The 71,826-nt window shown below is 35.2% G+C and overlaps 6 protein-coding genes across 7 annotated transcripts in view; 3 read left to right on the top strand and 3 right to left on the bottom strand.

Moving 5' to 3' along the window:
• Positions 1-7,356, bottom strand: part of LOC122592892 (isoamylase 1, chloroplastic) — an 8,346-nt gene extending 990 nt beyond the window's left edge. The window contains exons 1-16 of the mRNA XM_043765217.1: positions 6,932-7,356; positions 6,156-6,338; positions 5,891-5,980; positions 5,308-5,460; positions 2,724-2,815; positions 2,393-2,534; positions 2,209-2,316; positions 1,938-2,023; positions 1,791-1,862; positions 1,573-1,699; positions 1,043-1,129; positions 714-806; positions 458-616; positions 270-353; positions 117-197; positions 1-33 (exon numbers count right to left, since the gene is read on the bottom strand). The exon at positions 1-33 is cut by the window's left edge and continues 50 nt beyond it. Of these exons, the coding sequence (XP_043621152.1) occupies positions 1-33; positions 117-197; positions 270-353; positions 458-616; positions 714-806; positions 1,043-1,129; positions 1,573-1,699; positions 1,791-1,862; positions 1,938-2,023; positions 2,209-2,316; positions 2,393-2,534; positions 2,724-2,815; positions 5,308-5,460; positions 5,891-5,980; positions 6,156-6,338; positions 6,932-7,309 (1,968 nt within the window). The 5' untranslated portion in view covers positions 7,310-7,356. The remainder of the gene's footprint in view (positions 34-116; positions 198-269; positions 354-457; positions 617-713; positions 807-1,042; positions 1,130-1,572; positions 1,700-1,790; positions 1,863-1,937; positions 2,024-2,208; positions 2,317-2,392; positions 2,535-2,723; positions 2,816-5,307; positions 5,461-5,890; positions 5,981-6,155; positions 6,339-6,931) is intronic.
• Positions 7,357-14,536: 7,180 nt separating this feature from the next.
• LOC122593334 (protein SUPPRESSOR OF GENE SILENCING 3-like) lies at positions 14,537-19,220 on the bottom strand. The gene is made up of 6 exons (XM_043765729.1): positions 19,100-19,220; positions 16,000-16,933; positions 15,622-15,916; positions 15,300-15,544; positions 15,047-15,192; positions 14,537-14,945 (listed from the first exon to the last, which is right to left on the bottom strand). The coding sequence occupies exons 2-6, from the start codon at positions 16,921-16,923 to the stop codon at positions 14,768-14,770; spliced, it is 1,788 nt and encodes a 595-aa protein (XP_043621664.1). The 5' UTR covers positions 16,924-16,933; positions 19,100-19,220; the 3' UTR covers positions 14,537-14,767.
• A 7,740-nt stretch (positions 19,221-26,960) lies between these two features.
• Positions 26,961-30,007, bottom strand: LOC122593830 (putative F-box/FBD/LRR-repeat protein At1g78760). Its single transcript, XM_043766279.1, has 4 exons — positions 28,891-30,007; positions 28,210-28,398; positions 27,326-27,805; positions 26,961-27,234 (listed from the first exon to the last, which is right to left on the bottom strand). The coding sequence occupies exons 1-3, from the start codon at positions 29,902-29,904 to the stop codon at positions 27,332-27,334; spliced, it is 1,677 nt and encodes a 558-aa protein (XP_043622214.1). The 5' UTR covers positions 29,905-30,007; the 3' UTR covers positions 26,961-27,234; positions 27,326-27,331.
• Positions 30,008-33,765: 3,758 nt separating this feature from the next.
• On the top strand, positions 33,766-35,538 carry LOC122591424. The gene is made up of 3 exons (XM_043763694.1): positions 33,766-34,824; positions 34,922-35,317; positions 35,467-35,538. Exons 1-3 carry the CDS (start codon positions 33,766-33,768, stop codon positions 35,536-35,538), a joined length of 1,527 nt encoding a protein of 508 aa, XP_043619629.1.
• Positions 35,539-36,485: 947 nt separating this feature from the next.
• LOC122593901 (30S ribosomal protein 3, chloroplastic-like) lies at positions 36,486-38,402 on the top strand. Its single transcript, XM_043766356.1, has 2 exons — positions 36,486-36,768; positions 37,986-38,402. Exons 1-2 carry the CDS (start codon positions 36,508-36,510, stop codon positions 38,265-38,267), a joined length of 543 nt encoding a protein of 180 aa, XP_043622291.1. The 5' UTR covers positions 36,486-36,507; the 3' UTR covers positions 38,268-38,402.
• A 99-nt stretch (positions 38,403-38,501) lies between these two features.
• On the top strand, positions 38,502-45,243 carry LOC122593900. Of its 2 annotated transcripts, XM_043766355.1 has the most exons (5): positions 38,502-38,848; positions 41,622-41,787; positions 43,775-43,975; positions 44,330-44,776; positions 44,873-45,243. In XM_043766355.1, exons 1-4 carry the CDS (start codon positions 38,652-38,654, stop codon positions 44,732-44,734), a joined length of 969 nt encoding a protein of 322 aa, XP_043622290.1. In that variant the 5' UTR covers positions 38,502-38,651; the 3' UTR covers positions 44,735-44,776; positions 44,873-45,243. The 2 variants fall into 2 exon arrangements, with proteins under 2 accessions (XP_043622290.1, XP_043622289.1); XM_043766354.1 differs by lacking the exon at positions 38,502-38,848 and having other exon boundaries at positions 40,890-41,787; positions 44,895-45,243.
• Positions 45,244-71,826: the final 26,583 nt, after the last annotated feature.

The following is a 71,826-nucleotide window of genomic DNA, read 5'->3' as shown; positions in this document are numbered from 1 at the left end:
CTCTTCTTTCTTATCCCATTGAAAGTAATTCATCTGCAGAAAAGAAGCTATTCTTAGCTCATAAAAAAATGGTTCTATCGTAGAAACTGATATTTCATTATGAAACAGGATATTACATAGTTATCATGGCAATATGTGTTGTTGTTTCCCCCTTTTGTGTGACCATATTCATCACCCATGTGTATCATGGGCACACCCTGGAGAGCAAAAAATTACAATATATGCATCATAATCATACTAGCAATCATTAGCCAAGTTCAGAAACTTACTTGTGAAACCATTAGACAAAGAAAAAAGTTCTTCATTTGCCGTTTCCTCAACCTCTTTACCGAGATGCTAGCAAACTCTCCCTCCTAAATGGTCATATATTTATGTCAAAAAGAATCTGAACTGGATTGATGTAACAAATAGTTAAATGCTAGTAAGAAATTAAATGACATTAGAGATACAAATTTACTTGTCCGCAATTCCAGCTGTTATTGTGACTATCCCCATCTTTATTGTCTTCTCCATTTGCCACGTTATGTTTGTCATTGTACGTAACTAAGTCAGCTAGTGTAAAGCCATCATGAGCGCATATGAAGTTTATACTGTTCCATGGTTTCCTACCACCTTCCTGGTGCATCACACAAAGAACAGTAAAGTACATCATGAAGTGATGTAGCATAGTTACAAGGTACATCCAGAATTAAGCCACGGGAAGAAGAAGATACCTGGTATAGATTAGGGCTACCACAAAGGCATTCAGCAAAAGCACCTGAAAATCCATCTGTACCCTTGATAAACTGCCTTACTGTATCGCGATACTGAAATAATGAAAAGGAACGAAGTGGTAATTCATGTACTGTAGATATATGTGCAATGAAGCCTGTTATACAAATGTAAAACACATTCAAAATTTCGAAATAGAAGTAGATTTGTATGTTATATTCATAGTAATGTATTTATGATCTATTAAATACGTAGCTGTAACCTTTAGAAAGAAATAACATCTGGATAATGAAAAATGAGCATTAAAGTACAAAACTAGTTGTGGATAGACCTTTCCATTCCATTCCGACCAAATGCCCCAATGAGGAAACGCTCCAACTTGATAAAGGCCACCACAGTCCCATGCTTCAGCTATAAGCTGTTGGAAATTAAATGAAGTTAACTCAGTTAGCTTGGGGCAAGATACAACTAAAGCCTAAAATCTTTAGTAAATCTTATAAAGCAAGGCGAAGCATACATAAATGTGTATTCAGAAAAAAATATATCAACAGCAATTGGATTAGGAACCTCTCAACTTGGTTTTTAACTTGATATGTCATGTTGGTAATATGTGAAAACAGGAAAAACAAATAGGTAAAATAAAGGACCAATGACTTTTTCTTCTCACAAAATACTGAGCATGACAGCCTGTAAACCAACTTGAGAAGATCTTAATCCACAGACATGAAAACTGTTAAGTCTCTATAGTATCGGAAGATTATCAATAATTGTTTGTTCTCCAAAGTGACACTAAAATAGATCAACGTTTAGCTAAAATATAGCACACGATTTATTAACTTATGTCACACCCACACAAATTACCTTCACTCCTCGAAGTATCGGGTCATTGCTAATCATGTCAATTAATGGTGGGCTGCTGAGAGGTGAGCCAGTTGTCAGCAAATCATCTTCCAATTGATTCCCATATACATTTACTGAATCCCATAGGCTGAAATCAGAAGGCAGAGAAGTGTAAATATATGCTAGCTTCCTTAATATCACGCGCCAAGAGTCAGAGATGGTAGACCATATATGATAACCTGCTGCCTCTTGTCATGATAGAAGCAAGATCAAACCGAAATCCATCTACATGCATTTCTGTTACCCAATATCTGTCAGGGGTTTCATAAAGTATAACTTAATTTCATCACAGGTAAGAATGAAAAGGTGTATAGTATATTATCTACCTCAAGGAATCTACTATGAATCGGCGTACAACTGGATGGTTGCAATTGAAGGTGTTTCCACAACCTGAATAGTTATAAAATTCTCCCTGAAAAACCATAGACTAATATCAGTTTTAGAATAGGATATACAAAAAGTACAACTAAATTAAAAGCTGATTTTTGCAAATATAATGCAGCTTTAAGGCAATAATGATGTAATAGTCACCCAATATCCATCTACACTCATATACCTCCAACTTATGAGTGTAATAGTGCAATAATGGTGCCATACCTTAGGTGCAAGCATATAAAAGACACTGTTATCAACACCTCGAAAGGACAAAATGGGACCATTTTCATTCCCTTCAGCAGTATGATTAAAAACCACATCCATGAGCACCTGAAGAAATCTGAATTAGAAAGAGATTACGACAAACTTAGAGAAACAATCTAAATCCATGTTGAAATCTTGTCACCTCAATTCCACGTTTGTGCGCCTCTTTAACAAGCTGTTTGAACTCATTTACTGCATCAAGGCCACAATTACGAGCACCAGCAGATGCATATCTCAGCATTGGTGAAAAATAGTTTATAGTCGAATACCCCCAGTAATTCAGCCTAAACAAAAAACAATTATAACTATCCATATGATGTACTGCACTAAAGCAAAATTTGAGCTCGTACATGCAACTTGCATTCAATGTATGACAAACTAAAATCACTTAGATTATCGTAAGCTTAATGCAACTTCGTTGGGGATATCCGGAAAAAAATGCCATATTTCCTAGGAAGGCGAAACTTATGTACCTATAGTCACCCAATACAGGATTGTAGGTGAAGTACTCCAGCTCATTGAACTCATGACATGGCATTAACTCTATGCAGTTGACACCAAGTTCCTACACCGAAAGTAAGAATATTAACAACACATCGCAGTTCAAAATTCAAGCTTTCATGATTCTCAATATGAAGTAAACTTTGATAATAGTACCCAATGGTGCTAAAGCCATTACTGGAAATAGCATATGAGATCCCAATATATCAGCTTTAAGAGCATTAATAGTTTAGTAACTGTTAAAAGAATAAAAGAATTAAGAGGGGAAAGGAATGAGAACTCTAAACAAGGAAAAAGAATCTCATATACAGATATCAGCTTTCCTAGTTTACTATTTTAGTTGGTGATATACTGAATTAATTTTTCATTTCAAACTCACTGGAGTAGCAAAGATGAACCCAAAAAATTAGAAATATTGAAACTGGACATATGAAACATAAACAGGCACAATGTTAGGGTGACATTGTCCTTCCACGGCCTACAATCGTTTTAAGGATTAGCAAGGCCAAATTACCAAAACTGCAAATTTTACTGTTATTGTTCTTTGGAATCACAAGAAGAATGAAGTGTCCAATTAGACAATTAAACTATGATTATGTCTACAGGCCAAACGCCACATACTGGTGCCAACTTGTGGCAGTTTTTTATTAAGGAAAAAAAAAACATCTCTAATAATTTCCACTATCGACTCAGATTTAGGAGACGAATATGAAATAATAAAGCCATTGGTAGTAATTTGCAAAAATTAACTTAGTCAAACACCTATTACCTTTGACGTTGAAAAGATGAACTCTGGATCCATAATGTTATTTTATGATAATTTGATTTGTTTTCAATCGTAATGCATATAGATTAAACTCTGGTGACACATGAAAATTGCATGAATGATCCAAGGCATAATAATTCCTTCTGAAGTTTACATTATTGTGAAAAAAAAAATGAATTTCCTTATGTACAGAAATGGTTATTTGCTTGGTGCGGGCTTTGGAGAAAAGAAAATGCATTGGCAGAATTTCGCTTTTGACTTTAAAAGAACTGAAAGTATGAAAAGTTATACGAACATGGAGTATCATCTCAAAGTTTCGCGGAAGACCTAATTACATAAGTGCCATCAGAAATTCAGAATCAAGATTTAACCACAATCTGGACTTTCTGATAATATTAATTAAAAATGAGTTAATTAATTTATACAAGTCAGGAAGACCAAACTGGATAAAATAACTAAAATAACTTCAAATTGTTAAAACTAGTATTTTCATCAATATTTGTCAATAACGCTATGTCTTGGAACCATAATCATTAAAAAATGATACCAATGCAATAGTAATGCCCTTTTCAACAATTCAACTATTAATCAATATTTAAGTGAAAGGATGTTATCATGATAATAATACAGGCAACATGAGTAATTTAATTTAATGATCATAGGAACATAAAGTAGTTTATTAATGTCGATGATAGTGAATATCAACAGGTGAATCTTCAGCTTTTTTTCTAAAAGCTATTACCACGGAGTAGTTTGGGAACCCTTGTATAAGCTAGATGAATGATTTGTTGTTTTAGCATGTCTACCAAGTATTGCCACATATTCTAGTTTCAAAACACTTTCTAGGTTTAAAATCCAGTAAACTGCAGAATCACTAAAAGAAAAGAAGTCTGTCATATTCAATGGTTGTTGTTGTTCTAGTATGTCGTCGGAAAATTTTTTTATTATACATTACAAGATTAAGACTGGAATTCCACATTGTATTATAGTATACTTTATGTAGAAATTTGTCCAAAACGTTATGTCAAATAAATTAATAGGACTAGACACTATATGAGATAGTTGATCCAGGGTGGGGAATATATGGGGAAGAAAATAAACTAGCGCTGGAATTATATGGGCAGTGGATAAGGGTGCAACCAGCCAGTCAGTCAGCCGTGCAGGCTATATATGATTATATGAAAGAACAAACGTCCAAGAAAGTACTTTCAAATTCCATCAATCAATATGAAGAATCATTAACCTATATGTACGTCGACAATTAGGGACATTAAACAATAACGATTCACTGAAACTATTTCAAATTTTAAAATATGAAGTATCAAATTTTAAAGTATGGGATGTAGAGAAGCATGTCCTAGTACATCACTGAAAATAGACATTAATTAAAGATGATGGTGTTAACACCCCCTTAATAGATTGTATTTATCAAGAAAAGGTAGGAAAAACACACACAAACAAAGAACCAAGAGTGCTTATAAGTGCTTAGCTGGTGACCATGAAGAAACACAGTTAAGTTTGGTTAGACTCGATACAACCTTTCAGGAGATCAACTGTCTGACCCTTCCAGAAACTTGGCTTTAACTGATACATCACAGAAGGCAACTACCTCTGTTGTGCTATATCTATATTTATGGGAGAAACACAGAATCATACACAAAGGGAACTCATTTAACATATCTAGGTTACGCAGCTTTATCCATATCTTCGGGGAAAACATATAGAATCATACATAAAGATGCTAACTCTAACGCTAGATTGGGACCAGGTAAAGTATATTCATCATGTACCTTCAAATGATCAAGTTTGTCCACTACACCAAGGTAAGTGCCACGGGATTCTGTATTACTGGACTCATGTCTCGTAAATCCACGAACATGCATTTCATAAATTACCATATCTCTTTGTGACAGTGCCAGAGGTAGATCCCCTTCCCAATCAAACTATATCAAAGAAAAAATTGATCATGCAAAGAGCACAAGTCAATTTTTGCACGATGTGGTCTAATCTAGAACAACATAAAGCAAGAAAAATAAAAGTGATCCCCTTTTTACTATATTAAATTAAATGTGACATTTAGGTAAACTCTAGGAAGCAAATTACCCTTAACAATGTAGTGATAACTTCTTGTGCTCAAATTTACAAAAGTGCATGTATGATAAAATGTATTTCCATGTCCACTTGTAATTCTACATTTTATTAAATACATATTGCCTTATCTTTTACGATTTTCATCTATGACCAATACACAAGATTAAGCAATGTCCCAAATCTTTGTGATTTTAGTCTATTAGCAATTAGACTTGAGAAATTGAAATGGTCAAGAATAATATGTAAATAGCTGCGGTGTCCAGTATCGTTTCAAATTAATACCTCATCAATAGAAGGAATTTTCCCGGCCATTTGGCTCCAGCAATCATTGTCAGGTCCCATAACACCAAACTCCCCCCTGCTTACAACAGCCTAAATAAAATAACAAAAAGGTCAAGGCCCATGACTTTTTAGAAAATACTAAATTGAGCAAGTGTACAAGCGTGTCCAGGTCCCATGTTACAAGCACACGTAAAGGAAAGAGAATATTTTATCTAGACATTTTGGATTACAATATAACATGTAATAGATGAAACAAAAAACTAACTTTGGCATAAGGATCTAATAAGATCTGCGAAGAATCATAGTAGTGCCCTTCCTCAGGAGAAAACTCCCCAGAAAATTTATAGCCATAGAGCATATCTGTAAAATCTCCCTTCAGAAAGACGTGCCACACATCTCCAGTCTTATTGGTAAGTTGATCCAGGGGTATATCCTTGGTAACTCTTTTCTGCATGAAATGAAATAAATGAGACAACTGGTCCAATATACTTGCAAAACTACAAAAAAGTTGTTGGTATGTAAACAAGAATTTCTAACAATCTTCTAATCATTAGAATGATGGTACACTTGTCATGTGCTTCTAAGAAAGCATGATTCAAGAAAAGCCTTTATATCTATTCGGCTATGGTTAAATTCTCAAACTAGTGAACAACCCATTAATAAGGAAGCTATATCGATTAGCTCACGGTGTCAGCCCAATTTATATGTGTATCAATGTAAAGGAATCTAAGCACATAACATATAGGCGGAATATCAGTTGCGTCTAATGTGCCATCAAAACAGAAATCTTAACAATATGGCTTCATGATGTCTTATGCTAATCTAGGTGTTTCATGGAATTTAGGATCGCCATTTTCATTCATTTAAAAACTCGATTTAAGGATACACAGAGGGCATACCAACATTTCATATCAAGTTACACCACTAAATAAATTTATATATTTTACCAATTAAACTTGATGTTAGAATGTATACTCTGAATGCATGCTATCTACAAGGACACATGTTTAGTTAGCAAAATCCAAAAGGTAATAATAATACCTGAGGCAAATCAGATGGAGACATCAAACACAAAGTAGCTGACGTGGCATTACGCGAATAAATAGCGAAATTAACTCCATCATCAACGGCAGTTGCACCAAACGGCGTCGGACTACCGCTTAAAACCTCAAACTGCGGCGGCGATACTTTCGGTTTCTCTTTCTCAACCACCACCGCCTCCGCCGTTTCCAAATCCAGCCCTCGGCTACCGGGGCCAATTGCGTTGACCGTCAACGCATTGTTATAGTTACGAGTTTTTTGAAATTTGATAGGGTTTGTGAAATCGAATTTGTGAAATGAAGGAGAAAAAGAAGAAGAAAATGTGAGATTTTTTGGTGTGTGAAATTGGATGATGTTTTCTGTTAGTGAAGAGTTCATTGATAGATGCTTCGAGATTTGTGTGATTCAGTAGCAGTGAAGCAGAGTGTTTAAAAATGAATGAATCTTCTTTATATTTTTTTTCCATTAATATTTGATTCATTAAAATTCTATCCTCTCCTCAAAAGTGGAACAAATAACCAAGGATATTTCCAACAGTTATCCCAACTTAATAGTGAAGTCTTGAAGTTTTGGATAATATTAACTTTTGATTTTTATCTAAGAGTTAAGATTTAAAATTTATACATAAGATTTTTCTCAAAGAATCTTAATCCAACAAATAAACATACATTTTTTGAATTTTACGTCTGTCAAAACAAGTCTATTTCAAAGGTATCGTAAATCGTAATAACTTAGAACATTAAAAATGTGTATTCAAACGATTATAAACATTTTAATAATAAATAGATATAATTATTCACATTTGAATCATTTCTTAACATTTAAATGTGATACTCGAATTCGGATAATAATCTAAAAAAAAGGCAAACAATGTCTAACATTAAACCTTTATGTTTTAACTTGATAGATAAAATTATATAATAAGTGACGAGAATGGTATCCGTGCGTTGCGGCGGTGATGAAGGTGATGGCGGGGCGGTGATGGGGTGATCTACTTGATGGGCTCCGCCCTTAGCCGTACGGGCTCCACCCTCGGATTTAAAAGTTCGTCGAAAGTATATCGGATGACCACTCTAACGAAAGAGCATGAAATTTTAAAAATACTCATATAATTTTTATAATTTATCGATGTACAGTGTTTGAGATAAAAGATTTTGAATGAATTAGAAGAATAAAATAATTTATGGATGAGAGAGAAATAATTGATTGGTTGAGACTTGAATAGAGAGAAAGGGTATTATAGTTATTTTAAGTAATATAGAATATATAAGAGGGGTATTTTGGGGAGGTACTTAAAATCAATACTGAAAATTTAAGTTCAATGTTGAAAATATAGAGGAAAATCTGCTTTGTAATACGAGAGTAAGTACCCGCGCGTTGTGGCAGTGAGATGGTGTGGGTGATAGCTAGGTTATAGAGTGTGATATGTCATAGGAGTTGATATGTCATAGAGTATGATAGTCAAATACTTTAGCCGTACGGACTCCGTCCTCATATTTAAAAATTCGTCGAAAGTATATTGAATGACATCTCTAATGAAAGAGTATGAAATTTTAAGAACACCCATATAATTTTTATAATTTATCGATGTACGATTTTGCAATAAAAATTTTTGAATGAATTGGATGAATAAATGATTTATGGAGGAGAGAGAAAAAAAATGATTAGTTGAGATTTGAGGAGAGAGAAAAGAGTATTATAGTTATTTTAGGTAAATATAGAATGGATATGAGGGACATTTTGGGAAAGTACTTAAAATCAATATTGAAAATTTAAATTCAATGATGAAAATCTAGCTAGAGGCTTTTATTTTATAATATAGTATAGATATAGATAGTACCAAAACCATGATTTCGTTGTTGTCGAGGTTAGTTTCAACATGAACTCTGATTTTTTTTTTCCGAACCATAAATTTCATTAAAATTGCCAGACCATCAAGATGCTAGAGGTGAAAAAAATATCCAAAAGTGAAATTACACCAGTCTTTCCATAACTAGAATAAAGTTTATAACTATTTTGAATCCAAAGAAAAGTTGACAATATAACATCTTCAACGACTTCGAATAAATTAACCTCGGGTGTTCAAAAGATGCTTCATTTCAGCTTTCATCAAACCATGAAAATGACACCTTGTAGAAGCTTGCTCACTTAATATCTTCACAACTTGCAACCGAAGCTCCGAATACCATAGTAAACCATGTAAAAAAGTAATATGATAAAAATATTTTTTTCTTACACTAAAGTTCTTAATGTAAAGATTAGTGTTAACACCGGAATATCCTTAGTATAGCCTCTCTTGAATGATGGACCAAATCGCCAATAACGTGTAACTTAATAGGTAATACGTATGAGCATCTTTATCGCAAATAACTTAAGTTTTTAGGTTCAAATATGAGAGTCCTTACAGAGACAATTGTTGAATGAGTTAGATATGCATCCTACATTATGACCTTGTTTCTGTTTGGGTTTTGATTATCAATTATCAATCATTTTCCCACAAAAATGATAGATCAAAAAAAATAAACAGATCAATGTTGGAGATCGTAATCTCGTTGTTGAAATACGTTAACCAAATGAATTTCGACCAGAAGGAAACTCCATAATTGAAATTCCAAACCTTTTACAACTAAAAGGTAGGCCTTATAAGCTATATGTATAGAAGTCACGAATGTTATAATTGTTTCCTTTCGAATGGAGTAAATAAATAGATTCGTAAAAAAAATGTGCTTCATTATCAATATTTGTATAAATTTTTTTATATCTAGAGATGTAAATTATTTTTCTTAGATAATGAAATACTAGTACTATTGTAACTGAGTTGGATAACTGAAATGACTCAACCCGAAAAAGAGACTTTTTTTTTTTACCCAGGTGTGCCACATGCATATATGCATGTGCCACATTTTTGAGTTAAAGTCGGAACAGAAGCAAATATGTGCCACATGCAATATTTCATGTGCCACATATCCTGACCTTCAGTTTTCCATGTGGCACATCCAAAGTATATGTGCCACACAAATGACCCAAATCCGAATAGAACCAAAACTGTGCCACATACCTTTTCTGTACGTGCCACATATTTTAGCTAAACAACAAAATCACCCATTATGACACTTGACTCAACTTGCAATCCTTAAGACTCATTTCCAAGCTTTCAAACACTGATTATGGACACAATTTGAACTTAAAAAGTAAAGTAATATCCTTACAAACTTCATTCGACCAAATGTACAAAGATAACAAGTCATGGGTACTTTACCCATTTTGTCACATTATCCAAAACATCATTTTAACTTCAAATTTATCAAGACTAGTTACAAACACCACAATGTACAAGTTACATATCCATAAGATTCAAAATGCCAATATTGTACTAAGAGCCATGTGAGGTGGGATGCACTAAGTGTCTAACCAAAAGAATACCATTCTTCTGCGAATGGCCAAAAATACCTTCAACTCAACTAGCACTCCAAAAATCAACACTTCGATTCAACTAGAACTAGTTCCTTCTTCCGGAACCACCTATAAAATGGTAAACAACTAAAAGGTAAGTGAATGCTTAGTATATATGCTTGCATACAATTATATAAACGAAGGAGGGCAATGCACAAAGGTTTATTGCATATAGATTATGGTACCGTCGTGCCAAATCTATAATACTCACATTTGTGCTAACGCATTACATGGATCCATATAAGCAAATGATTACAATCATAATCAAATTATAACAATAACAATGCTCCACATGAGCTATGGCCACTACTTAGGCTCGTAATCAAAGACGACCCCTACTTAGGCTCAACGCCAAATCAATTACCACACACGGAATCCACCATCGTATGGTAATTGACCCGACGAATATACAAATTTATGCAAGTATACTCACCTCCTTCGCGACACAATAAACAAATCAATATAACCGCAATGCACAACAAGCTTTCAACCTATTTAATTCATCATAAACGCATATAAGACAATATTCACCATTTTGGCTACTCAATTTAGCCTTTCAATATTACACTAGCATTCCTAACCCAACCATCTTATTTTGCTATTGAGTTGCACTTATTTCAAAATTTCACTTGATGAATTCAACTCATCAAGTTCATCATCATTCCATTCAACTAGCAAAAATCATCATTCTTTCATAATCAAAGTTTCAATGTCAATCATTCAAAATCTTAATTAAATTCATCATACAACTCAATAACAAACTATAATATACAAGAATTTGGGGGAAATCATACCAAAAATTCAATTCTAATAAAACCCCCCAAAATTGGTGCTTCAAGATCCCTAATTCATAACAAGGAAATTGAAATTAGGCTAAGGGTAATCATTACCTCCAAGAAAGAGTTAGAAATTAGGTTTAGGATTTCAAATTCTTCTTCCTTTTATTTTGAATATTTCAGCCACCATACGCCACCAAAAACCCCCAAATTTTCTTATTGTTATGATTCTTGGATAATAGGATATTATTATTCTTGTTAGTAATGAAGAATTTCTTGATTTGGATTAGAGAAGGAATTGAATTGAGATGAGAAATTTGGAGAAATCAAAAGAAGGATGGAGAAGATGTAGTGGAAGGATGAGTAAGGGAGGATAGGGTGGCTGACACTCTCCTGAGATGCCACGCCCCTCTTAAATTTTATGGGTAGTTTTTACCCGCTATCCGCTAAAGTTCCAACTAAATTAACCCCCTAACCTAAATAAAATACTAGAAACTTATTTTAATGTCAAAACTACAAAAGGGGTTAATTTATTACCTTAAAATCCATGGGTGTTACAATAACGATAGTCACAAGTCACAACTACCTTCTCCAACCTATACATATGGGTTGTTTTTTAGGACATAAGGTGAGTTGATATGTTGAGTACTCAGCATGACATATATATTAAAATGAACTGAAATAAATATAAAAGTATTGTAAATTGCCTGAATAAATGATTCTCATAATAAAACTTATGTTCTTGAGTTTTTTTTTTCAAAAAGAGAAAAGAAAGAATCCAAATGAATTTGAAATAAGTTGAGATTTTGAGTTTTTTTCAAGAATAAAAAGGAAATGAATTGATATAATTTGGAGGTTTCGGGTTTGAGACATAAGAAAGACATTTAAGGGATTTTCACAAATAAAGTTCTCCAGTGAAGTAGGTTTGAGTCCTGCAGAAGGGGCAGGGTTTTACCGCAATTAAATGTCGTGCCTTCGGGCAGTTTAGTTGGGGGTTTCTCCTCCTATTAGGTATTGAGGGTGAGGGGGCTCTTTAGCGCGGACCCGGTTAAGACAACGTAAACTAGATACCCTATTACGAGAGCAAATGATCCACGCCTTTCAAAAAAATATATATATAATTTAAAAAGATCTTTTAGTTGTTTTTGTTTAGTAAATCTTCCTCCTATTTTAGTGTAAAGATGTAATTGAGTGTGAAAAGGATAACACGATACCTACATTACTTATAAAACAGAAGATATTTCCCTTTGCCAATTCCAAGATCGATCCTGGTATATAAACGAATCTGTCAGAAAGGCTGATAATAAAAGGATTGCTTCCAATTTAATTTGTTATGAATAAAATAGGTTGTAGGAGGCAGTAGTATAATGATGAAAAAGGTTTCTTCTTTACACTTGTAAAATTAGTGTTCAACATAAGAGATACTGTTATGCCTAGTTGCATAGGAAATTAAATGATGGAACAAATCGCCAATAGTATGTCACTCAATTGGTGATAAGCAGGGCATCTTCATCACAAATAGCACTTGATCTTATGCTCAAGTCCAAAACCACCCCATAGCCACAATGTTCGAGTCCATCAAGCATGCATCCTACGTTATGGAGAAACATCCGATTATGGGCTGCTTTGGGTAGTAATTTAGTTTTTAGTTTTTGATCAAAATTTTCTTTTAGTGTTCTCAATTTGTAAAACATATAGGATATTAGAATCAGATGTTACAATACAAGGTTAAATATAATTTAGATTAAAGATGGGTCTCGTTAGTTAGTAGGTGCGTTCACTCGGTTCCAATTTATTATGAAGTTTATAAAGATGGTCTAGTTAGTGTAAGTTCTATGCCATTAAATTATTGACGACTGGTGTATATTGTTGGGTTAATCGGGTCATTCACAAGTTACGGGTTACAGGTCAAGCATATAGGTCAGACGGTTTTGACACAGGTTAGCTTTGGCTCCAAGTTTGGAGTAAAAGACCATGTTTATTTAGTGGTTGACTTGGTAAATACTCGTGTTATTACCCAGCCGATTAATATGGAAAAGTGGACGTTGAGGCTTGATTTAGTCTAGCCGAATAGACTAGGGTGTAGTGCCAATGTCTTGACAAATTGGCAAGTTTTGGCAAATTTAGAGCCAATAGAAAAGTGACATGTGGATTAGCCAAATTTTAGCCAAAAAGTAGCTAAAACTAGCCAAAAGGCATGGTGTAGTGGTAAACTTGCCAATTTTTTGGAAAAAAAAACCTAGAGGGAAAAGTATATAAAAAAAAATATATAAGTACATTGCCACATGCATTTTGACAGCCAAACTTGCCACGTGTCCTTACCCAACATTCAATTTCATCGGCCAAAACTAGTCGATGTATCTTGCCAAAACTTGCCGATTAAACTTGCCGAGACAAGCCGATGCATACGCTATAGGATTGCCAAACCGCCGATTCTAGCCGATGCTTTTTGCTGATAAAACAAGCCGACTACACCCTTGCCCCTTGGCCATTTAGGTAGTTTTCTTTATTGTTTATTTTAGTTTCTCGTATTTACATGTAAGGCTATAAATAGCCATTTGTTTTGTTCTATTGTGTCCCCTTTTCATTATCATTACTAATATACAGGAACTTTCAAAAACCATACTCTCCATTTATATACTCACATTATACATATATATTGAGTGTGTTGTGTGTAATTAAGGGCCTGTGAATCCAACATATATAAAGGGTGAATGCCTCCTCCATCTCCCACCAACTGGTGAGGTGGATGCCATTTTCCTACTGCTCCTATCGACCTGTTCCATGGACAATACGAGGAAATCAAGGCTCAAACATGAGATGTCGACCTTAATTTAAATGTCTATTGTCTTGCACCCCTTTTCAGTTGGGCACTGAAAACAGGGACGGACAATCAGAGTTGGACCATTAAAAACAATCGTAGTGTGTTGCTCATTGATGCTACTTTGCATTTCATTTGACAAAAGAAAATTATAAAGGACTCGTGTTTCATGAGTGTTCTTTTAAAAAAGTTGAATGATAGTTAAAAACTAGTAGTTAAAATGAAACTACGGATTTTTGATCAAATATTTGCATTGACCGTGGGTCTTTGCCAGAATGACTCATGCTTTTGTGCTATGTACATGATCTCCTACGTGTTTTGCAAACATAACATGAAACGACATATACTGTACAATTTCACTTAAATCAATTGATAACAAACTTTGATACTTACCTTTTAAGTGTAGTCACTTGGTGGCGAAGATCGTAGCATTCTTTGAATGCCAAATTAACCAAAAGGGATACTCAGTAGTTAGCGACAAAATAAATGCAACACATAATATATTGGCAGCCACATTAACCAAATGACATACTCAGTAGTCAGCAACAAAACAAATTTACCACTAGAAATATTGGCAGCTAATTGCAATTCAAGCAATTTGATGTCTGAAGTCATAAGCTCCAATTGTTAATCATTCATATGAGATTAGCATATTAGCACCCTCATTCCATATCAACCCTCAAGGGTGAAAAGGTTTTCAAAAATAAAAGTAACAAAAATCGTAAAGTCTTTACTCAACTAGATAATGATATTATCACTTCTGTTCGGTTTCGTCAGCCTTGAATTTCATGCTTTGGGGGTGTACCTCTCCATCAACTGAGACAACCTGGTGTTAAACCTTTCCTCTAACCCGATCTCTTCCTTCCAGTGCTTGCTCTTCATTTCAGCCATAGTCTTTTCATGCACTTTCATCAGCTTCTCCCTTTCTTCCTCAAATTGTTTCATTTGGTCATACTTCTCATCACTATATAAACAAAATACTTGGCTCAATACGGTGTATGTTGACTCCTTACAACAACCGAGAAACTATAACTTGTTTATAGAACTTGAGTAATGTGCCAATACCTCATTTCAGGATCCACTTCAGAATAAGCTTGTTCCACCCTCATGCGTTCTTCCTGCTGCAGCTTATCAAACTCGCCTTCTTTCGCATTCCTGGCCTCTATGATCACCTTCAGCTGGTCCTTAAAGAACTGTTCTTGGTAATCCATCTAATTCAAAACACATCATGAAACTAAATTACAAAAAAGGCACAAAACAGTAATGACAATATTATACAATTTTCGCAGGAGGATTTCTAATATAATTATAAATATACCTCTTCCTTGTTTTCTTCATGAAAACGTTTTGTTCTCTCCCTCACCATGCGGTTTTCTTGTTCAGTTTTCCCCAGTCTCTGAGATACCACTCCAAACGACTCTTCCAACGCTTTTGAATGCCTTTGCTCTTTGACAACTTTGTTCTTGTAATAGATCAATTGCTGGTTATCTTCATTCATTTGTTTCAGTTGAGCAACAACCTTTTCTTGGTAAGAAACAATCTCAAACTTCAACTTTGATTTTCCTAAACATATATGAAACAAGTCAAACACATTTCAAAATCTTAAGAACAAAAATGGAAAAAGAAAGAATGACACAGACCATGAGAATGCTGATTAAATAAATCCATATCTTGCTTTGTTGCCATGTAGCCATATAGCTGCCGTTTACCCCCAGGATAGAACAGAATAGGGTGATGATCCCACGCAGCTCTGTCAGTGCCTTGATCTTCAAAATGCTTACATAGTCGCTCAGCTTCAGTGTATCCAATACCAGAGGACTCAAAGATCAGCAAGCTCATACCCCTGTGGCCTCTAGGCCCATATGCATGACGCGCTCTTGCTGCTTCATAAGAGCCAAAGTAATCAAGAAGCTCTTGGTTTCCCATCCCGATCCACTGCAAGGATATTTTTATTTTAGTAAATTCAATTATGACATGAATCAAATATACATTGACAAACACTATTTTGATTAATATACCTTTCCGTTCTCATCTTGCTGAAGGTGTGTATTCATGATGACAACCATCGGTGGCCACACAATCTCCTTGTCTTTAACTGCTGTGAGTCCCTTCCACTGTCCATATGATTCAGTCTTGATTGGTAGCACTGTAGTGCCAATTCTTCTCAGTTCTTCCTCCAAAATAACAGCTAGAGTTCTATGAATCTTTACCCTTTTGGTCCCTTTTGTTTTAGCATGGGTCAACAGAGACTGCAGACCGTTATACCAGTCAATAGCACCTGGACCGTTCAGACAGGCCGGGCAATGCCATTGCCTAGTTGGTTCATTGATCTGTTCAGGAGTGAGGGTATCCAAAGTTGCAAAAAAGGCAGCATACCACTTGTTCTTCTTCATCTCTTCATGGCTTTTTGGCATATCATCGGAATCATACTCGTCACTCAGAATCTCATCATCAGACAAATCAAGCTCGTCTTCAGTTTCATCATTATCTTTAAAAGATTCATCCATACCACAAGGATGAGGACTTGGCACTGGATCATTTTCCAACTTCCTTGCAGGCCTTGAGCTCCAGTTCCATCCACTCTGTAGCGGTGGAGGAATTGCATTTGTGGGATTGTTGTTGCTTCCAGAGTGTGTGAGCATTGGTTTGACTCTAGCACCACCTCTGCCAGTCCTGCCACCCATCTGACTGGCCCACACATTGTTTAGAGACTTGTTCTGTAAGGGTTGAACCCATGGGTTTGGTTTAGGAGTCTGAGAAGCACAATGTTTAGGCAGTTCAACAGTTCCAGCTTTATTCTTGTTCTTTTTGACGATAACCTCCCAACCCGCATCCAAATTCACATCCTGGACTGCCTTGTTCAGCTGGCCAACATCAAAGTTTGAACTCACAGCTATGTTTTTATCTTTGTCAGAAAGAACACCTCCTCCATTAGAACTCATGATTTTCAAACTAGACATGGTGAAAAAAGTATCATCAGAATCTTGTATGAGGAAAGGCAGTGTCAAAGAAACAATCAGGCAGAGAGAAAAAGAAAGTGTGATGCATGTTTATCAGATTAAGGTATGTACATGCAAATAATTCAAACTTTATGAGCTTATCCATTTTCACGAAAATTAGAAAATCCAGAAGTAGAAGCTTAACTAGTTAAATATCAAGAACTAAAAATTGCATAGAACCAAACACAACATAACCAAATAGTATGGTAACCTACTTTGGCAGCCGGTGCGCTTGAACAACCACTTTATTGATTTCACAAGGCAACGGAAATTCACTAGAAATGAGCCAAATACGAGTACAATCCGTCAATGCACCAGTAGATGCATTATTCAGTTGTAGACCATAGATAAGAAGAGAAATGACAATGTAATAGGTGACTTTAAACTTCTCAAGTTCAACTCATTATCATATGGTTTTTAAAACTGTTAGCGTATAGTTGCCGCTATATAAAAAACTATTACTTTCAGATGTTTCAAACCAACAAAGAAAGAAGAATCTGACACAGTTAACATAGAGTTGCAGGTACTTATAAAATCATGCCCAGATCATCATCATAAATTCATATTTCAAGCCAATATGTCGTGATACAATCATTAATAGTTCTGTACTAGTGTTTTGAGACTTTCATTTTGAGCTCCTCGTCATCAAACTTAAAATCCTAACCAAGTTTTTTTAATGCAAACATTTCTCGAGCACTTATACTTTACGATGATCTTGTTACAAATAACTTATATAAAGAAAATACACAGAAAAATTAGACGAAATTGAATATCCATATTCTACAAACAAGTCGAGACTATCTCATCCACAAACACACATACACTGATACACATAGAAATATGTACTAAGCCTAAAGAGGCATCAAGTTATAAAGAAAAAAACAATTGAAACGCAATTTTAGAACATGTAAAATATCCGAAGGAGATACACTACTTTAGTTCTATTGATCGATAGATAATCGGTCAAATCAAGTACGTTAGATACAGATAGAAGCTAAAAACATCCAAGACATGAAATGGATATATCCATATATCTCTGACTCAAATTTATGAGATCATAAAATATGGCAACAAGATTCCTCCAATATTATTATTCTAAACCTGGACATGAGATTTACGCAACTTTTAGCCATATGTAGTAACTGCAATTTTTACACATTTATATACTGACCAATTGCTTTTGTACTTGTTTTTTATGGCTAAATAGCTAAATGTTGCTTTGTACATATCTCCCCCCAAAAACAACGGTTAAGGTGATAAATCATTTTGGTCTAAAACAACAAATAGACGACGATTTAAGAACGAACTTGAAAACAAAAGGAAAAATAGAAGAAAAAAAAAAAACAAAAATACCCTGCTCTATTGGATCCGTACATTTTTTTTTTTTTGAAAAGTTAACTTTTTTATAAACATTAGCCAAATCACCACCAAATAAAATTTCTAAAATAATTAGTAATCACATAAATAAAATGAAATAAAATCACATAGATCCCAATAATACAGAAACACATGGTTATATCTGAAACAAAAAGCAATCCGACGTCGTATTACTCACATAATATAGAGAAAAAACAAAATACACTGTTATATTAGTTATCCGTACAGTTTAGCATAAATTTTTTTGAAATAATTAGTAGTCACAAAAACAAAATGAAATATAATGACACAGATACCGATTATCCAGAAAACACATAGTTATATCTGAAAAAACAACAATCCGACGTCGTTTTACTCACATATATACATATCGTTTTCAAAACACAAACTCACATATATACAAAATTCATCAAAATTTTAAGCATATATAGACTACCTAAAAGAGATAAGATAAGATCCAAAAAGAAATGGAGCAAAATAGCAAAACAATATTTTATTTATGTGTCCGTACACACGCTGGCTCACAGTTAAAAAGCAAAATATACTGAAAACAACCAAAACGACGACGTTTTGAAGCACATGCAGAAGATACATCAGTTTTTTATTTTTTATTTGAGAAAATGTAACATAAAAACAGAGTGAAAAAGGTAAACTACAAATAAACACAAATAGATAGATATACACAATATATATTTTTAAAAAATGAAAAATCTGAAGATGATATAAGGAATGTAGGAGCTACCTGAAGAAGACGGAGTGAGTTTGATGGAAAAAAGCGGCGGCGTTTGAAGTCACGCGCCGCTGTAGAATGGAAAGGAATGTTGTTGGTGGTGGTGGTGGTGAGAGGGAGAGAGTGTGTGTAGGAAAATGACAAACAGTGTTATGCGCCTGAATATATGGTTACAGCTGAATCAAGAGTGACGTGTAATTATTTGTTTTTATTTATAGTTAAGTCCTTAAAGTATTGTATATTTATTGTTTTAGACCTTTGAGTAGGGATCGAAATGTTAAAGTATTTTTTCTTGGAAAGAAAGTTTTTCCGTACAACGAATCATATGTTGACACCTATACAGCTAAAACTGATTAAAAATATTTTCTTTATTTTTTTTTATAAGGATTTGTCAAGTTAGAACATCAATATTGATAGATGTTTTACTTATGTAATGATTGTATTTTTTAATAAAATACAATAATTAAAACTACAAATTTATTATGAGGATAACAAATATGCTGCTAGAAGCATCATACTTTCATTATTTTGTGAGGTAGAGATTTTGTATTTATATATGTGATTTTTATGGGGGAAACATGTTTCTTTCCTACTGCTAAAAGCATATTGATTTTTCCCATTTATTATTAGATTAATAACAAATATTATATTATTAATAAATATACACTAATAAAAATAAGTAGATATATAAGTTATATAAAAAAGTGGTCTTAATGATAAAAATAAACTAATGTATGTAAAAGGACACTTAAGTTACTTCTTGTTTGGTGAATGGGAACGAGGAAGATATAATCACAAATTTTCTTCTAACCTTTTCAAAATATTTTTTTATTTTCATTTTTTGAAAAATTTGGTTTTTCTATATTTCAACATAGTCACCAAATGCTTATAAGATTGCTTGTATCAGAATGATTTTTGCTTATGAGGAGAATGGTTGTGGAGAGGATAATAAAAAGGTGGTTGACATGAAATGGGTCTATTTTTATATGTTTGTGACTTTATGAAAAAGGATTGTGATGGTTGGCTTACATATTTTTAAATGATAAATATGTTATTATTGTAGATTAAAAATGTTCATGAAATGAATGGATAAATAACTAAATATTGTTTTTATGAGAGTAACAACTTGGACCGATGGGCGATGGCACTCTAAGACTGAGAGGAGTAGCCCATTAAGAGGCATTCCCTTGCCAAAAAATGATTAGGAATGCCCCCGGGAACGCCCCTCATCGGCCCCTAAGGGCGTTCCGGGGCATTCCAAATGTAATTTTGCCCCTTGCTCATTCGTTTTTAGAAGGCTTGACCCTTGTACTATATTTGCAGGCCACGTGACATTTATTTGTTGCATGAGGGGCGTTCCCCCCTTTGACTACTCCTCATAGCCTAATAGCACAAGTATATTATAATTAATAAAGTAATAAAATAGAAAAAGAAACATATTTTAGGAGCCTAAAAATAACACAACTATCAATTACTAATATTATTTATGAATCATAATTTCTAATTCAAAAAAATAAATAATAATAATAATAATAACTTATGACAGATGGTTAGATGCTACTTGTGGGTAGGGATGGACGTGGAACTGGTACCGTCCCGTACCGGTTCCGGTACCGACGGTATCGATCCCGAAATTGCTCAAAACATGGTACCGATTCTGGTCTCATTTGGATTGGTACCGGTACCGTACCGAGACGGGACCGATATATCATTACCAAATCCCAACTAGTCCCAATTAAAACTAGAGCTATCTTCAATTCTTCACTAACTCTCAATTGGTGCGTGAGTGTGTCAAAGATTAAAGAGAACAGAAGTCGTGAAAGAAAAGGGAAACAATCATCAAATTTTTATAATGTATATACAATTAATAAGATATAATTTTCACTGTACTGTTATATGGAAAAGTAGTAAACTAAAATTAGAAAATATATCAGTTATAAAAGAAAATGTAATTTTTATATTTAATACAGTAGTTAACATTGTATGTAGCACCGAAACGGATACGGCAAAGCGGCACGGGAACGATACGGAAACGGGGAACGGCAAAACTAAAACATTTAGCATACGGGTACGGCAAAGATACGACAATAAAAATAAAATTAAAATTTAAATATATTGATTTTATATAGCGAGACACTTGAGACTTGAGAGATTATGTATTATTATATATGTATAGTTTTATAATATATGTTTGATGATGACTTGTGATCACGAATTAAATTTTTACTAATCAATTTTGGAATAGAAAAAGGCTGATGGTGATCTCAATTATATAATTTACTTGGTTTGTGTTTGGGGGTATGCATAGTCGCAAGATGATAGTCGTTTTTGGAATAAAAAAAAACTCATTGAAACCCTAATATCAATTAGATACGGTATAGAAACTTCATAGAAATGTTTCGGTATATATATAAACTTCAAGGAAACGTTTCGTATGAGTTTTCGTTCCCATGGAGTTTTCGAAACGGGTACGCCCACCTGTTTGAAGTTTCGGTGCATCATAACAGTTAACTGTTGGAACCACATTAAATGTGACCGTCACTAATCGTTTATCAATCGTGATATGATAATTGACAATAAATGAAATCTCTATGTCTAGTAAATATACGATGGGCGTATTTACTCTTAAAGGCATATTATAGGGTTTCCCATTAGATGATTGGAACTACGGGGACTTATATTGCACATACTAAACACTAAGGGTTAAAGTGTGACATCCGTCACCAAAACCACTTATTTATTATAATCTCTTACTTGTATTACTAATATTTATTTATTTATTTATTTTTTATTATTATTTTTTTTTACTAGTCAATATATCTATATAGTATAACTAGCGTAGAGATATTGTGATCATTCTATTATGCGTCTCTTATTACTTGGATTATAATAGTTTAGGATTTAGTCACTCTATATTTCTAAATTTAAATAGTTAAAATTACTTACGTTGACATCTAAACATATAGTTATAGGTCATATTCATTTCGAGACATTGATAAATCTCTATACCCTACTTAGCGAGTTAAAGTCTATGAGTTACTAGGCTTAGTCATAATAATTATAAATAAAATCAATTCATAAATTACTAATTACGAAACTAGAAAATAATTAGTAACCAATTAGAAGTTACCATAAATTAATCTAAAACGCTAAAAAAAATTATAATATAGACAAATGAGTTGTAGTCCAAATCTAGCCAAGTTTAAAATCACAAATTTATGATTTACGGTTGGAGGGAATTAAAATCCCATTAGAACTCATGATAATTTATACACTATTAAATCCTAATTATAAATCAATTCAAATACTTATCCCTACCCTTACAAAATACAGTTATCCTTAATTTATCAAAAGTCCAAAACAAAACTTCTTTCTTTTGCTCTTGCCGTCGACCTACATGCCACCCCAAAACCAAAATTTTATAAACCATATTTTCAAGCACTCATCATAAAGGATTCTTGGATTTTTATAAGTAAGTATTATAATTCTCACTATGTTTCAATGTTCTTTTCAATCATATAAAATCTATGGTAAAATTTTTATAAGTTATGTTATTTTATTTTGTAAAGGTACCTTAAGGAGCAATCATCAACCTTGGTGGTAAATTCTCATTCTTAATCTCTAATTAAACTATATATATATATATATATACATATTAGGTTTTTTACCCGCACGATATGCGGTTATTTAATTGAATTATCAAAGGTTTTAATATGATATTGATAATTAAAATTTGGTTTAGTTAGCATAATATTATTGTTAAATATGCTTGAATATCTTATCAAAACTTAGATTTGTTAAAAAAATATATTGAATATATAATTTAAAAAAAAACCGGATGGAATTAAGGTCTCAAATAAATAATTATAATTATAATGTTTGATTTGATATAATGTTTACCTAATTAATTCAAATCTATCTAAATTTAAATAAAAATATATATAAAAAAGTTTGGAGATGACACATAGGATAAATCCTAGTTGGCAATTTTTTAGCATAACTTTAGATTTGAAGAAGGCTTGAAAAGGCTAGGATTCTTACTCTTTTAATATATATATATATATATATATTAATCTTGTGTTATAAGTAACCTATTTGATGAATATATATTATGGCAAAATTTATGATAATGAATGAAAGGTTTTTTTTTTTTAGGTTAAATCAAAAGCTTGAAGTATAAATCACATTAATCTTAAAAGTTTACGTATTAATTCTTGTGTAGTAATTAATATAATATAGGGAAAACAAATTATGGTGCCATGGAAATCAGACTAACATATTTATATGGGTGTTGGAAAGATTTGAAAGTTTATATATAAAATTTAGTTATAGTCTTGAAAATAGTAAGTTGGAATTACTTTGGAATCTTGACAAATTCGGTTTGTTAACTTTGAAAAGTCGTATCTTGGTCATGGAAGATGGTTAAGTCACGTTTTTGGTGTCTAAAATTAAATTCAGGAAGTCTACTTTCTGGTGGAATTGGTTTCGTGTAAAAATATGAAGTTTAAGGTTGTCAAACGAATTTTATAAGCTTGAATTGTTCGTTTCATCCTAATAAAAAAATAGATAAAGTTACCAAAAATTTCAGTGAATATGAACTTGTAGAAACCAATGGTACATCATTAAAACAAACACACTATATTAAGTTATGTGACTTTTAACTTAATAATACATGACAAAATCAGTTGTGAATATTTTGAAAGTATCCATATATGTACATCATCAAATAGGGGTTACAATAGACGGTTATTGACCATGTTCATAATTGTAACTTGTTCATCAAATATAGAGCCATTTCCAACTATCTGAACCCTAATCTTCCACCTTCTTTGTGTGTGTTTTCTCTCCCAAACTTATACCCATCTAATAACAATCATCTTGTTTTGGGAACCTGACATCAATGGCAAACATTCTTGTTTTTATAAGGTCCTCTAGATCGTCAGGTGCACATTATTATTATCATGTTTTCATTATGTTTACAATACGAATCATATTAATTCCAACATTAACATCTTAGAACTTTTATCTAAAACATATTACTTTTTTATATCAAATTCATTTTTTAATAACAAAATGTATGGCACATTAATTGACAAAATAAAAGTCGATCGGTCAATGTCCATCAAGTTAGAATAGTGACAATTTAAAAGAATGTAGTTATCATTTGCAGAAAGGTCGGAGGAAGAAATGAGAATAAAGTCAATAAACTAGAGAATAGAAGTACTGCTACTTTTATTATTTGATGTGTAGATTATTATGAGGTCTGAGAGTTGAGAATATTGATTCATGACTTCTACATGAAACTCATGAGTCAAACAACTTCCACTATTGTATGTATTAATATTGGCCAAATACATGAAAAAAGATACATAGCCCAATCTTGTTGGAATTCATCACGGGACTAGTTGGGACTAAATGGGATTCCCGGGATTTTCCCGGTCCCGGTACCGACTAGTACCGATCCCGAAAACTCTAAAAAGTTGGTACCGGTCTCGATCCCGTTCGGTAGTCGGTACCACTTCCCGGTACCGGGACGGGATCGGGAAATGAGAAATTTTGCTAACACAAGGAGGTTATCTAGTTGATCGGGAAATTGTAAGTCAAAACGGTACCAATTCCCGGTACCGGGATCCAGAGGTGGCTCAACAGTAGTACGAGTCTAGGCGATCGCTTTAGGCCCCCAAATTTTCAAGGCCTCAATATTATGTATATTAGACTTAATGTTTGGATCTAGGACTAAGTATCATTATACAATTTACATTGCGGTAACGCCTTTTTAGTTTTTGTATCAACACCTACATCTTTTTTATTACTAGTAGTTGAATAACAAAAGTCGAGCTATTTTTTTTGTTACTTTAATTTATATCGTAATGGATTAGGCCTCTAAAATTGATTTCGTTTGAGACCTCTACAAACCTTGAGCCGCCATTACCGGGATCGGGATCAGGACGGTACCACAAGTAGGTTACCTAGTTATCTATGTTTTAGTCCAGTGGGGGCGAAAATTTCAACCCATTGATTGGGTTAATCAATCTCTAGCGAACTAATGAAAGAATTAATTATCCAAGAATTGATTAATGGTAACGAGGTCAAATGGGTTGAACTAATCAAATACTCAAATGTGGCACAAAATGAATGTATAATCCATACAATTTCATAAGTTTTTTTTTTAAATTTAGAAAGTAGATAATTGTAACAATATTTATGTCACAAATTATTAAGGTTCAATCCAATTTAACAGTGCCAAATCCGTTTTGACTTACTAGCTACCCGTCTGACCTACCTGCTTTTCCGTCTAAATGCCTAATTTATGCAACAATTACAAGATAAAAACATCAATAACCTCTAAGACACCTTTTTGGTTTTTTTTTTTCGAAAATTTAGTCGGAATACGATTTTAGAGAAATCTCACTGTATAATTGTGAAGCGTTATACGTACCTTGGATTTGGATAATAAAATTTTAACCCTTGGTCGTTACAAGGATTCGAAGGAAAAAACATCAAGCCTATATCTCCTTCAAAGACACTTTGGTTGGTAATCACACAAGAAAAGACATAAATGTAATACTTAACTCCAATCTCCCTCAAAGTCCCAAACAAAGCACAAACTGTATCTCATGAAATTTTTGGAATTGTAGCACCAAAAAATCTCCAGTCGCGAACCAACATTCTCCCCTTGACATTTTCGTCTATGTAACAATTTTCAGTTTTGTATTGTCTTCAAAAGTGTGGCACTGGCACACCAAAGCAATTTGCAGCTTTAATTTTTATAGTATTCTTCGACCAATCTTCACATAGACCATCCCTAAGCTTCTTTTGACCTTCCTGGCATCACTTTTGGCCATTTTCCTTCACACAACGTCTCTAGGGAACCTGAGACCACATTTGCATACCGTCTAAGCATTGAAAGTTCATCAAAAATGATTAGACTTTAAACATAAATAGTCCAAATATGTAATACTCAATATGTAACTAACATTATTCTACGAAAGATGTGCAATTTCACCCAATACCTTCTTGCAAAGAATCTACCAAGAGTTGGCACCTTAAAAATGTTGGTTATTATGTGAACTTCAACTTCAAAATAAAACTTTTCTATTTGCTTCTTATGTGCAATTTATTAAAAGTGTTTCCATAGTGTTCATATTGCTGTATGTAACAATCTATTCATCTTTGAGAATTTGATTTCTTTGTTGCTAATAGGTTTGTTAACTAGTCACCTTTTACTGTTTACAGTTTCTGGGAGTTATAGGTATGGATTTCGACCCCTAAGTCAAGAGTCTAATAAAAAGCGCTCGCACATGGTTTTAGGCCAGGTCGATAGACCATTTTCTTCTTCAAATGTTTCTTACGTGGATTTCCTACATGAAGAGCTAGGCTAGCCTTAAATAGTACCAATAAACAGATTAAAACACACGTGTATATATTACCAAAGAGCAAAATGTGCCACTTTTGCATATTAGCAGAAGATCAAACAGAGCCGTGCAGGAAAAACCCAAAACGCGCTACAAAAACAATGCAACTTCTTTTGCATTTACCCCAAATTTGTATACTAAACCATCATGTTGCTGATATCTGTAACTGGGCAATTTCAACTTCTATTATAAGTAACTCTGCCTCATAAGGATAATCCCAACTTTTGTATTAGCACATGTTGTGTATAGAAATCCATTGTAATATATGTGAATGGGCAATTGCAGCTTCTACCTTTTGAAAATCAGCCTGATAACTGTCAATACCCATTCACAGCATTTCCATGGTTTCCCGACCCTTTTCTTCCACTTAACTTCATTACAGAATCCACAACACTAACATCACAATCACCATAACCAAAGCCCCGCAACACTGGACTACAGATAACCTAGTTATATCATATTGTTCAAAGATTTCTTATAGTATAGGCATTATACCAAAAAGTAAAAACACATACACATATGATCATAAAATATGAGCAAGCCACAACATACAAAGCGATGTTTGTTATGATATATGATAATGTCATCAGTGTGCATCATATCAGCAAAAAAAAAGCATATATGCTTTACTACTTGAGTTCATATCTGCTAGGAGTTTATAACTTTACCCTTCCAACTTGTGCAAAAAAGCTGCTTTCCTTTTCATCGGGGCAATAACAAAAAACATTGGACCTGAAATGAAAACAAAAGGATAAAATGGCACCAAAATTTAACATTTTGATTATAGTAGTTCTCATGAGCATAAGAGAAATCAATAACTTACAATTTGCTAAGAAGACGGTTCAAATGTTGTACTTGTAGCGAGTTCATGAAAACAGACACTTAAACGGCCTTGATTCTCATCATACTGCATCTTCATTATTTTACTTAAGACGGTATCTGCCTCAGCACAAAGACTAGAAAAACATGGTTGAATCATAGTACGGTTTGTTGCAGGCAGCTTTTTGAGTAATCCTTCAATGCTCCCCAACTTGGAAATAATGAGACAAACCTTGTCTTTCCTTTGCTCAAATTGCACACTCAAATCTTTCCAACAACGCTTGATCAGTGTGATGTTTCCTTCAATTTGAAGTTGCATCTTAGTCCCTGGTTGCGCCTTTCCTTTGTCATGCATTTTTGCATTGTTTCTCTCCATCGGTGCTTTCCTTTGGGTCTTTGTATTAGCTATCTCTTGTTTTAAAAGCACCCGTAATTCGGCCATAAGCTTTTGCACTGATACAACGTCCCTCACTGCTATAATCTCCTGCATGATCGCAGAGTGTTTTATACTTCATATAGCCATATAGGATACATATGAAGATTCATCACACAAAAAGGCCACAAGATGTCAAAATATAAACTTTAGGTAAGTAGAACTCAAGACTCACACGAAATGCTTTATTCCAAATTTACCAAATCTGATTCAATTTTGAGAAACCAAAAAAAATGGGACATCATACATACCATATATCCCCTAAAAAAATGTCACCAGATTTAGGCTTCCCTGATATCCGTTGATATACCTTTGGTTGAAACATAACATGAGGGTCTAAACTTACGCTTAAATGCTTGCCATAACTGTCTAAAAATCTAGAGCAATAAGTAGGATGCATAATGCATGAGTATAGTCGTATACATATATACTTCCAGGCGTTGCAATTTACATACCTCACGGGAAAACATTGTCAAGGTGGCCCTTGGTGAAGTATCCGGCAAATAGTTGTTCACTTCAGTAGACAAATTGACTTTTCCTTTTGGAAGGCCCCTCATCTCCCCCTCAGGATAAATAGTTAAACTCTTTAAGTTAACAAACGGAGAATGTTCATGAGCTATTAGGTCCATGGATGACAAAAGAAGCTGCAAAATATATTGTAAGTGAAAAACTGAAAATTATATATGTACACAACAAATTAGCTTAAGTAACCTTGATTACTAGTTCAGATTTGCAAATGATTCCCACTGAAACTGGGAATCATCGAATTCTTTTTTATTCCGTCAAATTATGATGGTAAATGATTCCCATTATATGACAAAATATACAAGGTTGAAAATGGTACTGGTTTATTTCTAGTTAGTACGAGTATGATTTAATTTTCGGTTGAGCTGCCAGAATTAAAAAGCGAAACTATAAATCAAATCATCGAACAACCTTAGTACAAACCAAACAACCCCTAAAATTACCTTATCAAATCTTGTTATACATTGTGATATACGTAACAAGATAAACATGAAGATATATGAACACAATAGGCCGGCCTTTTTATACCATCTCTTATTTTTATTACTTTTACCTTCAGACAAATAAAAATATAAGATGCACATGATAAACATGAAGATATATATAAATACCTCCAAACTTTTCAAGTTAAGTGTTAGAAATTTGACATTGTGGAGATGCTGAAGCAGACAAACCATTTGATGATCCTGATCAGCAACATTTGGACCCGTAACCCGAATATCCGCCTCCTTCAAATGATGGAAACCATGATCTGTAGACTTAAGGTGCAAAGGATGGTCACCACTATAAGCCAATGAGTCAAGATTTGGTGCAGAAATCACATACTCCACACTATTCCCATTATTATTGCATCTAATAGTCAGATTCTCGAGTTTAGGTGCAACCACATTTACAACATTTACATTAAAGCGTCCTTCATCAAGAGTGAGATTAGATAGTCCAGGATGACAAATACTAAAACTATTCATTCCTTGTGTTTCACAGCTTTTTAAGGTGAGTTTTTTCAAATTTGCACACTTGGATAAAAGGCCAACACAATTGTCACGATGGTAATACGTCCAGAAAGTGACACCTTGAAGATACAATGTTGTTAAACCCGGGATGTCCAAAGTTGACATGATGCCAAGGTTGCGATTACATTTCAGCGCCGACTTCGTTTTAAATCCTTTTTTCAAGCTGAGATGTTTGAGAGAATGGCCGGAGTTAAATAGTGACAAGGGAAATGATCTAATGTCATTATCAAGCAAATATTCAACATCAAGTTGTTGGATATTGTGAGAAAATGCATAATCCATGAGTTTTTTGACACACGGCTGGGTGACCTTACCACGAAAACAGAGCTTCAGAGAAGACACATCTACTTGACTATTACGGCGAGTGAGATAACGTGTGACGAATATGGACGATTTTTTCAACCTAAGGAACTCTTCAGTTGAGAAATTAAGGTATGGCAGTGTAGTCCAGATAAATCTATATCTAGATGATAAAGCTATGGTTTTGACAGTTTCTTTCATACTGATAAAAGATAGGATTTTATGAATCAGATGATTTGGCAAGCTGCTTAATCTATCAGTTTCTTCTTTCTTTCTTTTTTCGCTAGACCAGGAATCCATATCTATATGCATGAAGAAAAGCTAATCCACAGAAACGGTCATGATGATGATCTATAGAAAAAGAAAACTGTTGATTTGTTTTTGATATTTAGAAAGAGTAGAATAAAAGAAAAAAAGTTACTGTTTCGGTTTGATAGATATCATAAGAATTGAATATGAGGTGACATGTAAGGCTCTCTTTGCACCTTGCAAGTTGCAATACTGGAGTGGCGGCGGACCCAGGGACGAGTTTGCAAACTGTAAACCACTGGTCAAGGGATTTACCACGTGGGGTTAGCCACTCAATTTAGGATTTAATTTTGTTCCAACTAAAGAAAAATTTGAATGGGTTTGAAAAAAGAATAAGGGGTTTGAAAAAAGAATAAGGGGTTAGATGTTGCATGGCAATTATGTTCTGTTATTGAGTTGAAATTTAAAAGAAAATAATTTTAAAAAAAATAATTATCGAAGCTTTCATGGTAACTTTTTAGTTACCGTGGACAAATAAAGTGTGACAAAATAATTATGAAAGTTCACATTAAAAAGTATGAACTTTTATTTCTACACACTTTTTAGTATGGAGAAATTTTCACACACTTTTAATTCAATATATTTCTACACACTAAGAAGCGTGACAAAATTTTTAATTTGTTCACACTCACCTAAAAGTGTGAACAAATGCAATATGATTTGTAGTGCGTTCTTCGTAGTTTTACAAAAATTCAAAAACAATTCGTATAAAAACCTAGTCTTTTCATTTTTCTTACCTACACAAATTTTTCATATGGATCTACAACAATATTTAAATATTTTCAATTAAATAAAATATATTGTATAGTATAAAATACAACAATAAGAATGTAACCATAATTCTTGTACTTTTCTTTCGGTTACTTCTATGGACTTGAACTACTTTAATTATACTAAGGAGTAGTCCTTAGTAGTCCTTAGAGTAATCCTAGTGAACACCACGTTAACAAAACATCATTCAAGGACTGGTTCTCTTAACCTAACCTAATATTAAAAGATTAAGTTTAGACTCACCTTTTATTTAATTTTATACTCACAATTTAAAAGGAAAAAAAACATATAAACACATAAACAACTAGGGGAACGAGTGACCCAAAGACGAGTCCAAAAACAAGTGGAACCTAATAGTATTCACTTGTTTTTGGATGGCGGAAACGCCAAAGACGAATAGGGGACGAGCTACATAAGGTGATAAGACAACCTCTTACTTTTTACTAATAAATTTGCAATATGATAAGAATGTGATAATCAAAAACTGCTATAGAACTTCTTCCTATACAACAACGGATTGTGATTCGAACAATATCGAGGCGACTCAAGTAATAAATATATATATAATAAGGATATGTATCAATTATCGAGTAGATACATATGAGCATAAAATTCTTAATCTTATAACTAGACTTGCCAATTACTCAATATATTGATAATTAATTCTTAATCTACATCTGATGTTTTAGTTTAATGCCAAAGTTATAAATCTTTCAGGTTTATTGCTTAAAATAACCGGTTCATTTTTTATCTGTACTATTCTGGCTATCAAACAACTTTTTGTTTTTCTAAAAAAATCTGGTTTTATGTCATTTTTTTAGTCACTAAAAGCTATTAAACTACATAATTTTTCTTATACCATTACAATTATGTGTAAAGCTAATAATTTTTGTTTTTGGTTATCATCCGTAATTAGTTAATTTAGGATCATCTCTTCTTTTATGTTAATAAAATAAAATTGTTATGTCATCATATTTTCTTAAAAATTGGTGACATAGCTCCACAATATTTACTTAGATGAATCATTGATAGATTAATATGATGTCGTTTCCCTATTAATAATATATTTTTGTTTGTAAAGTTTTTATTAAATGTTCCGGGTTCAATTAGCTAGTAAAAAAAAGCGAAAATATCATATATGCCACTATTAAGCTCTTAAATATCACATTTAGACAATTAATTTTTGAAATATCATAAAAGCCATTATTAAGATTTAAATATATCATAATTATCCAAATAATTAAATTTAATCAATTTAAAACATTAAAACTCCTAAAATTATTAAATTACATTTGTAAATTACAATTATAACCTTTCTCATTTAACCCACAATTATTTAGCCCCATTTTACGATCTACATAACAAATAGGGAATCCCTAATTACATAACGCAGAGATCACAATTCGCGCCTCAAATTCCCGCCCTTTTTCTTCCCTAAATATCGATCAAATAGTTGGCTGAATATCTATTTATTTGTCAGAAGCCCTACTCTTGATCATACTAAGCCAGTACCTGTCTTATCTGAAGATCAATTTTATTTGATTAGTTATATATATATATATATATATATATATAGTTATGCTGTTGTTAAAGATGGATTCCCAAATTTGATTCATACTACAATTGACAATATTGATGCTTTAATTTTGACAAATAATTTCTTTATAGCTACTTTATTTGATGAGATTGTGTTGATATGGTTTTGGTAAAAAAACAGAGACGTCATGTATGCTGTAAGGATGGGTTGATAATTGTACAAACATTTATATGTTGGACTAGGCACATTCATGTTTTTATAGTACTAAATTTTCATGTTTGTTATTATGTCCATTATTGAGTTGAGTTTTTGCATCAACCATGACTGTCAGTCTAGCATTGGTAGATTGTTTTTTATTTTGATTTGAATTTAGAGTAATGTTATTCTTTGTATAAAGGGTAAAATGTCATAAAAAAGAACATTTTTGGCTTGGTTTGATGTGTGTAAAGACACTACAAGATTAACCATTGTACTTTGTATTGTATTGCAGAAAGTTGTAATACCGAATAACATTGAAAATGGATAATGATGTAGATATGGCTGAATCGTATAAGCCAAGATGGGAAAATATGGCCGAATCACCAATAATTGAGTATGTTTTTATGATTTCTTTGAACATCATTTGTTTGTTTATTGCTGATTTATAACACTATTATAACACTATTATATGATTTCTTTTATGTTTTTATGTATAATTCTTATATTCAGGCAAGTACCATCTAAGTATAAGCTCAAACTAATATATGGAGGCTATTTTAGGCCAGCCAAGAACTCATGTAGGAAAATATATTGTTTTGGCTCTCAAAAATGTATCCGTATTGACACATGCTCATACAACTTGAATCAACTACAAGATGAAATTAGCAGACTTTATATATCCAAGAGCAACCCCGTCTTCTCAACTGTTTTTGTTGACAAGAATGCCACACGACAATCTTTTATTGATCTTGATTCCGATGACAACTTCATGGTTATGCTTAGCATGTACGAGAAAGAGAAAGAAGTGACCATTTATGTGACAACAGATAACAGCAGTAGGACAATTGAATTACAAAAGAGGTACATACACTGTTTTTACGTTTAAGGACAACTATATTCAAGTCACTAACAAAGTAATTTTTTTGTACAGTGCTCAGGATAAAGTTGTTGAAACAGATGATGAGGATGAATCAGATTATTGTCCAAGTGAAGAGAGTTATCACAGCCATCTTAGTTCTGATGGTGAAGGTGCGATGTTGAATTATGAAGGCGAAACGGACTCATTTAACCAGAAATGTCCAACGATTAAAGTGAACTCTAAGTTTACAAACGCAGTTGCTTTCAAAAGAGCTTTGAACCATCATGCAATCACAAATGAGTACGATTACTTTATAGTGAAAAGTGATCCAACACGCTTCATTGCAAGATGTAGAAACATGGAGTGCGACTGGAGAATACATGCTTCTACCATGCAAGATGAAATTACTTTTGAAGTAAGTATATAACTTTTTTAAAATTTACAGCTTAAATGCTTGTTATGCTAATACAAAAAAAAAACATATTATGTAGGTAAAACAATGGTAGAAGCTCATTCTTGTACTCGAAGCAACAAAGGCGGTAATAACCGTGCCACACAAGGATGGGTTGCTGGTATAGTTTCAGACAAGTTAAAATCAGATGGGGATGTCACTCCTGCAGAACTTAGGAAATGGATATTGAAAATTTACAATGTGGATGTACCATATTTGAAAGTCTTTAGAGGGAAGGAACAAGCTTACACTGATATATATGGTAAGTGGGAAGATTCATTCATTAAGATGGATGATTTCAAAGCGGAACTACTAAATAAGAATCCAGGAAGTGTTGTTGAGATTGACTTTGAGAAAAAAGGTGACAAGAAACACTTCAAGAGGTTTTTTATATCATTACCAGCTTGCTTTAAAGGGTTTCTAGCTGGTTGTCGTCCTTATATTGGTCTTGATGCATGTCATCTTAAAGGGAAGTATAATGGGGTAGTAGCTGCTGCCACGGGAATTGATGGTAATAATTCAATATTCCCAGTTGCCTATAGTGTGCTTGAATCAGAGAATACTGCATCGTGGACATGGTTCCTTGAGTCGCTAAAAAAAGCAATTGGGACACCAGACGGTCTTGTCATCTCATCTGACATGCAAAAAGGGTTAGAAGTAGCTATTATGCATGTTTATTCTAATGTTCAGCATAGAGAATGCATAAGGCACTTGTATAGCAACTTTAAGAAACATTTTCGTGGTGACTTCTTCTACTCTAACCTATGGGGTGCTGCATTAACGTACCATTCCAGTGAGCATGATAGATTTATGAAACAAATTGTTGGTTTGCGTGAAAATGCGATTACATATCTTACTCAGAACCATAATAAGATATGGAGTCGAAGCAAGTTTGGCACAATATCCAAGTGTGATTATATTACCAACAATATCTCTGAGGCATTTAATTCTTGGATAGGAAAACTGCGTTATAAGCCGGTGTTGGATCTCCTTGATTCCATTAGGGAAAAAATGATAAAAAGATTTGATAAGAAAATAAGGATTGTAAAAAAATGGAATGGCACTTTAGTTCCTAAGGCAAAAAGTTATCTCAATCAGATCTCCAAGGCAAGTATATTGATCTATAAGTATTATACTAATTTATACTCTCATCATATACATATATCTCCTCAATGTTTATATTTCTTTCTTTTTTTACTTGTAGAACTTGGGTGAATACAAAGTTTCAAGAACCAGTGATACTCAAGCTGAAGTAACATATAAAACAAAACGTTATGAGGTTAATCTTCTTGAGAGAAAATGCAGTTGTCGGGTGTGGCAAGTTAAAGGTCTCCCTTGTGTACATGCAACAACTTTGATTGCTTTCACAAGAGATAGTGATTGGGACAAATATGTTGATCCATATTTCTCCATTGAGAAATTTAAGGAAGCATATGCTTTAGATTTTGGTACAATATCTGGGAAAGATCAATGGGTACATATAGATACAGAGGAGAAGATATACCCGCCTATTATTAAACGCCCTCCCGGAAGACAAAAAAAAACAGAATTGTATCACGAAACGAACCCAAAAGGAGAAGTCATAAGTGTCCGCGATGTGGTCAGTTTGGACACCGTGAAAAGACATGCAATAACGCATCATCTCAAAGTTCTGATCAATATGAAACATCTGAAGCACATAATAATAAAAGGTTACTTCATTTTATGTTTTCTCTATTTACAATAATATATATAAATCTGTGCTTATAGAATGCTATGAACTGTTACTTTATTAGGAGACGAGGAAAGAAGAGGAAAGCTCATGAAAATGGTGCAGATTAAGGGTTGATATGAAAAGGCTCGTGAATAGAGTTAGTCTTCTTTTTAGAAGTAATACACTTCGGTTCTACTCGTATTTTTTTTCCAGATTCACTTTGTTATCTTTGACATTTTTTTGTTGGTTTACATACCAAAACGTTCTGTTTTCTTTGAGATATTCCATTGGTTTAAACGCTTAAACAATGGCTTTAAATAAGTTGCTGCGTAATGTATTTGATTTTGATCATCCATATTAGTGTTGTTAGATGTGGCAAGTTTGAACATGTTCTCAATACTAAGTTTGTTAAGATTTTCCATTAGCATGTCAGAAGGTCCTATATATGACATGTTCTTTTAACACTATCATTCATGTTCTTTTAACTCTGCGTTGTATGTTTTTTTAAGGCTTTGATAAGGGAGGGTTGTTTTTAAGGCTTTGATAAGGGAGGCTCACTTAAAGCTTAGAGGTGGTCGTGGGGAAAGACACTAAGGATTTCACTTCCTGTGCATAGTGTAATTGGTAGTTAGATAATAAAGGGTATAATTGTAATTTGGAAATGTAATTTAATAATTTTAAGTGTTTTAATGTTTTAAATTAATTAAATTTAATTATTTGGGTAATTATGATATATTTAAATCTTAATAATGGCTTTTATGATATTTCAAAGATTAATTGTCTAAATGTGATATTTGGGTAATTATAATATATTTAAATCTTAATAATGGCTTTTATGATATTTTAAAGATTAATTGTCTAAATGTGATATTTAGGAGTGGCATATATGATATTTTTCAAAAAAAAAAAGGCATTTTTAGTGACCCAGGAAATCAAACACTTAGAAATAGCTATCTTACTATTTTTAATAGAGCACTTAAAAGGGAAATGGGCAATTTGGAAAGACCCGGACCATCTCAACCCGCCAATTTTCAGCCCATATAAAAATCTGGTTGTGTTGACTCAAATCCTTTTGACTACATAAGTTATCTGATTTGATGTTATCATCAACAGGGATGACGATGATGATGATGACGATGACCGGCGGAGTCAATGTGAATTACAAACCCCCTTCTTGTCCTTCTTCTTCTTCTTCTTCTATTCTGACCACCAAATCAAATTCTACTAAAATATCAAAATCCACTTCTTTTTCTAATAAATTCACCCATTCTTTTACTTCTTTCTCACCATTTAAAACCCCTGTTGTCGTATCAGCTACAGCCTCAGCTGAAACAATTGCAGCCCCCCTTCATTCCCAGGTTTCATTACATTTCATTTCATTTCTCTTCGATTTCTATTTTTATTAATTTCACTAGTTATTATTCTATTATTATTATTTGAGTTTGGGATTTTTTGAGTGCGTTTAGTTTAGAAAACTACAGAATAATCAGTTTTCTAATTTATAACTATACTTTTGAATACTCATTTGTATTGTTTTCTAACTATTTTAGATATTAGAATCGGAAAACTTCTTATGCCCAATAATTTATAACTTCAAAAATAGGGACGATATTTGGAATGTTGATATTAATATAAGTTAGTGCCTATGTTTGTTCAAAATAAGTGCAATTTTGGTTAGTAAGTAACTGCTCAGTGCCGCCTTCCGCGGGTTTTGAGCCCCACTACCTCGACGGTGTATTGGGGAGGTTAAGATGTAGGCGGACCTTACCTCTACCTAAATAGAGAGGCTGCTTCCAGTTTCTACCTAAATGGTAGAAAAGGCCCTCCAACCTTTGCATTGTCCAAAAATAAGCTAAAACGTAACTTACTACATACTTATTAGCCAAACATTTCAAACTGTGTTTTGGCCTTCCAAAAATGGAATAACCTATGCACACCCTATTAAAGACCTCTTGCCACTTTTTGCAATTTTTTAACTAAAATTGATTTATGCTCAATTGCTCATACAGTTTATCTTGACCTTAAAAGAAATTGAAATTGAAATTGTGTGTTTGCTACAAAGATTACTTATAAAGTAGGCGTGTTTTACCTATGGTGGGAGTATTAAGCTTAATGTTGCTGTCACAACTTGATAACATCTGTTAGGAAATCATACCGTTTTGTATATGGAAATCACATTACGATCTCTCTTTCATGAGAATGGATCGTTTGTTACATATCACTTATGTGAAATAGACAACAACATGAGAACTGGTCGACCATTTGTACCTGTACACTTTTGATTGCAAACTAATCAATTTCTAAAAGTTTCATGCTCTTTGTTCAATAAGGACAAATGATTTCAACTATTTACGTAATGCAAAATGCGTAACAGCGTAAGAACCTTCTGCTTGAACATTTTTTGTTTGTCCAAAATGGTACATTATTGAATAGTGTGGCTTTCTTTTCACACTTTTTGCAAAGAAAAGTCGAGTATGCTTGTTCAAAATTACAATACCTCAAACATTATACCTGGAAACTCTATTTCAAAACAAGTTAAATTCAGTGTTGATGATTCAGTTGGGTAAACTTGTAGAAGCTTGGAGTTGTTGTGAAGCCAATGGAAAAACCAAGGCTCGTGTTGAAGTTCATCTGGATGGAGAAAAATATCGGGCTGGCTCTAGACCAAGTGATTCCAGGATATGGAACTATTCCAGTTAGTCCTTACTATTTTTGGCCAAGAAAAGATGCTTGGGAAGAGCTTAAGCTCATGCTGGAGAGTAAGCCATGGATTTCTCAAAAGCAGGTCATTATTCTTCTTAATCAGGCTACCGATATCATTAACTTGTGGCAGCAGAGTAGCAGTGATTCACAGTAATTGTTGTAGACTGTGTCAACTCTTTTCAGATGAATCTTTGTAGACATGATTTGCTCACAATTTGATAGAGACACGATGTTCTTCAAGTTATGTTCTATCTTTCTGTTTCTTGGTTAATCAGCGAAGTTTCAATTGCCAAGACTATCTCCAATGCAATGCCTTTAGTTGCTTGTCCTAAACTAAAGATTTTTTGGTGTATGTCCTTTACTTAAAGGGCATGCCTTTCACTTGTCCAAAATATATTTTTATTTTTAAGGGTATGTAAGGATGTTTGTATGGTTATAGATAAAATGAAAGGATTTGAAAGATTAGTAAGAATTAGTAAGGATATGATGTGACAGGTCAAGGACGACTCCTCAGCATTGGAGATTGCCTAAAGGCTAGATGTACTTTTATTTCCGGCATCTTCTAATGATAATACGTTTTCAACAAGGTGAATGCATTCTTTGGTTTGGATTTAGCGTAAACAGCAACAGATTGCTTCTCTCAAGTTCTCAACGGACTTTTTCACATTATTCAGTTATCCGATCTTTGGGGGCGGTATCTAGTTCTTTGCATAACCTTGGCGAAATGGGCAAAAGGTCACAACTATATCTATCACATTTAGTCATACATATATAGCAACTTTTTGTGAACTTTAGCCAAATAACTCTCTTTAAATAGTGCTAAACCATCTTTAAAAACATGGTTAAGGTCAAAAGAAATGAAAACCAACATATACAATTGCATACATATCACCAAACTCTCACTAACTCGCTCAATATGGGTTATTCACAACTAATGTTTTCCTTATTGGCACAACTGAACTGCACTTTTCATCAAAACCTCTTGCCTCGAGTACCCCTGCCTGATTTCTAAACTCACTTATATATTTGCTAAAATTAACTTTTTTTTTCCAATAATACCACTGATAATATAACTTAATTATCATAATCTATGAATTTACATGGAATTGATAATTAAACACGTGACTTTATACATGGATTATACTCCTCAAAAGGTTATATTAATAAAGGATGGTCAGATGTTTTTATTTACATTTTATTTTAGAAAAGGAGAGTTTCATTCATGTCCTTAGAATCGGACAATAACTGATAAGTGTTACGATCATTAAATTATCAAAATCATTTCATGGTCACAATCAATACAATTATAGATTAAACATGATTATAGTGTATTGGTGTTTTCACCATCTAAAGTACTAAACAACCCATTATAAATAAAAATACCACAAGTTTACTAAATAAGTTAAAGATGATTAAGTTTTCATCTTTATTTCATATAGAAAAAATCGAGTAAAGACCTAAAATAACCTAATTTTTATTGTATAAAATTACATGAACTTTGTCTTTTTCGAATTAGTTGAGCAAACCAACTTATAAAATTTATTCACATATGCACCTTGTACTGTATTATTACCGTCAAACTTTTAATTCTTTTCTATAAATGATTGTAAACTTTCAAAATTTGTTCACGTATGATCACCAAACTTTAAATTTCCCAATAACTAAACCTATTAAGTTCTAGTTCCACCTTTGTGTACGACATGTTTATTCTGACGCCAAATAGTGTTGCAAGTATATGATATTTTACTTTCTTGAACAATTGAGATTTTTAGATTTCGACAAGATATATAGACAAATGATATATGATGTATATTGTGTTGATATCGCACATACCTTTAACAGCAATACGTTGTTAAATCTCTACCAGTAAGCTAACTCAAAATGATCATTTTCCATCTATAATATAAATTATTCAAACTCATTTTTGACTACCAATTCCACGTGGCAAACCTAAAGTGGATTGTAGACTTGTAGTTCTGGTACGCCGCCGATACATGCAAACTCTGACTCCACTCTCATACTCTGTGGTCCATCTACTCATCATATCATATTAGATTTCTTCCATTAATTTTAATACTTTTATCACAATTTTTATATATTTAATACAACATATAAAGATGACAACATACTATACAAATAATCAGTGCATATATATGATGAACTAATTAAAAACATTGAAACTTATAATTACTGGACTCCACTGTCATACACTCTCTCATACTTTATTATTTAACACAGTACATAGATGTCAATGAACCCGAAGCGGTGTATCAATTTTTTACAAATAGTAGAAAAACCCTTTCAACCTTTTTTCATTCCATGCAAAGGTTGGAGGGCCTTTTCTACCATTTAGGTAGAAACTGGAAACAGCCTCTCTATTTAAGTAGAGGTAAGGTCTGTATACATCTTAACCTCCCTCATATACCGTCGAGATATTGAGGCTCCCTCATACACCGTCGAGATATTGAGGCTCAAACCTGCGGAAGGTGTAAGTTCCTTGTTTTTATTTTTTCTTTTCGTACCAAATCAAGTTAAATAATTAAATATGAATTATTATGGTTGTGGATTAACTTTTCTGGTATTATCTTTAAGTAAGACATTCACTTTCTGGCTAAATAGGTATATATATACATACACTTTGCATGAAGGTTGTAGAAGGGGAATTGAAGAAAATGGATTCTGGGTGTGGTAAAAAGAGAAAGAAAGAAGAAACCGATAGATTAAGCAGTTTGCCCAATCATCTCATCCATAAAATCCTTTCTTTTATAAGCATCAAAGAAACTGTCAGAACCATTGCTTTATCATTCAGATATAGATTTATCTGGACTACAATGCCTTACCTCAACTTCTCGACCGAGGATTTCCCTAATTTGCAGAATCTTTTTAAATTTCTTACAAATTTTCTCACTCGCCGCAATAGTCGAATAGACGTGACTTCTCTGAAACTCAGTTTTCGGGGAAAGTTTACCCAATTATTCGTCAAAAAACTCATGGGGTATGCATTCTCTCACAATATCCAACAACTTGATGTTGTATGTGTGTCTGAGAATGACATTGAGTTTCCCGCCCTCTTACTGTTCAGTTCCGGTCAGTCCCTCAAACATCTCAGTTTGACAAACGGGTCGAACGAGAGGTGGTCGAGAAAGAGGTCCAAGAGGTACAGACCCAAACTTAAAGCCGCCACGTCAATTTTGGAGCTCCCAGGATTAACAACATTGTATCTTCAAGGTGTCACTTTCTGTAGTGATGACCATCCTGACAACAAGTGTGTTGGTTTTTTATCCAAGTGTCCAAACTTGAAGATTCTCACCTTAAAAAACTGTGAAACAGATGGAATGGATTGTTTTAGTATCGGTCATCCTGGACTATCTAATCTCACTCTTGATAAAGGACTCAATAAAAAGGTTGTTAATGTGGTTGCACCTCAACTCGAGAATCTGTCTATTAGATATGCCAACTTTGAGGAGTATGTGATTTCTGCACCTAATCTTGCCTCCTTCTCTTATAGAGGGGACTATCCTTTGCACCTTAATCCTACAGATGGTTTCCCGTGTTTGAAGGAGGCGGATATTTGTGTTTACTATCCCAAAGAAACCCATTCTCATCAAATGGTTGGTCTGCTTCAACAGCTCCACAATGTCAAATTTCTTACACTTAACTTGGAATTTATTGAGGTATATCTATCTATCTACATTTTTCTGCATCATGTGCATCTTTATGTTATTTATGAGCTGAAGGAATACTATTATATTACTATTGTAGTATATATTGGCTGTCAATGGGTTCGGGTTAGCGAACCTCACCCCTAAAACATGATAGGGTAGAAGAGGCCTATTAAGTGAAGATAAATGGGATTATGGCATCGGAATGTAACCAACTATGACTCAATAGTTATGTAATGTAGTGACCTTTCAAATTGGCTATCTGATGTAAGTAACTTCCATTTTTGTTCTTTTAAAGTATTCTACCGGGTAACATCCTATTTGTAACTGGTAATGCCACATTGGATGTAAGAAAGAATAGAGATTAAGGCACCGGAGTGTAACCAACTATGAGTGAATGGTCATGTAATGTAGTAACCTACGAAAGTGTTAAAATTGATGTAAGAACCTCTCTATTTTGTTCACTCGATGTATCCTACCGGGTTACTCTGATGACTTTATACTCTAGTCATCTTCATCGGCTAATTTCCGGCACTATCTTCGGTAACAACAATTTTTTCGGAGAGCAAATGTGAAATTGTAACTAAATGTTTAACTTCAATCCCAAACACAAATCGACACTAGATATAGATAGATGCACAAATCAACACGATTCAATAATAATCATACTCAAACCCTAATCCCCAAATCGGATTGTGTTATGATCACCCCATCATCGTTAACCATAAAGATCCGGCCATCCCATCCCCACCACAATCAAGATCCAACAACTTTGGTTTACATTGGGGTAAAAGGGGGGATTTTGACAGAGAATGACGACCGTGGTTTTCTGGGTGGCGGCTGACATTTGTTTATTTTATTGGTGGCAATCAGCGGTGGCACGTGTCCGGACTTGGAGACGGTGAAGAGATGACCGCACCTCTTGAATGGAAGAAAAAATGAGACCGAGACCACCTACTACAACCTTGTCAGAGTCTAAGACCATCCACCATTCACCATCCATTTCGTCGGAGTTCATAACCCACAACCGTAACCATGACCGTACAACATGTCAACCGGTACATGAAAAGTACAAAAATGAGATGTTCTTACATCAGATAGCCAGTTTTAAAGATCACTGCATAACATAATCATTCAGTCATAGTTGGTTATACTCTAGTGCCATAATCCCAAAGTAAAACTAACATTGTTACCGGCTACCGGTACAACAGGTTAACCGATACATTAAAAGAACAAAAATGAAAGGTACTTACATCAGATAGCCAATTTGAAAAGTCACTACATTACATAACCATTGAGTCATAGTTGGTTACACTCTAGTGCCATAATCCCAAGATAAATTACATAGTTACATGCATCATAGGTTTTGTTGGGTTTGGGTGGCAAGGCCTGCTTAGGGCAGGGCTATACAGTATGAAGAGTCTATTTTGAGTTGGTTTGAATTTCGGTTTGTTTCACTTAAATCCAAATACTGAACACCCCTAGATTTTAACATGAAATCACTATGAATTTGGATTTGAAACCCTGCACCGGGTTATCATATGGCTAAATTGATGGATTGATTCCAATTGTTAATTTCAATGCTATGAACCGAACACTTTCAATGAGAATGGAAGTCATTCTATCATTTGCATACCTATGAACCAAACACACCTGTAGTTCTCTTATGGCATAATTCTTATAGCATGGGTCGCACAAAGGTCAATATGAGTACTCTTTTGTTAAGAGGGTTAGTTTTGAGTAACTTTTTGGCATGATCAACTGAACGAATTGGATTTGGGTTGAAATAGATCGATGATCATGCCAACCCAGACCCATCATCCAGAACATGTTAGTACTGTCATAGGTTCACACACCCACCACCTAGATTCCATTATTACATCATAGCCTCTGGATCTCCCATCAATCACTCCCTTGCAAATCTGAACACGTTTTTATGAAGTTTACATATGCTATTTTGTTTTGTACATATAATTTTCACTAACAAAATATTCTGCAGCTTCTTTCTTCATCTGTGGAACTAATCTCTCAGCAACCTTCTCTGTTTGTTAACTTAAAGAGGTTAACTATTTACCCGCATAAGGTTTTTGAGTATGATATGAGGGGACTTCCGAAAGGGAAAGTCAATTTGTCTACTGAATTGAAACAATATTTGCTGGATAGTTCACCAGGGGCGACCATCACAATGATTTCCCCTGAGGTATGTAAACTACCATGCTTGGAGTATATATATTCATATGCATTATGCATCTTACTTATTGCTCTAGATTTTAAAGACAGTTATGGCACATTAGCAAGCATTAAGCGGAAATTAGACCCTCATGTTAAGTTTCAACCAATGGTATATCAATTGATGTCATCTGTGAAGCTTCAATCTGGTGACATTTTTTCATTCATCATTAATTCTTTTCGAACCATTGTAATGCATAAAGAGGGATATATGGATGTGGTCCAGTTCTTCTTATCTAAAGTTTATATTCTGTTATCTTGTAGCCTTGTTGGATGAATCTATATACGTATATTGTAATGTATGAAACACTCCCACATCATGCAGGAGATTATAGCATCGAAGGATGCCGCATCAGCAAAAAAGCTTATGACTGAATTACGAGTACTTCTGGAACAAGAGAAAGCTAATACCAAGACCAAAGGGAAAGCCCCAATGGTGAGCAACAATGGAGAGAGAAAGATGCAACTTCAAATTGGGGGAAACAGAGCACTGATCAAGAATTATTGGAAAGATCTGAATGTGCAGTTTGAGCAAAGGAAAGCCAAGGCTTATATCATTATTTCCAAGCTGGAGAGCATTGAAGAAGTACTCAAAAAGTTGCCTGCAGCAAACCGTGCTCTGATTCAACCATGTTTTTCTAGAATTTGTGCTCAAGCCGACAATCTCATGAATCAAATACTGAAGATGCAGTGTGATGAGATTCAAAGTCGTACAAGTGTGTTTTCATAAACTTGCTACAATACACCAATGGAACAGTCGTCTTAGCAAACTGTAAGTTCTTAACTTCTCTTATGCCCACAAGAACAATAATGAAGATGTTAAATGTTGGTGTCATTTTATCCTTTTGTTTTGATAATTTGATTTCAGGTCTGATGTTTTTTGTTATTAGCCAAGGCAACAGTGAGCAGCCTATATATTTGCACAAGCTCGAACAGTAAAGCTATATAACTCCTAGCGATATGCTTTTTTGCTGGTAGGATGCACACGGATGACAATGATCATATAGCATAGCACTTATCGGTATATATCTTGTGGCTCAGCTCTTATTTTATAGCGCTTATCGCTATATATCTTGTGGCTCGGCTCTTAATACAAAGTGATATAGCTCCTGTGAAACCAGAGTTCAATGTCTCTTAGGCGAAATACGTTTTTTAACATACATTGTCTTCACGTATCTGTAAGACGGTACTAAAATTATGGGGTGTTCAGGCAACAAATAAACATGTGCCCTCTTCAAATCGGTGAGTGTTTAATTACTGTGAATTCAAACCATACCCATGTGATCAGGATTTGATTAATGTTAGCAATAGTAATGTAGCTTTTGAAAATCCAAGGTTACTTTACAAATAAGGGTTAAGTGGGTTTTCCTCGAAACATGAAGTTAGTGGGTCGAGAGCTCTGTCTGTTTGGGTTAAAGCCAGTTGTGTACCTTTAGACCATCCACACTCCTAACCTACATCAACCCAACTTTTAATAAAAAAATTAGTTTCTCTCTTTTCCACCTAAACAACTCAACCTAACTCAACCTTTTACTTACATTCACAACTCAATTTATATTATTTTTTTAACTAAATTAATATGATTTATGCTAGAAATTATGGATTTGAAAGAATTTATAGATTAGAAGTGAGATGGTGATATGAATATAAGTTATGTCTATACATTATTTATAGACCAAAATTGACTCTTTTTAAAATTAAAAAAAATTATATAACATCAAAAAAAAAATTTTAAATAAAATTTTCTTTTAAGAATATTTTGAACCAATGTAACAATAAAAAGTGTCATAAAGTTATATTTCAAGAATAAAATTTTTTTGTTTTTATTTAAAATTTGTCGTATCAGCCACAAGCTTAGCTAAAACAATTATAGTCCCCCTTTATTCCCAGTTTTTTTTTTATTTCTCTTCAAAATCTATTTTTAATGATCCTACTAGTTATTACTCTATGATTACTATTGCTGTTGCTATATGAGTTTCGGATTATTAGGTTGTTAGTATATTTTTTGGATAAGTTTTTTAAGGAAATTGTGGAAAACAAAAAATGTGTTCAAACACGAGTATACAAGATAATTTTTTATTTAAAATAGATAACTCTATTTTCCAGCTTATAACTACTCCCTGTTGGAAAACTTTTGTTTAAAATTTTCTACATATTTCCCACTTAATTTGAAATCCGAAAACTCTTGTGTTTTCCAAACTTGCTACTAAACACATTTTTAAAACTTTCTAAGGGTTTTCTAGGAATAAAAAACCTTCTCATTTTCTTCAAAATTGTGTTCTTATAACAAAAATTTGCTACTCTTCTCTACTTATAGTTATGGCCAAGTTTTAACAGGTTGTTTGGAAGTGGAAGTGTATGTAAGGGGAAGTTATATATTAATCCTCCTTAAGTGCCAATGATTGTTCATAAGTGCAATTTTGGTTCCCAAAACTTACTACTTACTTAATAGCCAAACACTTCAAATTATCTTTTGGCTTTCAAAATAGCCAAACATTTCAAGCTAGGTTTAAAACTGTGTTTGCTACAAAGATTACTCATAAAGTAGGCTTGTTTTCCACTTTTCCGTATGAGGGTAGTGTTAAGCTTAATGTTGCTGTCACAGTTTGATAAAAATATGTTTGGAAATCATACCAGTTTGCATATGAAATCACTATATAATCTCTCTTTCACTAGATAGAACGGCTCAATTGTTACGTATCACTTGTGTGAAAAAGACAACATGAGAACCGGTGAGCCATTAGTATGCTCGTTCAAAAAGTCAAATACCTCAGATATTACACCTGGAAACTACATTTCAAAATATGTTGAGTTCAGCGTTGATAATTCAGTTGGGCAAATGTGTAGAAGCTTGGAGTGGTTGTGAAGCCAATAGATCGAAAAACTAAGGCCTGTGTTGAAGTTCATCTGAATGGAGAAAAATATCGGCCTGGCTCTAGTCCTTATTATTTTTGGCCGAGAAAAGATGCCTGAAAAGAGCTTAAGCCTTGAGGTCATGCTGGAGAGTAAGCCATGGATTTCTCAAAGCAAGTGATTATCGTCTTAATCAGGCTACCGATATCATTAACTTGTCGCAGCAGTGATTCACAGTAATATTTTTGTAAGTTACTATATATAGGTATATATGTGGTGTGGCTATTGCTGTAGATTATTGTGGCAACTTTTCAGATGAAATTTTCATCTTTGTAAGTTAATATATATTGCAAGTTACTGACCTGATATTGCGCACAGTTTGGTGGAGACACGACACGATCTTATTCAAGTTATGTTATGTTCCATCTTTATGTTTCTTGGTTGATCAGCAAATTTTCATTTGATAGAGACGCGATGCATTTGTATGTCAGATTTGTATTTCTGGGGGATAATGACATACAAATGTAACCACCTATAACAAAATGGTTATGTAAAGTGGTAACCTACTCAGGTGACTATCTAATGTATGCACCTATGTTTTTTTGGTTATGTAAGGACCTTTTTATTTGGGTCAATCACTGTAAGGACCTATGTATTTTTTGTGGCTATACTATGTAAGGTCCATACATATTTTACATAGTATATCCCAAAAAACATAGATGCATACATTACATAGTCACCCGAGTAAATCAATACATTACATAACCATTTTGTCATAGGTGGTTATATTCGTATGCCATTATCCCTTTTCAAAAAGGTGGTATGAATTATTGTTCAGTTTGGATTTTGCCTAAACTGCAACAGATTGCTTATGTCAGGTCATCAACACTCAAAAGTTTCATACCCGTAAAAACTACCACAAACCACTTGCTAAAAGCTTATAATATTGTAGCAAGTAGCTAGCAACCACAAAAAATGCCCAGTACAATATTGTTAATTTCTAGTTATGTTTCTAAGGACATGGAGGAAATTCTCTTTTGCTAAAGTACAACATAAAACATCCGCCTTTGCAAGTATATTGTTTGGGAAACGACTAATATGTGTTACAACTTACAATCGTTAAATTATCAAAATAATTAAATCATTAAAATAATAGACATGAATGACTAATATAATTTTTTTTTTGGGTTTTTTTAGTAACAAATATTTATTCGTACTTTTTATTTGTTATTTGCTTTTTTTTGTTCAGGCAATACGCACAGGCATAATCTCCCCGTTGATTCAAATTTTGAACATCTCGAAACCCACTTGCCTTAATGGCAATGAACTTTTTTTTTTTTTTATAAAGTGAACATACCGAAACCATTAATTTATTAAAAATATTTGTGGTACAAAGTGAAATATACGTTGTCATCTCAAGCCTTTATCCCAAAATTTATTTAGTTTTCATCTTATTCTTAACGGAATTAAAAAAGACAGAATTTCAAGAACGTGTTATTTTACAATATCAGAAAATACATGAATTGTAAAAATAAAAATAAAAGTGAATATGCATGAATTATTATTGTGATGACATTGTAGAAAATACGAAATGGAAAAACCAATAGATCCATTGCACTATGCTCACTCAACAAGGCTTGCAAGTTGCAAGGGAAGTATATTCATGTGTGACAAGAATGAGGAGATAGCAGCTAACTATCTTTTGGATCACGACCTTGAGCTTTAGAGCGATGTTAAGATTGTAAAAATCAGATTTTTGAGTTTAATTATCTAACTTTCATTACATTGTTTGCTTTACTTCTATTTTATTTTACGTGGTTACTACCATTTTTAGGTCATGTTTTAAATTAATGTTTACTTTTTATTTGATTTTACTTTTAACAGTTAATAACAATATCTAAGATTTTTTTCAGTCATGTTTTAAGCTAATGTTTATTTTTTTTTTTTAAGACTTTCGGCGAAAAACCGAAAGACACCACACAATGAGTTACAACGAGTTACAATAAGTAATTAGGAGAAATTTGCCATAAAGGCTAAACCAACCTATCTTTTTTACTACGACAATTAATCCAAAACAAATGATGAAAAAACGATATCTTTGAAGATATCAATACTAGTAAAAGTACTACCATTAAAGACAAGATTATTTCGATGCTTCCATAACGCCCACCACCATGTATAGAAAATCGCCTCTAAAATAGTCTTGAATTTCTTTAATATTGGTAGACTCGATATCCATTCTATACAATCTGAGGGATTCAAATCTGGAATTTGAAGTTGAAGCCAATCCTTCATCAGCGCACGAAGCTCACTAGTGATGTTACAGGTCTTAAAAATGTGATTCGAAGTTTCAGCAGTTGACTGACATATAGGACAACAAATAGAAGGGATCTCTATACCTCTACGACTGTAACACCCCAAAGATTTTTAAGGTAAAAGAAATTAACCCTTTTTCATAGTTTTGGCATTAAATTAATTTCCTAGTATTTTATTTTTGATTTTGTTTGGGGTTAATTTAGTTGGAACTTTAGCGGATTGCGGGTAGTTTAATACCAAGAAATTAGATGGGATGTGGCATCTCCAAAGAGTGCCAGCCCTCCTTTTCTTTTGAGTCATCTCTCATTACACTCTTTTCTTCTTCTTTTTCTTCATTTTCATGCATTCTTCTTAACTTTTCTAAAATCAAGCCTCATCCTCTCTAATTCAAGAATAAAAATCATAATAATCATCACCATCAATTCTTATCAAGAAAGATTAAAAAGTTAGGGTTTGTGGGTTTGTGGTGGTGGTGGCCGAAAATTGAGAGGAAGAAAGGAGAGGAGTTGTGAATTGAAATACACTAGTCTTTTGCTTTCCTTTGTTGAGCTAATTGATTTCCCCAATTTAGCCTTATCTTTTCTTTTGAAATTAGGGTTCATGGAGTAAACCAATTTGGGTTTTTTTTTTTTTTTTTATAGAAATTGAATTATGGTTAATTTCCCCCAATTCTTTAGTTAACATAGTTGTCATTGAGTTATATGATGTGTTTGATTATGAAATTGATAAGTTCTTGTGATAAATTGAATTTATGAGAAAAGATGAATTTTTGCTAGTTATTGAATTGATGATGAAAATGGTGAAATGGACTACCTAGTGTTATTGTAAGAATGAAAGTAACTCAATGACAAATGGGTTGGGTTTTGGGTTTAGAAAGGGCTAGTGATTGAGTATGACTAGGTTGAGCTAGTCAAGTGTGAATGTAAGCTTATGCATTTTTACGATATGATCATAGGTTGAATCTTGCTTGTTCTTATTTGTTTTAGCGTTATTGTCCTTGTTGCGGAGGAGGTGAATATATTTGCATACCTTTAAGTTTAAGTTGGATCAATTGACCACATCATGTTGAAGCCTTTTGTCCATGGTGGTTTTGACCATTTCATGTTGAAGTTTGTAAATCCATGTGTGGTAATTGATGTGGCATGAGCCCATGTGGGGCATTGTGATTATGAGGCCTAAGAACCTCCGGGACCTAAGAATCCCGATAGTTGTTATGTTATGAGGCCTAAGAACCTCCGGGGCCTAAGAATCCCGATAGATGTGATTGATATGATTGTTTAGCTTATATGGATCCATAAATGTGTTGTTAGTGTACAAGGTGAATATGTAAATGTGACATGACGATGCCATAGGTTACATGTAAAAGTCCTTGTACTTTGCCCTCCTTCGTATTCATAAATGTATGCAAGTATATTCACTAAGCCTTTGCTTATATTTTAGTTGTTTACCCTTTTATAGGTAGTTCCGGAAGAAGGAACTAGTGTTGATTTAGAGATTGAAGTGTTTGAAGTGAAGTATTTTGGAAGACTTAAGGTAAATAGGTCAATTGCGGATGAATGACGATCTTTTGGTAGATGCTTAGAAGTCCCATACCTTATGGCTCTTGGTACATTTTGCGTTGATGGTCATACTTTTGTTAAACTCGTGTTTATGATCGGGTATAAAGTTTTCAATCCGTTGAGAAGTTGCATATTTGGTCGAAACGGTATCAAAATGGGTAAATGACCCGTTTGATGGTATCCATGATTTGTGAACATGTTAATGTTGTAAATTGGTTTAAAATATGTCTATATGTGTCTTGGAAATCTTTGGAATGTGTTTTTATGAAGTTCTTTGTGAAATGTAAAGATTGCAAGTTGATTCATGTGTCAAAATGATTTTAGTTGCTGATCAGGTATCCCACTGCGGGGCAGTGGGTTTCCACGGAAACAAATCTGGTTCCTCCCACTGCGGTGCAGTGGGGGATATGTTAAACCCACTGCGGCGCAGTGGGGCATGCTAAATCTCAGGCCGAGGATTCCCACTGCGGCGCAGTGGGGTTGAAAAAAAAAATTTTATTTTCGGTTTATCGAGTCTGGTCCTTTCAAGTTGGTATCAGAGCCCAGGTTTAAGGGATTTAGGTATTCTCTCGTGTAGAGAGTGCCTAGACTTAAACCTTAGTTGAGACTAGACCTTAGGTGACCAAAATTTTATATGGGACCGAAAGATGCGTTTGATTATGCTAGTTTATCAACTTGCTAGTACTTAAAGCACAATAAGAAGTCGGCCTTATTGTGGTTGAAGTACTAACGAATTTATAAACTAACGACATCAAAACTTGGGACGGTTTTGTATGAAGTTCTAGGTTCTGGCCTTTTAGTTCGTAAGGAGAGATAGATTGCGCGTTTAAATCAGCTTGTTTACTCTTATTATAGCATGGTTGATCATCACAATGACGAAGATGGAGCACCATAGACAAAATGAGGAAGAAGGGCCCGTGTTTGACGAGGATAGCATGGATATATCGGATCAAATTGGGAGAGCTTTCGAAAAGTACACTCCTGTTTTACTCAAATGGTTGAATGCAACCGTGGAGGGAGCAGTGAATGATCACATTGCTCAAATGATCAAAGAAGAAGTTGCGATTAATGTGCAACGAGATTTTGAAAAGCGGGATGCCAAGGATAAAGGCAAAAAGACTGAAGAGGAGAAAGATGTGGAGGTAACGGGAGAGAGAATTTACAAGAAAAAGTTCACCTTTCGAGATTTTGAAGTGTACCACCCACCTGAGTTTTTCGATGATCGTGATCCCATCACTTGTACTAAGTGGATATTGGAAATTGAAGGGGCATTTCGCACTAGTCAATGCCCCGAACATTTGAAGGTCATATTTACGGTAGGTATGCTAAGGAACGGTGGGATGAGATGGTGGGACGGATTGTTGGCCATCAAAAAGGGGACTCTAGATAATGTGGAATGACCCGATTTTAAGGCCATGTTCTTCAAGGAATTTCGGTCGAAGGCCGAAGTAACGAAGTTGAGAAGTGAATTTCTAAATGATTGTCAAGGCAACATGAGCTTGAACGAATTTCGAGCCCAATTCTTGGACAAGGCTCAATTTTGCCCGGAATTTCTTGAAAATGACCAATTGCTTAAGGAGCAATTTTATTTGAAGTTGAGGAAGAATCTTCGGGAGAAGATTAGCTTGCATCAAATGGAGTCCTTCTCCATGTTGGCGGATGTGGCCCGGGATCATGAAATTGAAATGTCGAGGGTTGATGAAGGTGTTTTGAAGAGAAGGTATGAGGATGTAAATTCTCCAAGCAAGCGGCCTAGACAAGAGGGTAGTTCTGGTAACCACTAAAATAGAAGAAATGTTCCTTTTTGTCGCCAATGCAAGAAAAATCATTCGGGGGTGTGTAGGGCGGCGGATAAGGGCTGTTATACTTGTGGGAAGCCGGGGAACACTAGTCGGGAATGCAAGTCTAAACCTCAAAAACCCCTTATATGCTTCAAGTGCTTTGAGGAGGGTCATATGAAAAGCTCATGCCCTAAGTTGACCGAGGAGGAGAGACTCGAAGAAAGAAGGAGGGAGGCGGAGAGGAAGAACGCCCAAGCTCATGGAATCCCACGTGGAAGATCTTTTTGACTCACGGTGGAGCAAGCAAGAGACACGGATGATGTTGTCACAGGTACATTTCTTGTATATAATGTGCCTATGCGAATTCTCTTTGATTCAAGGGCGAATAGATCATTTGTTGCAACTAGAGTAATTCATATTTTTCCCGTGTCTAAGTCATGTCTAGAAAATACTTTACAAGTTGAGGTTGGTAATGGTAGGATGGAGTTAGTGAAGGATGTGTATAAAGGGTGTGAAATCAAAATTTCTTCGGAACTCTTCCAAGCTAATCTAATTCCTTTTCCAATGGGAGAGTTTGACATAATCTTGGGTATGGATTGGTTGAGCTCTTGTAACGCCAAGATCGTGTGTGATGAAAAAGCGGTATATTTGAAGACTTCTAAGGGCGAAGATTTGGTGGTTTACGGTGATAGGAAAGAACGTTCTATACCTGTGTGTACTTTTGCTCGTGCCAAATGTTACATATCTCATGGATGTCGTGCTTATCTTGCTCACATTGTAGATGTTGAGAAGCAACCCCTATCTATCGAAGACATCCCTATTGTTAATGAATTCGCCGATGTTTTTCCCGAAGACTTGCCGGGCATTCCTCCCGAACGGCAACTTGAATTCTCAATTGATATTATTCCAGGATCCAACCCCATTGCTAAAGCTCCTTATCGTTTGGCTCCAACGGAAATGCAAGAGATGATGAAGCAACTACAAGAATTACTTGACAAGGGTTTTATTCGACCTAGTAACTCTCCATGGGGTGCACCGGTACTATTTGTAAAGAAGAAGGATGGAAGCATGCAAATGTGCATCGACTATCGCAAGCTCAACAAAGTCATTGTAAAGAACAAGTATCCTTTGCCTAGAATCAACGATTTATTCGATCAACTCCAAGGAGCTTCGTATTTTTTCCAAGATTGATCTTCGTTCGGGTTACCATCAACTCAAAGTACGTGAAGAAGATATTCCTAAAACAACCTTTCGGACTTGTTACGGTCATTTCGAATTTTTTGTCATGCCTTTTGGCCTTACTAATGCTCCCGCGGCTTTCGGGACCTCATGAACCGTGTTTGTCGCCCTATGCTTGATAAGTCCGTGATCGTCTTCATTGATGACATCCTCATTTACTCTAAAAGTTCATCCGAACATGAAGTTCATTTAAGGGAGGTGTTGGAAACCTTACGAAAAAAGAAGCTCTATGCTAAGTTCTCCAAATGTGAGTTTTGGTTAAGGGAAGTACAATTTCTTGGTCACATGGTTAATAGTGAAGGAATTATGGTGGATGCAGCCAAGGTTGATGCAGTGATGAAGTGGGAACAACCCAAGAATCCGTCAGAGATTAGAAGTTTTCTTGGTCTAGCGGGCTATTATCGTCGTTTCATTCAAGACTTCTCTAAAATATCTTCCCCATTGACCAAGTTGATCCGAAAGAACATTAAGTTCGAATGAAAGAGCGAACAAGAGATGGCTTTCCAACAACTTCGTGAAAGACTAAGTCAAGCACCGGTCCTCGTATTGCCCGATGGTCTAGAAGACATGGTGGTGTATTGTGATGTATCATCCAATGGTCTGGGTTGTGTTCTTATGCAACGAGGTAAAGTCATTGCCTATGCTTCTAGGCAATTGAAAGAACATGAAAAACGATACCCTACCCATGACTTGGAGTTAGCGGCGGTGGTCTTTGCTTTGAAAATTTGGCGCCATTACCTTTATGGAGTCAAGTTTACCATTTAATCCGATCATAAAAGCCTTAAGTACTTCTTTGAGCAAAAAGATCTCAACAATCGCCAAAGAAGATGGTTAGATCTTTTGAAAGATTATGATTGTGAGATCTTATATCATCCCGGGAAGGCTAATGTTGTGGCGGATGCTTTGAGCCGGAAGAGTTCTCATCATGCTTTAGTTGTTTCTCCCCTATGGGTTTTGGTCACCAACGATTTCTTTGATCAAGTTAAAGAAGCTCAAGAAAAGGCCATGCAACGAGATCCCAAGAGAGAAAGAATTCAAGGTCAAATCCAATATTTTACTAAGGATTCTCGTGGCCTTACCTTACGTTTTGGGAGGATTTGGATCCCATCCTCTTGTGAGTTGAAACAAGTTTTGCTTGACAAAGCTCACAAATCCAAGTACTCCATTCACCCCGGTGCTACAAAGATGTATCATGATTTAAAAGTAGAGTATTGGTGGCCTGGAATGAAGCGTGATGTGGTGAAATATGTCGAGAAGTGTTTGACTTGTGCACAAGTGAAGGCGGAGCATCAAAAACCTTATGGTATGATGCAATCATTGGAGATACCCAAATGGAAGTGAGAGGAGATCACCATGGATTTCATCACCAAATTGCCCAAGGCGCCTAGAAATCAATTCGATACGATTTGGGTAATAGTTGATAGATTGACCAAGAGTGCCTTGTTTCTTCCTATTCGTGAGGCATCATCATACGAAGTGTTGGCAAAGATCTATGTAAAGAAGTTGTAGCAAGACATGGAGTTCCCATCTCCATTGTTTCGGATAGAGACACTCGTTTCACTTCTCACTTTTGGCGAAAATTTCATGAAGACATGGGTACCAAGCTCAAGCTTAGCACCGCCTATCACCCGCAAACGGATGGTCAAAGTGAGAGAACCATTCAAACGCTTGAAGACATGCTTCGGGCATGTATAATTGATTTTGGAGGCACTTGGGATCTTCACTTGCCTTTGGTAGAATTCTCATACAACAATAGCTACCATTCTAGTATTCAAATGCCACCGTATGAAATGTTGTATGGAAGGAAGTGTCGATCTCCAATTTGTTGGGGAGAAGTAGGTCAAAGAGAAATAGGTGGCACGGAAGTGGTGCTGAAAACCATTGAGAAGATAGATGTGATCAAGGAAAGATTGAAAGCGGCTCAAGACTGACAAAAGTCGTATGCGGATAAACGAAGAAGGCCAATTGAATTCAATGTTGGAGATCGTGTCTTGTTGAAAGTCTCCCCATGGAAAGGTGTGTTACGATTTTGAAAGCGTGGAAAGTTAAGCCCTCGTTTTATGGGCCCATTCAAGATTGTGGCTAAAGTTGGCAAGGTTGCATACCGTTTAGAGTTACCGGAAGAGTTATCGGGAATTCACCCTACTTTTCATGTGTCGCATCTTAGAAAATGCCTTGCCGACGAGTCTTCTTATGTACCATTGAATGAGATTGAGGTCGATAATAAGTTGAATTATATTGAATAGCTGATTGCCATAGTCGAGGAAGAGCTTAAAAGAGTACAAAATAAGACGGTGAGAACTTACAAGATATTGTGGAAGCATGGTAGGATGCCCGATTGTACATGGGAGTCCGAACATGACGTCCTAGTTTACTATCCGTCTTTGCATATGGCTTGGATCACGAGGCTGTGATCTGTTCCAAGTGGGGGAGAGTTGTAACACCCCAAAGATTTTTAAGGTAAAAGAAATTAACCCATTTTCATAGTTTTGGCATTAAATTAATTTCCTAGTATTTTATTTTTGATTTTGTTTGGGGTTAATTTAGTTGGAACTTTAGCGGATAGCGGGTATTTTAATACCAAGAAATTAGATGGGACGTGGCATCTCCAAAGAGTGCCAGCCCTCCTTTTCTTTTGAGTCATCTCCCATTACACTCTTTTCTTCTTCTTCTTCTTCTTCTTCTTCTTTTCTTCTTCTTCTTCTTCTTCTTCTTCTTCTTCTTCTTCTTCTTCTTCTTCTTCTTCTTCTTCTTCTTCTCTTCTTCTTCTTCTTCTTCTTCTTCTTCTTCTTCTTCATGCATTCTTCTTAACTTTTCTAAAATCAAGCCTCATCATTGATAGGTCGTATTTTATACCCATTTCCCATAGCTTAAGTAGTCGATTATTGAGGTTTAAGAGTCGTTTTCGTATATATTTGGTGCGTTTATGGTATTTTGTTAGTGTTTCAGGGTGTTAACGGGTACTAAAGCGTTATTTTGGAGAAAACGAAGTTTGTGGAGCTAAATGAGTGTTTACGGACGTTTTACGAGGCACGGATATGTCCTAGGAAGTTGGTCAATGAAAGTCAAACTTGGTCAACACTGGTCAACTCAGAACTGCGACGCAGTTTAAGACTGCGACGCAGCACAATTCCAGAGGATCTGACTACTTCGCAGTTGGGTAGGACTGCGACGCAGTTGTATTATGATGGAACCTGCTCTTAGGTTAAAGCTACAAATTCTTCTTTCGATTAATCCTAAGGGATTACTAACAAATTTTACTAACTACTTGCAAAGTGGCAATTCGGCCACAAAACCCCCCCATTTTACTTGAATCACTTAATAGTTACAATTGCTTATAAAAGTCCTTGTGAACGATATCGGCTTACCAGTTTTTACTATACTGCATGCGATCAGGTACACTGCCTGTGAGTGTGTAGTAGTCAGTCTTTCGGTAAATCGTGTTTATAAATTTAAAGCTAGATTTCGCACATCAAGTTTTTGGCGCCGCTGCCGGGGACTTAAATTAAGTAGTTGTTCGTTTTGTGATTCGATCCTTCCTTGCATTCATTTGTGAGGAAGTTATTTGTTTTAATAGATAGATTTTATTTTTATTTTAATTTTATTGTGTAAGTTTCTGGTGCGGTTAACGGTATTTCTTGTGGTGCTTGTGCAGGTGCTTTGTAGTTGATGAACACAAGAGCCTCTGGTAGACCTTTGCTTAGTCCTCAATCTAATCCAGGGAAAGCCAGACGACGCTTACTTAGATCAAACAACACTGAGCCCTCAAACACCGAAAACATAGATTCAGGTACCAAAAACCGTGATCACCCGGACGTAGATTTGGATCAACATTACTCAAAGAAAGGTTCAACGTCCGAGGTGCACTTAAGTTCTAAATTCTCTGAAGGTAGTGGTTTGTTCAAAACTGGTGATAGCTCAGAGGAAGAAGATAATCAGGATAAAACTCATCAACCTGATTCAACCGAAATTCCTAGAGCAAATCTTCAAGTAATTCAACCAGTTAGAGCAAGGAGAATGGGTGATCAAGAACTGGTAAACCCAAATAACCGTCTTTATGGTGACCGTAGGAGAAATGTACCCACTAATAGGGGCACTCCTATTCGCCTTCCAACCACCGGAGTTAACTTTTCTCTCAAAGGAAGTCATTTGAAAAGTGTGGAGGAAGAGAAGTTTGATGGGGTAACTAACAATGATCCGTATGGGCATTTAGAGAGGTTCGAGAAGATTTGTAGGTTTTACCACTATGGCGTGAACCAAGATGATAATGTGAAGCTTGAGCTTTTTCCACTCACTTTATGTGGATGAGCTAAGGCATGGCTAAAGGAGCAACTAGATGATTTGTATACAACTTGGGATGAGCTTCGTGTTGGGTTTATTGATGAGTTCTATTCTATAAGGACTTAAAGACAGTTTGAAAATAAGATCCGGTCATTCACTCAAGATCCAGGGGAAGATGTGGTAGATGCTTGGAAACGATATAAGGAGATGATCAGGAATTGTCCAGGAAACAATCTAAACACAGAAGCAGTGGTTGAAATCTTCTATGATGGTTTGCTCAAGAGAACTCGAAGGGAATTAGCCGGGGCATTTGGAGGTAGTTTGAACTATGTGACCCCGGCTGAAGGTTACAAAATCTTAGATGATATGGCCAAGGAGTTTTCTGATCGTGAAGAGCTTGTAAGCAAGAGAACTGGTAGTAAGACTGTGGCGAAGCTGGAGAGTAGTGAAGAATCAAGCTTGGTTGCTGAAGTCAAAGCTCTCACTAAGCAGATGAACGAGAGGTTTGACAACCAAGATGTGAGATTCAAAAGCATTGAAAGGGATGTTAAGGTGATTGCTGATGGGTGTGACTACTGTGGGGACATGCATTATTCAAAGGATTTCCCGGATAAGCCGGCTCAAGAAGTTAACTATGTCCAGAATCAGCAAGGGAACTTTAATCAGAATACCGGTTATCAAAACCGGTCATCAGGTACTTCTTTTCGTTCATCTAATTTTAATGCTAATAATTCTGGTTTTAGTGGAAGCAGGTTTAGCAGGTTCAACAATCAGCAGAATGCGAATGATGAGTTGAGAGATACCATGAAGGATTTGGTAGGAGCTCAGAAAGCTACTAATGAGAAGATGGCCTCTCAATGGGATGCTATGACTACCAGATTGGATGGGTTGGCGAATAAGCTTGAGCAGAGCTCGAAGAGTACTCAAGCAACATTTCAGGATATTGAGGCGAAACTTGAAAGGCTAGGAACTTCAAATAGGCAGCCTGGTACTTTACCGAGCAATACTCAGCAGAATCCTAAGCCTCAGCAGAACAACCAAGGATCTGGAACCAAATACAACTATCCGAATGCTAGGAATGAACAAGTGAACGCAATCACAACAAGAGCAGGTAAAACTTATGACTCTGCAAATTCTTTACCTAAGGTTGTTACTCCTCTTGTACAGGTTGCAGATGAAGAAACTGTTGATGAAGAGATCGAGACGGAGTCGAGCCCGACCGTGAAGACTCCGGCTGTTCCGTCCACAAATGTTGAGAAACCTACTGTTGAGACACCTCCGGTGAAGCCTTACCAATCGAAGGTGCCGTTTCCTCAATGGTTGAAGAGGGGAAGATCAAGGAGAACTTCAAGAAGTTTGTTGATTTAATTCAAAATGTTAATATTACTGTCCTGTTAGTTGATCTTCTTGCAGGTATGCCCAACTATGCAAAGTTTCTCAAGGATCTCATTTCGGATAGGAAGAAGCTAGAAGAAGGCAAGACGGCGGTGATGAGTGCCGAGGTTTCCGCCATAATAAAGAACGAGATACCCCCTAAGTTGGAAGATCCAGGGAGTTTTCTTATTTCTTGTTCTTTTGGAATTAAATTGTATAAGGCATTGGCCGATCTTGGAGCTAGCATTAATTTAATGCCTTATTCGGTCTATAAGAAATTGTCCCTAGGTGAATTGACCCCGACCCACACGAGCATTAGGCTGGCGGATAGATTATTCCAATATCCCATGGGGATAGTGGAAAATTTGCAGATTAAGGTGGGGCACATGATTTTCTTGGTAGATTTTGTTATATTAGAAATGGAGGCGGACGTAAATGTACCTCTCATCTTGGGCCGCCCATTTCTTATGACCGCGGATGCTATCATCCGGGTCAAGACCAAGGAAATTTCTCTAGGTGTAGGTGATGACCGAGTTGTGTTTAATGTTGATAGAGCTCTTAAACATCCTTAATCTTGTGATGAATCTTGTTTTAGGATAGATGTTGTTGAAGAAGAGGATGCTTTGGAAAAAGAGCTAATGGATTACTTGGACATGGAGGATGGGCAAGCTTTGTTAGCTTGTAATGAAGAAGAACAGAAGATGGTAGATGAGATGATGCAAGAGATCATGGCATTAAGTGTAGATAAAACTCCACTGGATGATGAATCTTTTGAAGAGATCGAGGTTAATAGGAGCAAAAGGGTGCCTACTTCGGTTGAGAGCCCTCCTACCGATTTGGAGCTCAAACCACTTCCGGATCATTTGGAGTATGCATACTTAGAAGGTACTTCTTTACTCCCTGTTGTCATTTCATCTTCCTTAATGGAGGATGAAAAATCTAGGCTTATTATTGTCCTGAAGGCTCATAAAAGGGCCTTTGCATGGAAAATTTCCGATATTCCGGGTATAAGTCCAGAATTTTGTAAGCACACAATAAACTTTGTTGATAATGTCAAACCTGTTGTGCAAAGACAACGGAGATTGAATCCAAACATGAAAGATGTTGTAAAAAAAGAAGTCATTAAGTTATTGGATGCGGGAATCATATTCCCCATCTCGGATAGTTCATGGGTGAGTCCGGTACATTGTGTACCGAAAAAGGGTGGGATGACCGTTGTCCTAAATGATAAAAATGAATTGATTCCCACAAGAACTGTCACGGGTTGGAGGGTATGTATTGACTATCGGAAACTAAATGATGCGACCCGCAAGGATCACTTCCCAGTGCCCTTTATCGATCAAATGCTCGAACGGCTCATTGGGAATGAGTATTTTTGTTTTTTGGATGGGTTTTCTGGGTACTTTCAAATACCCATTGACCCGAAAGACCAAGAGAAGACCACTTTTACTTGCCCCTTTGACACTTATGCCTATAGGAGGATGCCATCGGTCTTTGTAATGCCCCGGGGACTTTCCAACGTTGTATGATAGCTATTTTTCAGGATATGATTGAAACATCCATGGAAGTTTTTATGGATGATTTTTCTGTGTTTGAAAATTCTTTTGAAAATTGTCTAGTTAGTCTTGATAAGATGTTGGAAAGGTGTGAACGGGCACATTTGGTTTTAAACTGGGAAAAGTGCCACTTTATGGTTAAAGAAGGCATTGTTTTGGGACACAAAGTTTCTAAGGAAGGGTTAGAGGTTGATAAAGCTAAAATTGATGTGATAAGTAAATTGCCTCCACCCACAAATGTTAAATCTGTTAGAAGCTTTCTTGGTCATGCCGGTTTTTACCGTAGGTTCATAAAAGATTTTTCTAAAATCACCCAGCCTATGACCAAGCTGTTGGAGAAGGATGTCCCGTTTTTGTTTGATAAAGAGTGTCTTAATGCATTCAACTTGTTGAAAGAGAATTTGACTAATGCTCCCATTATGACTCCCCCTAATTGGTCATTACCATTCGAGTTGATGTGTGATGCTAGCGACTTTGCCTTAGGGCCGTTGCTAGCGACTTTGCCTTAGGGGCCGTTTTAGGCCAAAGGGAGGATAAACCTTTCCGCCTTATTTCTTATGCTAGCAAGACCTTGAATCCGGCCCAACAAAATTACACTGTGACTGAGAAAGAGTTGTTGGCTGTTGTGTATGCTTTTGACAAATTTTGTCCCTACTTGGTTTTGAATAAGACCATAGTTTACACCGACCATTCCACATTGAAGTACTTGTTTTCCAAACAAGATGCCAAACCCCGTCTCATCCGTTGGGTCTTACTTTTGCAAGAATTTGACATAGAGATCAAGGATAAAAAGGGAGTGAAAAATGTGGCGGCTGATCACTTAAGTAGGCTCGAAAACCCTCACCTTGAGGAGTTACAAGAGCATGAAATTAATGATGATTTTCCTGATGAGTTTTTGATGAAGCTTGAAACAGGTCCTTGGTTTGCCGATATTGCTAACTATCTTAGTTCAGGTGCAATTCCAGAAGATATGTCGAAGCAAGAAAGGAGGAAACTTTTTACCGAGGCTAAGCATTATTTTTGGAAAAATCCATTTTTGTTTAAAATTTGTGCAGATGGGATGATTAGGAGGTATGTGTCGGAGGATGAGACCCGACAAATTCTTGATGCTTGTCACCACGGGCCATCCGGTGGACACTATGGACCGTTAGCCATTGATAAGAAGGTGTATAATGCTGGATTCTATTGGCCGACCGTGTTCAAGGAAGCACAAACTTTGGTAGAGGTTTGTGATGTTTGTCAAAGCCAAGGTAACATTTCCAAACGTGATGAAATGCCTCAAAACTTTATTTAGGTATGCGAAGTTTTTGATGTTTGGGGTATTGACTTTGGGTATGTTTGGCAAAAGTAGCTGGAGTTAGGAGCTGGGGTTAAAACTAGGGGGCTGGAGCTGAAGCTGGAGGCTGGAGCTTGTTGGAGCTTCAAGTTGGGGCTGTAAAATTAAAGCTTTTATATGTATAATTATGTTTGGTAAACAGGCTGGAAGATGTGACTAAAAAATATGATTACCTTAATGGCCTTGTAATTTATTATAAAAATACATAAAAATGAACAAAGTTTGGTCTCTCACAATTCTTGACTTACGAATTTAGAGTGCTTTTGAGCTTTTGTTATTATTCTTTTTTTTTTTTAACAAAAGCAAAACTAATGAAAATATTTGAGTTCCATGCGTAGCAATGTATTATAGGTTGTTCAATTTTCATACGTAAGACATCAAATAACATGCACCTGGATGATTACATATTGCAAACTAACTTTGCATCTGGACACTCAGTAGCAACATACATCAAGTTAGGGATAGAAAGAGCTTATATTAATAACATATATGTACCTGCATGATTACATATTGCACGCTAAACCTATACTGCTAAGACCTTCTAAAACATACATACATATCTATTTACATATCAATGTCTTTGTAACACGTAACATTACATAAGTTAAGGATAATATGCTCATTATAATTTATCGAGCACGTGCACTCCATATTAAAGTTGCGATATCATCGCGGATCTGCTTCATCACATTCGATGTTCCTTCAAATGATTCTCCGTTGTTTGTGTAATGACCACGAACATCATGAAGTTCATCTTGAGGTATGAAATTCGGATGTTGTTCTAATCCCGTAAACAAGATATCATCTTTAGAATTATTACGAATGTAGTTATGCAAAGCAAATGTTGCAATAATAACATCAATTTGGGTGTGCACACTAAATTGTGGCATTCCTTGGAGTATTTTCCATCGTTTCTTCAAGACTCCAAATGCTCTTTCAATACAACTTCGAAGAGATGAATGAGAATGGTTGAAAGCTTCTTGCATGTTATTTGGGGGTTTGTTTTCAAATTGAGATAGATGGTATCTTGTCTTAGAATATGGAACCAAATAACCTTGTCTAAATGGATAGCCCTTATCAACCAAATAATATCTACCTGTTATATAATTAAGTATAAATAAATCCGGGTTGTCACATACCAAAATAATCATAGTAAAATGATATAGTAACACGTAGTTACCTTCAGGCGGATTTGGAAAGTTCATTGAAGGCGTCTTGATAGCATGAAGAAAAACACGTGTGTCATGAGCGGATCCTTCCCATCCAGCTGATACAAAGGTAAAACACATGTCGAAATCACAAGTTGCCATTACATTAAAAGTAGGCACACTCTTTCTACCTATGTAGGGGATTTGTTTACTCTCAGGTATACATGCTTGGATATGTGTACCATCAATACATCCGATGCAATCCTACAAGTAATGCAAAGTTTTTAAATGACATATAAACTTTGTTAATGCAAACCTTAATATATAATTGCTTACTGTAAGTCTAAAATTCAGTTTTATACTACTTAGTAACGTGTTAACAATATATTACTATGACACTAAAAATAGCACAATTAGTGCAAAAGTTTTATAGCTTCATAAAAGTTGTAGAGCTTCATGCTTTAGATATACTTAAAACAAGTAGATCATCCGATCGCTAAAATGGATCATTTGAAAGCAACATAGTATAACTAAAAATAAGTAACATATTACCTTTTAATATGTTAACCAATATAGTACGACATTTCTAAACTTATAAATAATTGGAAAATAAATAGCTCATTACCTTAAAATATGACATATATCTATTATCAACAACTATTTGAGGCGGTATATGCTGGAAAGTCGAATCCTTTGGCTTTATAACATCACGTGCTAGACCATTAAAACATTTTCCTCTAGCTATTATCGCCTCTAAAACCTCATGAAATGCTCTGCTAATAGTCTCCCCCGACCTTTGAAAACGCTCACCAGCATCCCTATTCGATTTACCTAACACAAGTGTATATAAGAATACCCCTAAGTTTTCAATAGCTGACATTTTATCACTTGATTCCAATCCATATTTTGATACTAGTTCATCATATAATTTCATAAATATATTTGGATGCATTCTAAATGCATTAACAGATCGAATATGGTGACCGTTCAAAATTTCCTTTATCCAAAGTTCACCTGTTTGTAAAGATGTCATGCATGGCTCCTTGTGCATATACTTATAAAAGTACCAAGCTGCTATCGCTCTTTTAGTTCGTGAAACCGTTAGCAAATATAAACAACAAAGTCTTTTTCTTTTCCTTCTTCTTTCAATATCCATGGTATCATATGCACCTATAACATTTCACAATTTATCAAAACATCAAAGAATTAAATCATGTCCCATAATATAATTAAATGCAAAGACAAGAAAAATGAAACAGAAACCCAATCGATTTACTACAAAGTCACTGGAATCAAAATAAAATACTAAAGTCAAAATACAATAAAGATTCAAATGAAGTTCACATAATTGAAGGCATAGATCATACTCTAATTTTGCTAAATGACAAACGACATAAAATAGATACTTCAGTTTTCATATTTATATTGCAACCATTGCAGCCTACTAGCATCATCGGAGAGACTTAGAAAAACCTCTCTTTTTAACGCATCTTCACATAAGCTAATTGCAAAGCACCATAACTCATCTTTTGTCATTAACCTGTTGTTTACCATGCCGTCAATGACACTTATAGCTGCACCAATAGTAAAACTACTAGCTTGATTCACATGAGCAGCTTGATCATTGACGTTATGAGCCTAATTAACATGAGCAGCTTGATCATCTTTTTTTCTTCAGTAGTTTCTTGTTTAGTCATATATTCTTTAAACTTGATAGCTCCCGATGACTCTCTCATTTTGCGTTTCATCTTAGCATGTTTGGATTTCTCATTCACTTTGGTAGACTTGTGAGGCTCTTTAGAACCCCCTGCATGATTTGGGTTACTTATAGGATGTTCCGTCTCACTTAAGAAAATTGGGAAGAATCCTTCTTGTTGTTTTTCTAGATAATCTAAACGAGAGGCATAATTGTTATGTACTCCATCAATAATTTCATCATTATCGGTCCCTATATCATCATCTTCAACATTCGTAAAGGGCACTTGATTTGTAGTGCTAGGGTCTATAGAAGGAGCAACACAATTTTCCCCACTAACAACTACATCCCCAAATAATTGATTCCATGCTTCTTGTACTTCAATAGAAGGTTGCTTTTTTGAAACCTTTTATAATGTTGATTTTCCTACATGATACAAAATACTAGATATTATTTGAAAATTTTGTATGATATTTAGATATGTCAAAAAAAAACCCATTAAAATTACCTTAATTTTATTTTTCCACCACTCACTTGAACCAATGATTTTTTTGAACTTTCATCCCATCCTAGAACAGTTTCACTATGCTTTAATGACTTCCAAAGGTTGTAGTCTTGTCTCATGCCATTATACTTGTTCTTTAATGCTTTGTCACTTCGAAACTTGTGCTTAATAATCTTTTCAAATTGTGGCTGAAGTTCGGTCCATTTAAATGGCGCAGTCCGACCATTCTTTTCAAGGTAGTTATTTAAGAAAGCACACAAAGTAATAACAAGTATGTCTGTCCAAGTGAAATCGTTGTCTGTTTTTGATGCATCATTGTTTGGGTCCATCTATAAAGATCATATCAATTAAACAAGGCAAAAACGACAACAAGAGCGAAACAAACAAATGATGGACATCTTTATATGTGATTAATTAGTATCAACACTAGTTTTGTATGATTGACAGAAGTGTTACATAACCTAAACAAGTTACTTTTTCAACTAAATTTTACAATGAATTCAAAAAAAAATACAAGAATCATATCTCTACATCTAATTAAATGAAGCCAAGTTAATACAAAACCATGTAAACAACATCATAATATAAAAAGCATCATAATATACATAATTAACATGCCAATGAAATCAGTTTCTAACCTTACGCTGCAACTTAGATACTAATCAAGGCTATCTTTTTATTAACAATAAAAGTCATTGAACCCATGATAAAACATACATATTGCTAAGGCTTATATCTACGAGAATTCTATATATTAAATATGAGATTAACGTAAAGCAACTTAGATATATGAGAAGGGATGTACATACCGTGGCCTAGACACCAACACACCTTCAGAGAGTTTAATTTTTTAGGAAAAAATATGTATGGAAGAGTTTGTTTATGGACCATGCATAAAAATCTGGGTATTGGGAGAAGAACGTGGCAAGTGGTTGAGGCTATTTGGGTAATTTAATTGATTAGGGGATGGGTTTTTTTTTTAACGCTCCTTGCATAGGGATTTTTTTTAAGCTCCTTGGGGCTTTTAGTTTAAAATAAGAAGCCCAAACTCTTTACATCCAAACTAGGTTGTCATTTATTGTTGGAGATTTTTTTTAAGGCCCAATCCTCTAGCCCTTAAAAACCCCCCAAAATCCCCTTACCAAACATACCCTTTATGGGACCTTTTCCCCCGTCACATAGGAATTTGTATATCCTTGTAGCTGTTGATTATGTTTCAAAATGGGCCGAGGCTAAAGCCTTGCCAACGAATGATGCACGTTTTGTCATTCACTTTTTAAAACAGCTTTTCTGTAGGTTTGGAATGCCCAAGGCCTTAATCAGTGATCGCGGAAGTCATTTCGCGAATCATCAACTCGCTAAGGTGCTAAAGAGGTACGGTGTCAATCACCGCTTTTCAACCTCTTACCACCCGCAAACGAGTGGCCAAGTTGAAAATACGAACCGGGCATTGAAAAGAATTCTTGAGAAGACCGTAGGAGATAACCTGAAGTCTTGGTCCACCAAGCTTGATGATGCTCTATGGGCATTTAAGACTGCCTATAAGACACCGATTGGAACTACCCCATTCCGGTTGCTTTATGGCAAGACTTGTCATCTTCCTATAGAAATTGAGAATAAGGCCTTTTGGGCGCTCAAGAATTGCAATGTGGACCTTGTAGAAGCCGGTGAGTTGAGATCGATGCAATTGAATGAATTAGATGAACTTAGGTTGTATGCTTATGATAAATCTTTACTTTATAAGGAACAAACTAAAGTGTGGCATGACCGTAGGCTTAGAAAGAAGGATTTTAAAGCCGGAGACAAAGTGTTGTTGTTCCTTTCTAAGTATAAATTTAAGCAACCCAAGTTGACATCTAGGTGGAGCGGCCCGTTTGTGATCAAACATGTGTATCCGTCTGGTTATGTCGAGTTTTTTAACTCGGATGGTACTTCTTTCATTGTTAATGGTCACAGATTGAAGCTCTATCATCAGGAGGAAGAAGATGTGGGAGTCGTCGTTGACGAGCTTCCATTTTTCGAAATGAAGCAATAATGAAGAACTTTAGACTCATTAATAAATGAAACGCTTTGCGGGAGGCAACCCGTGTTATATGTGTTGATGTTTTTCTTTAACTTTGTTGTTTTCATGTTTTGAAAGGTTTTGTGTAGAGGTTTGCAGGTCTGAAGACATCCTACAAGCGCCGGTAAGTTGATCGTGGAAAATCAACGAGGTAAGTGTGTGTGTGGGGGGGGGGGTGTTCATGCGACGCAGTTGCATGTTGATCTGAAGTGCGACGCAGTCCTTCGAGACTGCGAAGCAACCAAACTCTCTGGAATAAGACTGCGACGCAGTAGGCTAATGTGACGTAGTCATGTATTGTGGCAGAAAATTCGAAAATCCGAAAAAAATAAAAAATAAATAAAAAAAAAATTAAAAAAATTAAAAAATAAATAAAAAAAATATTTCGGCGACGCAGTCTCGGACTGCGCCGCAGTATGAGTCAAATCGGGTCAAAAGGGGGTAATAAAAAGCTAGGGTTTTGTTTTTATTTCACTTTACTTAACCTTTTCAAACCCTTTTCTCTCTCACTCTAAAATAAGCTAGCGACCTCTTTTTCTTCTCCACCTCAAAATTTCCTAAATTTAATCTTCCAATTAATCTCAAGCCTCATGACAAGATCCGGAAAGGTTAGTTCTTCTTGTGCCTTTCTTTATTTTGCATTATATTCGGATTTTAATTGATAATGAGGTATGAATTGTTGGTGAATGAAAGGGTGGGTGTTTAATTGTTGAAAAAGAGGATGTTCTTTTGAAAGATGTTTAATTAGGGTTATTGACTAACTGATATAATTTGTAATATGGACCCTAATCGTGTAAGACATAAGTTGATTGGATAAATTGAAATTTGTAGGTTTTGGTTGTTCTAGTTCGACCCCTACACAGTTTAGTTATGAGTGCGACGCAGTTCCAAAACTGCGCCGCAGTTGTTCATAAGGGAAGTGCGGCGCAGGTAAAACAGAAAGTTGGACTGCTTCGCAGTCCTGGGGGACTGCGTCGCAGTCCAGGTACGTACTGGCTTGACCTAGGTTTTTAATTATATATGTCACGTATTATGTCAAAGCTTGATAGTAGTGATGTTTCTCTTTGTTTTACAGCTTCCTGTAGCAGCATCACGTAATCCGAGGAGGGGTCCTTCATCCGCTCCGGCGGAAGGACCTTCTGGTGCGGCAGGTGATCAATAGGGTCCCGGGGTAGTGTTGTCTGCTCATTCATGGCTAACATGGTCTCGCCTTTCTGATCAAAGAAGGACGGCATACAATGCAAGGCTAGAGAAACTCATTCGAAAGGATATGGAAGAACCAAGAGAATGGTGTCTTGAGTTCTACTCTACTATTGATGTCACGAATATTGATAAGGCGAAAGATGTTTTTGATGAGAAATGTATTTTCTTCTGATGTGGGGGTAGAGATAGGTCATTGTCTATTGCGGAGTTTGGGGTTGCTACAGGTATGTACACTCAAGAAATATTAGATAATAACTGGGTTTTTAGGAAGATTTTGAGACTTGGGGCTAGCACTGGTATGGGATTTCCTGAGGGGGATCAAAAGTCATATTATAAGGAGATCTCTGGAGGAATGACTTGGACTTCTGCAAGGGGTGCAAACACCGTTAGGTCACCGGTTTTGCGTCTTCTTCATAAGATGATTTCGTATCTTGTTCTTCATCGTTCTAATCAGAGGGATAAGATTTATCTAGAAGATTTGTGGTTGTTGAGATTGTTTGCTGAGGGGGCTCCATACAGGACAGCTTGTGCATCATATATTGCTGCAAAACACATGGGGACTAAGGGTGTGCGAGATCGGAAAATTGTTTATGGGCATTATGTTACTCGATTGGTAAAGCATTTTAGTTGTGATGGGGATAGAGCAAACTTGGTGTACAATTTGGTTTGGAAACATATGTTGCCTTTTGAGTATGTGGATTTGAGGAGATTTGAGTTGTTGAAACGTCAGACTCACCCGGACCTTTACCATTTGATTGACGAGACTGATGAGGCTCCCGAGGAAGAGGGAGATGATGGAGATGAAGGTGATGATGATGATGAGGATATGGAGGAGGCGGCTGAGGAGGAGCCTGAGCCGGTACGACGTCCTAAACGTCGTGCTACCACTACTGCGGGAGCTTTTTCTTCTTCTTTTGCTTATCCCGCAGGTTTTGATTTCACTCCTCTTCAGTCTTTGGTAAATAGGATGTACGCGGATCAGCAGGCCTTCCACTCCCGCATGGATAATTTTCGAGAGCAGGTGGGGAGTGATTTGACTATGGTGGGGTCAGGCTTAGGGAGAGTGGTTTACGATTCGCGCCATTATCAGCCTATGTGGGAGACCCAGTTGAGAGGGCAGGATTTTAGCCCACCCACCGATCTTCCTGAGTATCGTCCACCCTCCATGTTTATCCCTCATCAGAGAGTTGGTGGAGGTTTTTACTTTCCTCCCGAGCATCAGGTTGAGGAGCCTCCCCGTCATGATCCAGGAGCATTGGGACTAGATATACCGGTTTGATTTGGTTCTTATACAAGTACTTATGCAGGTATGGATGTGGCCCAGGCAGGAGCTGCTGAGCCAACTTTTGCAGAACAGGTGGTGGGATCCTTCTTTGATTATGGTAACATTCCTGGTTACCAACATTACCCGCCTCATCCTCCTCCACAGTGATCATGTTTGCAGGTTGAAGAATGGAATCCGTCTCTCAGCTGTATTTGATGGCTTGTACTACTTGTTTGAACATTTTTCATTTCCGAACCTTTTAATTTTCTTTTTGTTGGTTTGTATCCACCCTGCGGGGTGATGGACATCGTATTTTATTTCCATTCCATTTGAATAATTAGGGTAGGATGATGGTATGCATAATGATATTACTATGTTGCTTTTATTGTGTGTTCATGTGTGAGAGCAAGGTTATTTTGCATATGCTGGCAGTAAGTTCAGCGCTCATATTTTTGTTGGCATCATTCGCGCATAGAATACCACATATACCCGACAAGTTTTTCTTGTTCTTATTTTGCTTTTTTGTTTACTTTTCCCTATTTCCCTTAGTTTGACTTAGTTTATTGGACATTGAGGGCATTGTCCAACTCAAGTGTGTGTGGTGGGGGGGGGGGTAAAGGAAAAAGTCGGGTATTTTTGACGATTTTGCATGCTTGCCCTTGTAGTTAATTGCTTTTGTCACCTAATTATAGATATAAATGAGCAATGTAACTACACCTTGGTAAAAATTTTAATATGTGGAATGTGTTTTGACTAATTAACGTGGCAATCCCTTCTGGATTAATAACATTGCTGGTACGCTTATAGCACCAAAACACCAAATTGTGAGATATATTGATTCATTGCTAGTTATGATAGGTGTTGCGGTTTTGGAACTATTAGCCTTGTAAATTTATCCCTCTCTTAGGCTTGTGGATTTATCCGGAAGTAAGGGTCTCTTTTTGAGCTCTGAACTAGGCTGTGCAAGTTTGAGGTTGATTTTCCATTTCCGAATTATTTCATTTGCTATGAGTGTGCCGGTGATAGCGTTGATTCTAGAACTTGTCCTGGTTGATCGTTCCGTGGTTTGCTATATGATGAAGAGGCAAATGTAGGATAAAACCTTTGTTCTTTGTTTATTCACCCTTTGTTTCATAAAATTTGTTATGTGCATGTTTTGTAATGTGCTTAGTAGCTAACTACACTAGTTAGCGAACCACCTGTTGAAAACCCATATGTTGCACTCACTTTCAGTGCAAGAAACAATATAAAACATGTTGTCATTAGCTTGTTCTGTGTTGAATCCACCTAAATATAAACCTTTCCTCGCCAGACCGATAGTCGAAGTCCTGGTGGGTCATTGGTTGCCTATGCTAGTGGATGGTTTGGGTTATATCTTGTTATGCCGGGTTAGGATATTCTCATTTTATAGGGGTAGTTTGATTTCGTATGATTTTGGATTAAGCCTGGATTGTTCATCTTAGCATATTATTAAATGATTTGTCACTGTTTCTTCGTTATATAATAGAATACCAATTAGTCAGAGTAAAAGTAGTTCACAAAAAAAAATGAATAAAAAGAATAAAAGAATTGAAAAACAGAAAAAGAAAAAAAAAAGAGAAAAAAAAATTGAAAAAAAATGAGTTTGGGCTGTCAGTTGGTATTTCTCC

The sequence above is a fragment of the Erigeron canadensis genome, chromosome 3 (assembly GCF_010389155.1).
Source record: "Erigeron canadensis isolate Cc75 chromosome 3, C_canadensis_v1, whole genome shotgun sequence".
Classification (NCBI taxonomy): Eukaryota; Viridiplantae; Streptophyta; class Magnoliopsida; order Asterales; family Asteraceae; genus Erigeron; species Erigeron canadensis.
This window is presented reverse-complemented; position numbering and strand designations above follow the sequence as displayed.

Excerpts from the sequence above, each read along its gene's own strand:
- LOC122593334 (XM_043765729.1), bottom strand. The coding sequence starts at position 16,923 with ATGAGTTCTAATGGAGGAGGTGTTCTTTCTGACAAAGATAAAAACATA. Across the intron at positions 15,917-15,999 it reads AGCAAGATGAGAACGGAAAG|TGGATCGGGATGGGAAACCA; the intron begins GTATATTAATCA and ends ATATCCTTGCAG. Across the intron at positions 15,545-15,621 it reads ATTTAATCAGCATTCTCATG|GAAAATCAAAGTTGAAGTTT; the intron begins GTCTGTGTCATT and ends ATATATGTTTAG.
- LOC122593830 (XM_043766279.1), bottom strand. The coding sequence starts at position 29,904 with ATGCATATAGATATGGATTCCTGGTCTAGCGAAAAAAGAAAGAAAGAA. Across the intron at positions 28,399-28,890 it reads TTAACTTGAAAAGTTTGGAG|CTTCTTTTGTCATCCATGGA; the intron begins GTATTTATATAT and ends TATATTTTGCAG. Across the intron at positions 27,806-28,209 it reads TGACAATGTTTTCCCGTGAG|GAGATTATAGCAGTGAGGGA; the intron begins GTATGTAAATTG and ends GCGATCATGCAG.
- LOC122591424 (XM_043763694.1), top strand. The coding sequence starts at position 33,766 with ATGGTAGAAGCTCATTCTTGTACTCGAAGCAACAAAGGCGGTAATAAC. Across the intron at positions 34,825-34,921 it reads ATCTCAATCAGATCTCCAAG|AACTTGGGTGAATACAAAGT; the intron begins GCAAGTATATTG and ends TTTTACTTGTAG. Across the intron at positions 35,318-35,466 it reads TCATAAGTGTCCGCGATGTG|AATGCTATGAACTGTTACTT; the intron begins GTCAGTTTGGAC and ends CTGTGCTTATAG.
- LOC122593901 (XM_043766356.1), top strand. The coding sequence starts at position 36,508 with ATGTTATCATCAACAGGGATGACGATGATGATGATGACGATGACCGGC. Across the intron at positions 36,769-37,985 it reads CAGCCCCCCTTCATTCCCAG|AAGCTTGGAGTTGTTGTGAA; the intron begins GTTTCATTACAT and ends GTAAACTTGTAG.
- LOC122593900 (XM_043766354.1), top strand. The coding sequence starts at position 40,945 with ATGCCTTACCTCAACTTCTCGACCGAGGATTTCCCTAATTTGCAGAAT. Across the intron at positions 41,788-43,774 it reads TTAACTTGGAATTTATTGAG|CTTCTTTCTTCATCTGTGGA; the intron begins GTATATCTATCT and ends AATATTCTGCAG. Across the intron at positions 43,976-44,329 it reads TCACAATGATTTCCCCTGAG|GAGATTATAGCATCGAAGGA; the intron begins GTATGTAAACTA and ends CACATCATGCAG.